The 60948-nt window shown below is 34.3% G+C and overlaps 2 protein-coding genes across 2 annotated transcripts; both read right to left on the bottom strand.

Moving 5' to 3' along the window:
* Window positions 1-10199: 10199 nt before the first annotated feature.
* LOC133699104 (wall-associated receptor kinase 2-like) lies at window positions 10200-14140 on the bottom strand. The gene is made up of 3 exons (XM_062122243.1): window positions 13158-14140; window positions 12711-12866; window positions 10200-11555 (listed from the first exon to the last, which is right to left on the bottom strand). Exons 1-3 carry the CDS (start codon window positions 14026-14028, stop codon window positions 10402-10404), a joined length of 2181 nt encoding a protein of 726 aa, XP_061978227.1. The 5' UTR covers window positions 14029-14140; the 3' UTR covers window positions 10200-10401.
* A 9644-nt stretch (window positions 14141-23784) lies between these two features.
* Window positions 23785-28234, bottom strand: LOC133699160 (wall-associated receptor kinase-like 8). The gene is made up of 3 exons (XM_062122317.1): window positions 27235-28234; window positions 26640-26789; window positions 23785-25065 (listed from the first exon to the last, which is right to left on the bottom strand). Exons 1-3 carry the CDS (start codon window positions 28106-28108, stop codon window positions 23891-23893), a joined length of 2199 nt encoding a protein of 732 aa, XP_061978301.1. The 5' UTR covers window positions 28109-28234; the 3' UTR covers window positions 23785-23890.
* Window positions 28235-60948: the final 32714 nt, after the last annotated feature.

Here is a 60948-nt window from a genome sequence, read left to right as displayed (position 1 = left end):
AGGATTAACTCACAATGTGGATAAAATTCAGTCAGAATTTGTTGATTTTTTAAAAATAATTGATAAAAAATATTTTTGTTTTGATCTTTTTTAAAAATTAGATCAATCTAATTAATTTTTTTTTTTATCAAATCAATGTTATATCTACGTTGTTTTGATCCTCAAAAGAAATTGAATATGTGTACGAGAAACTGAGAGAAATAGAGTGCTTGCTTACACTTTGGCAGCCAGCCAGCATCAATTGACTATGTACAAGACCAATTGTTAGACTTTAATGTAATTTATCATTGTTTAATCAAGATCTATCAATAATCTTATCTTCTTGGTAAACTTTTCCAATATATATCATCATCAAAACTATAATAATAATAATAATAATAATAATAATAATAATAATAATAATAATAATAAAGGTTACCATCACTCCTATAAAAACCTGAAACTTCCAAGTGATGTACTTTAGAGTGCAGCCCGCCAACTTATACTCTAATTTAATTAATTAATTAACATCTACATCAAGATTCAACCCTTTTGAATGAATTTCAATTTAAATTACTTTTAAAACTTAAAATTTATTTGTGATTTAATTGAGTGACAAGCACTCCCAGATGTCAGTATTGGAGTGGTTTGATTAGCAGGGACGTAATCACCATAAAAATATTAAACACTAAAGACTTTTGAAGATCATAGCAGTAGCTTTGGATATTCATTATGGTCAATGATTTTCCCACTTTATTTCTTCACGTGATTCAAATGGAAGCAGTCAGCTCGTTCCAAAATCAATGAAAAATAAAAGATTTTGCATCTAATTATATATTAATATGTGAGTTTGTTGTGTAAGTCAGCTGCCAAGTCGACTACATCAGCATTAACCACTTGCGATGTTGCTTGCCCTTTGGCTATAGGCACGCATTAGTTTTGAGCCTTGTTCAAATAATCATTAAACTTGATAAGCCTAACATTACAAAGCACCATTATTCACATTACAAATAATCATTTAAGCTCGAGATCTCTTATTAAGAAAAAAGATGTTATCAAAACACCACACTTTACATCATAAGGGAATTTAGATTTATTGACTATGGATATTATCATCTAATTTTATTGATCGATCTAGTTTGCTTTTGAAATTAATTTATCTAATTTTATTGATCTAGTTTGCATTTGAAATATATCCTTTATGCATTGTGTTATGAGTTACGCAAATGATGTGATGAGTTTTTTTTTGAAAAATACTAATCAATGCGTGCTTGATGATTAATATTGTTCCTGACTGTATTTATTTTGATTACTCACCGAGTCCTCAAAACTTATTCTTTTCCATAATTATTTTTATTTTAGGCGTCAAGATTTTAAAAACATGACATGGCAAAAATACAATAATAGCAATTAAACAGGATCATTTTTTATGCACTGCCCAACTTGTATATATGACATAGAAAAACTACTTAATTCCCTCTCTAATCTGTGTGGCCTTATTACGTGGTAGAGAATTTATACTCCTACGGAAACCATTCAATCCATGAGCATGAGGAATGCAAATTCATAAAAAAAAAAAATGACATATGGAGAGCAGACTCGGTCGATCGATGAAGCCTTAACAGCCCACTGCAACAATTTTTCAACATCATAAAAAAAAGACTATTGCATTTGGATATATATATATAAAAACAATTAACTTGTTACAAGAATCATCACACCCATGAACATCAATATTGATCAAATATAGTAATCTCACGACCTTCGAGAATGAATGAAAAGTAAAATACTTGCACCTAGCTAGGCTTCTGATATTTTATAATATGTGAGTTTGAAGTACATGTCAGCTGCCAAGTTGACTAGATATACAAACATTAACCACTTGTAAAGTCCATGAAAAAATAATTGCATTTTTATATATATATTTCCCTCGGGCTATAGCACGCATTATAAGTTTTAAGCTTTGTTGAGTTGATCATTTAAAATTTAATAAACCTTATATTAACTCTTACTCTTGAGAATGACCGTCCACAGTAATTTATATTATAAAGAATAAGTTTGAGCTCGAGATATCATAAAAATAATAAGGAATACATTATTAAAGTACCATAATTTACATTATAAAGAAAAAAAAATAAAACTCGAGAAGTCTTATTTTAACACCAATTACTCGCTGGGCTTGAATAGGTAAGAACTATAATCACACAAGTTGGCTTATGAAGATGATTTTGTTTTTGAGCTCAATAACAACACCACGCAACATATTAAAAATCCAGACTGATTCAAAATCCGATTGCTAGTAGTGGGGAAGAAGGAAAAAAGTTCCAAAAGGAGTGTTAATTAATAAAAAAAAGCTGAGAATAAAAAGAAAATTATAGCAAGCGAAAATCTTTAAAGAAAACAACAAAGTAACATTACCGATTAGTTTGATTCATGGGTTATAAAAAATAATGGCAAAACTATTGTCCACTAGGCTCCGAAGCGTTCCGCCAGATGTGGTAAGTGTAAACCAGTCTGCTTTCATTGCCGGGCATCAGATTCTAGATGGATTCATGATAGCAAACGAGGTTGTCTATGGTATTCGTAGCAAGAAGGACCACAGGTTTTTGCTAAAGGTAGATTTTCATAAAGCCTTCGACTTGATTTTGTGGGAGCATATCGATTCTACCATGGGCTATATGGGTTTTGGCTCTCATTAGAGGAAACTGATTTTTGAATGTTTGTCCACATCTAAATTGGGCATCCTAATTAACGGCTCTCCTAGCAGAGAATTCAGTATGGAGAGGGGTCTCAGGCAAGGGGACCCCCTCTCTCCTTTCCTTTTTGACATAACAGTTCAGGGCCTAACAGTTTTATTCAACAAGGCATCGGATTCAGGTTACTTCAAAGGCTTGCAGACTTTTTCAGGACATCACATAACCCATTTGCAATATGCAGATGACACTCTGATTTTCCTGCCAAATGATTATTCCTCTCTTCTGCACGCCAAGACGATCCTACACTGGTTTCAGATCATTTCAGGACTAAAAGTTAATTTCTATAAAAGCTCACTTATAGGAATTAATTTGGACAACGAATACACTTCAGGTCTGGGTAACGCAATTTTCTGTTGCAGTGACACCTTCCCAGTCAGATACCTTGGGCTGCCTTTTGGTGCTAACCCAAATAGGCTCTCCATTTGGAAGCCGATATTGTCCACAATAAGAGCAAAGTTAAGCAAATGGAAAGGGAAGTTTCTAAGCATGGCTGGGAGGATATGTCTTATTAAATCTATCTTAAACTCTCTACCTCTATACTACATGTCTGTTTTTACTATGCCAAAAGGCATTACAAAAGCTATATCCTCCATCAACCGTTGTTTTCTCTGGAAAGGCATCTTAAATTCACATGGTATTTGTAAGGTTGCTTTCCACAAGGTAATTAAGAGTAAGCCCCTTGGAGGTCTCAGGCTGGGCTCTATTCACAATAAAAATCTGGCTCTGATGTTTGAATGGCTTTGGAACCTTGATAAAGGAGTGGTAGGAGGTTGGCAAGAACTTATCCTACGAAAGTACCGGCCACATTTTGCAAATGGCCTTCCTGTGTTTGCAGGTTCTTTATCTCCAACTTGGAGTGGCATGGTATCTGCAATTTCCTTAAATCACAACATAGCCGCTCCCCTCCAATCCAATTGTCGATACACGACGTCGGGCGACGGCTCCCACTTTTTTGTTTATTTAACAAAAAGGGTTTTTTTCTCGATTGGGGGAAATAAAGATTTTATTGGAGTCGCCATCTAGTAATTTGAGGGAACTAGAAATCCCAAATTAGACACTAGTCCCAGAGATTCAGGTACGGGGTTAGTTATGATTAAGGGAAGGTAGACACCACCCTTAAAACATCCTTTCAATAGAAAGGTTACCCTTACTTGTGTGTTTTTTGTTTGATTCAAATGCGATTATATTTTGGGCTTATTTGTAATTCTTTTTTAAATGATTAACACCGGTCCCTAAAAATAGGAGACGCGTTAAAAATGACATCAGTCCCTAAAATTTAGGAGACTCGTCTAAAATATTAACGTTTATCCCTAAAAAGGAGAGTTACGTCTGGGTTACCAAAAGAAATAATGGATATAATCCATTATATTTTGGGTTTATTGGTAACTTGTTTTTTTTTAAAATGGTTAACGTCGGTCCCTAAAAATAGGAGATGCGTTAAAAATGACATCAGTCCCTAAAAATTAGGAGACTTGTCTAAAATATGACGTTTTAACCCTAAAAAGGAGAGTTACGTATGGGTTACCAAAAGAAATAATGGACATAATCCATATTTGGTATTTATATTTTTGACATCGATCCTTTTTTTAAAAAAGAGACGTGTCGACTTTGGTTTTTGTATTTTTTACAACATGCAAGAAAATTTACAAGCATTTATATATAAAAAAATATCAAAAATACCAGTAGAAACCCAAAAAATTACCTGAGTGTCACTGTATAGGTAAAATACTGAAATACCCTCGAATTTCTCCGAAAATTACAAAAATGCCACTGGCGGCGCGTGTGGCACACGCGCGGCTACTGTTGGCGGCGGGGAGATTTTCCGGCGAGCTTTCTGGCCAACCGATGGTCGATCCTGGTAGATCTAATGTTGAGGGTTCTGATGGTGGTGGTATTGACGGTCGTTGATGGCTGATGAGTGAGAATCGACGACTTGAAGCTTCGGTGGCCGCCGACAATCGTGACCCTTTTCTGCCCAAATGGGGCAGATAAAACGTTGAACCAGCCGAGGTTTTGCTTTATATGAGGATGGAGACCTTTCTGTGGTGGTTTGGAAGCTTGAGACGGCCGGAGATGGGAGATCGGAGGAGAGAGAGAGAGAGTCGCCGGCGAGAGGAGAGAGAGGCTCTGGGTTATGCTACGGTGCGAACGCTAGTACGGTACACCGGTGCAGCTGAGGCCTGTGATCCGTTGGATCTCTGATGGAAAGATCATGCGGCTGTGATTGGCCCGATCTGCAGGTTGATCGGACAGTCCGGATGAACGGAGGTTGAATCGGGTGTGACGCGGTGCACCGAAATCTCGGTATACCAGGTGACGTAGCGCCACTGGATCTAAGGACAAATTGTTTTAAGGGCTGAGATTGATTTGGGTTTTTATTGGGTGTGGTAAGCCGTATTGTATCTTATTAAATCAATGGTTCAGAGCTAAACACTATTAGATCTAACGGTTAGGATATATTTGGTATTTTTCATATTGTTTTTAATAAAAATCAATATCTTACCCGCATGAAGAAATAGTAAAAAAACGTGAATAGTGTTTGCAATTCTTTCTTTCTTTTTTTCTTCTTTCTCCTCTTTCTTTTTTTTTTCTTTATGGCGAACTATCACTCGCTATTTATAGCCAATGACAGGGGACAACACGGATCTGCTTTGAAGAAAAATGGTATTGACACAACTGCTCCACCTACAATCAATGTAACTGCCCCACCTAATATGACAATCCTGTATTATTAATTTTGTTTTATTATATATAATAATAAATATTTATATAGATAAAATTAAAAATTCAAATCAGTATTAGAAAAATCTCGTTTCAACCGCTAAAAATTAATTTTAATGACCAAAAATAATAGTTTTGACTCAAAATGACCTGAAACTCATTTTTTACCCCGGTCGACATGGTTTGACCCGTATTGACTCGGTGGACTCGGTTTTGACCCGAAAACGGCCTGAAACTCATTTTTTACCCTGGTCGACATGGTTTGACCCGTATTGACTCGGTGGACTCAGTTTTGACTGAAAATGACGGTTTTGACCTGAAAACTCATTTTTACTTGGCCGACATGGTTTGACCTGTATTGACCCGGTGGAATCGGTTCTTATGGAAAGATGCGGTTGACTCGAGCAAAATATATTTTTTTGAATTTTAAACTTTTTCTTAATTTTTTGGATTTTTATAAATAATAATAGAAATAAAATAACATTCGAGAAAATCTTGGTGGATCCAAAATTGGGTTACAACAGTTGCCCCCTCTTTACAATGCTTACGGTGCAAAGGCATTGGAAATTTCATTTTCTTTTGACTTTGCATAGTAAGTTTTGTAAAGAAAAACGATGGAAGTGTTGAAAAATGCACAAATTTTTCAGTTGGTCTAATTCTTATGGGCGACTTGCCCAAGTGAAAAACATGAAAGTGTTTTCAATATTGATCTTGTGAAATACATGAAAGTGATTTCAGATTAATGTTGTGAAATACATGAAAGTGATTTCAACAATGGTTTTGTGAAATACATGAAAGTGATTTCAAAATTGATTTTTTTTGTGAAATACATGAAAGTGATTTCAACCTTAGTCTTGTGAAATACATGAAAGTGATTTCAAAATTGATTTTTGTGTGAAATACATGAAAGTGATTTCAACAATGGTTTTGTGAAATACATGAAAGTGATTTCAACATTGGTCCTATTTTCCAGGTGACCACCCGATGATAAAATACGAGGAAACTCGTAAGTGGTCTAATTGTTCCAGGCGACCTGCCCGATAGTGAAGATGAAAGCAAAAGAATTTGGTGAATGGTCTAATTGTTCCAAGCGACCTGCCCGATGATAAAATGCGAGGAAACTCGCAAGTGGTCTAATTGTTCCAGGCGACCTGCCCGATGATAAAATGCGAGTTTCACATTGGTCCTATTTTCCAGGTGACCACCCGATGATAAAATACGAGGAAACTCGTAAGTGGTCTAATTGTTCCAGGCGACCTGCCCGATAGTGAAGATGAAAGCAAAAGAATTTGGTGAATGGTCTAATTGTTCCAAGCGACCTGCCCGATGATAAAATGCGAGGAAACTCGCAAGTGGTCTAATTGTTCCAGGCGACCTGCCCGATGATAAAATGCGAGGAAACTCGCAAGTGGTCTAATTGTTCCAGGCGACCTGCCCGATAGTGAAAATGCAAGGAAACTCGCAAGTGGTCTAATTGTTCCAGGCGACCTGCCCGATGATAAAATACGAGGAAACTCGCAAGTGGTCTCCTCAGGGTGCCATCTTTTTTATGGTTTTAATGTTTCAACAAACCTTCACTCCCCTGCTCTGCTTTCGAAAGGGTTTGTGCCTCCGAAAATAGATATGTTCATATGGCTTTTTCTAAACGGCAGTATCTACACAAAAGGTTTCTTAGCTGAGAGGAGAATCATCAATTATGAGGAAGCTCTTTGTCCTTTCTGTTGCAAGGAGATTGAGACTATACATCATCTCTTCCATCTTTGTCCTACATCATGGTCTCTCTAGGGTAGACTCTTTAGTTGGTTTGGGTGTGTAGGCTCTCTGCCAAAAGACCCAAATCATAACCTTCAGGAATGGTCAGGCCTGGTAAAAGAAAAATTTCAGCGTCAGGCAATTACCCTTCTCTATAAAGGATTATACTGGTCAATTTGGATAGCATATGATCTTTGACTCCAAAACTCTAGACTGGGATGTGATTTTTGACCTCACCTTTCATCGGTTGGCCTTTTGGTTGAAGTTCTCTGTTAAAAATTTCAGCTATACAGGCTCCTATCTTTATAGAAATCATGAATGTAACATGAACTGGACTAACTAGTCGGGGCTATAAATTCCCCGCTCTCTTTATGTTTTTTTTTAATTCTCCCATGTAATCTTCCTTATCTTGCAACCCTCATCTTCTTAATGGGAACGTCTAATTTATAATACTCTCGATTGCTATAAAAAAAAAATAACAGAGCCTTACAAGCTGTGATTTGGTCCAAAAGTAGCATGGTCATAACCCTGAGCCCTTTCTCGAAAGAGAAAAAAACATAGAACTCGACACGTTGGGCAAAGGTGATTAGTGTGAAACCCATTTTGCATCAATTTTCAACCAAAACGGTCTCCAAATAACCTTAATTTTGAAGCTGGACGCGTAACAAATATCATAGTATAAGAAGGTTTGGACACACACTAGATGATCATATTTATGATGAAAATAGATCTTAATTATGTAATTTTATTATAACATTTTTAAAACCCTATTTCCTATTAGAATTACAAGACAATGCCATCCGAGTTTCGAGAACATACCAGATTTGATCTAAAAGTTACTACCAAGAATTTTTCATTATTTTTCAAATTTTTTAGGATTTTTCTCTCATTAAGTTTTAGAATTTTATATGGTTTAGATTTATATATCCAAATCAGTTTTAGTTATTTTTTTATAAGAGGGGATTGATTATTTAAAATTTTTAGTTCAGAGTTTTTTTTATATATATAGTTAAAGGCTATAATTACAAGGTTTAAGAAATTCTAGTTTTGTTCCCTACATTTTAGAGTTAAAGAAACCATATTTTTTTCTATATAGTTTAAGATGTAAAATCTTAGAGCCTGAAAAACTCTATCGCTATATGCCACCAAAAATTTACAACTCTAAAAATACATTCTCAACCTAGAATTCTATTTTGATTCATGTTGAACAAGCAAAGATAGGAAAAAAAAGAAAACAAATGGAAAAGGTAAAAAATGGAAAAATCACACATAATAGATGATCGAGATCATGTGCACGTAGTGATGGATGGATGAGATTCAATTAATGAAAAATCAAAGGCTAGCTTTGAGATTATTTTTTTAGTTGAACCAATCAAATTGTGCCACTCAATTGATAGAGGGTATAAAAGTTAAATCAGATGAAGTTGAAGGGGCTAATTATGAATTTAATATATCATTCATTAAAAGTTAAATAAGATGAAAAGAAATTATTGCATGCTTAAGAATCCCCCCCCCCCCCAACTACCCCCCCCCCCCCCCCCAACTACACACACACACAGATATATATATCACTGATATTTATAAATATGGTTTTGTATATCTATACTTGAATCTAAAATCAAAATAACTACCTGAACTCGAGCATGTATAGATTTTTAATTTGATATCAAAATTCAATCTTATCAGGTTTCATGTATTCATAACTTGGACTCTAACTTAACCCAAATTTGAACCCCAGACCAAATACTATAATTTATAACTATTTAGTATATAATTAACTTGATATAGCTATGAATTTTTTAAACTTTAAGATTATTTATTTATTTCAAGATGGGTTTCGTGTAAATTTAAATAGATGAATATTCATACCAAACCTCAAATTAAATATTTTATCTTTGAGTTTTATCTAAACCCAACTTGAAACCTAAACAGATCTAAAAAATTTATATCTGTTTGGAACAATTAAAGATTATATCCATGTAGTTGTAGTATATATCAAAAGACTTGAGAACAATACGTAGTTAGGCAGGCTGCTTTTAAAATATCTACCTTCAACAAAATATTCTTCACCGATTTTTTAGAGTGTTACAGTAATGATTAATTTTTAAAATATTTTATTTTTAATATATTAAAAAAATTTAAAAAAATATTATTTTTAACATTAGAATGTTAGAAAAATCTAAAAACACAAAAAAATTATTTTAAATACTTTTTAAAATAAATTATAAAATACAAGTTGCACCGCAACCCTATACAGCTAGCCTCTTTGATCAAGACTTTACCATTCCAAAATTGCTATACGAGTATGATATCTTTGAATAAGTTTTTATATATTAAAGTTAATTTTTTCTATCTTAAACAAAACATTCTTTTTATAGAACTCTCCAAGCATCGTCTTAATTACCGTACTCAATATTAAAATTTGAATTAAGAGATCAATGTAAATTTTGGGGGCGTAAGCCCTCTCTTAATTAATTTCTTTTATTGCCAAAAAAATAAAAGAGAAGAAGAAAAATGGTCAATTGATGTCATTACTGAATCCCAAGTTTTCAGTATATTTTCTTTTTCTCAAGGAAAGTTATAAGTGTGCAATCAGATTATTCCTTTTATTCTATTCTAAAAAAAAAATCTATTCTAAAAAGAAAAAGAAATGCTTATTTCTACATGATGAAGTAACTGTTTTAAAACTCTAACCGGTTTGATGGTTAACCTATGATTCTGGTGACTCAAAGCTTAGACCAAGAAGGGTTTTGATAACAATAGAGAGGTAATTGATCGAATTAAAATTTAAATTTTAAAAACTATGGATATAGCTTCTCATGCAATGGCTAGAAAATGATGGGAATCTTGTTTTGGTAAGAATTCGTATGCTATGGAAATTTGAGCTAGCTGTGGAGCTTTCTCTATCTGTGAAATATGTAGGTAAACATCATTGAATCTGGTTTGATTAGGAAATTGAAGGTACTTATCAATTTCTTTTTGAGAGAGTAGTACGCCCTGTAAACACACAATTTTTATTTGAACACAGGTGACAAAAGAAATGGAAAATCTGGATTCTTGAAATATGTCAAGCTTCCAAGTTCCAGGAGAATTACTAGAGACAATAACTCAAGAACATTAATAGCCATAACCTACAATTTATTAATAGAGCTATCTGACTTATTGAATGCTGGAAACTGATTGTGGTCTGACTTTAATTGCTGTTAGTGTAGTTCTCGATCTGCAATGATATCACAGTCTGGGATTGATCCATGGGAGGACTTGCATTCTTGCAGAAAGATTGTGATGATTCGCCTAACAAGTAGTCTGTTTCCTCGCTATTTTGCTGAGCCAATGATTTCTGATGAAAAGCTTTCAGCTTAACAAGCTCATCGGACACTTCCTTCATGGTTGGCCGGTTTACTCCCATGCTATTTAGACATCCTTTTGCAAGCTCAGCTACAGCTTCTATCTCATCCATTTCACCTTCATCAGCTGTCTGGAAATCCAAAATTTTGAAGAGATGATTATTTTCCAGTGCTGAGATGAAGTGTTGAATAACGTTCCGTTTCTCTCCAGACTTGGAAACGGAGTTTGGCATCTCTCCAGTGAGAAGCTCCACAAGAACTACCCCAAAGCTATAGACATCACTTTGAACGGTTAAAATACCCGTCATAAGATACTCAGGATCCAGGTAGCCTAGAGTCCCTTGTATTTTTGTAGCTAAGATATTGGTTTGGCCAGGAGACATCAGCACCGAAGCTCCAAAATCTGCTACTTTTGCTGTGTAATTACTGTCTAGAAGTATGTTCACTGACTTGACATCTCCATGAATAACTGGAGGGTCTGCCAGAGAGTGCAAATAATCAAGCGCAAGCGCAGTCTCCGATGCTACCCTCAAACGATTGGTCCAGGAAGCCAATATCCGGGAACCTTTGTCGTGGACGTGCTTGGAAAGAGTTCCATTTGAGATGAACTCATAGACCAGTAATGGAACTTTGGTCTCTAAACACAGGCCCAAGAGCTTTACCACATTCTTGTGATTGACCTGTGAAACAATGCTCATTTCCTTTTGAAATTCCGCATTCATCTGAGCTTTGTCCACCCCTTTGGACTTCTTGACAGCAACCACTGTATTATCTGTTAAAACTCCCTTGTAAACAGAACCAAAACCACCCTCCCCGAGTTTCCGATCGTCAGCATAATTGTTGGTTGCCTTTACCAGCTCCGCCTCGTTGAAAATCCTTACTCGTTGATTCTTTAAAAATTTTCCTCCGTTCTCTTTGAAGTTCTTCTCCTTTACTCTTTTCGTGCAGATCATGTAGAGTAGCAGACAAATAACCACAAGGAAAATGCTTGCGCCAACAGCTGCAAGCAAATGTCAAAGAAGGACGTTACTTTCAAAATCAAATCGATCAAGCGAAAATATTTATTTACTAACTTCTTACTATCGTAATTGATCGAAAGCCTCCATGAGCTTCGTTAATCCAACTAAATTCCTGATGTTTTATTTTTTTAATTTATTTTGATCCCTCGAACTATCAAGTCAAGTTAAAATCAAGCCTTCGTTAGCCGTCCGATCAAAAGCTACCTCAAATGTCGTGGTCTCCTCAACACCAATAGCGGCGAGAAGGAGAAGAAATGAAGCAAAGCTAAAACAATTGATTGAAGAACACGAGAGAGAGGGAGCTAGGGAGGGAGGGAGGGGGAGAGAGTTTATTTTTTTAAATCAAACCATTAATTTATAAAAATAATTAAGTTTAACCCCTTTTTAGTTTTTTTGTTTGCAAATCATGTGATTCCACGTGTCTCATTTAAGTAATTTTTAGAGGGAACCTTATGATCATGAAAACCTTGTACACTTTATATATACCGTGGATGCTTTATATAAATAACCTTCATAAATTAATAACTCTTATTAAATAATATTTTTGTTTAATCCCAACTTAAATTTGAAGTTTAAACAATATATCTTAATTAATTAATTAATTTTTATGGTTCGAAAAGATATTAATTTATAATGGTTTAATTGTAGTTTAAAAAATCAGTATTAAAAAATGAAAAAGCTCAGACCTTTTTAATTACTAATTGATGGCCTTGATTTTTTCAAAAAACATGAGAGTATCCATATCTCTCTTTTTTTTTACGACAAATATCTTCAAAATGATGTTTGCACGAAAATTGTGAGTCTAAGTACAATAAAAAAACAGGCTATTCACAGGGATTCATGAATAGTCACTGTACAAGCCCAAGCCCGTGATTTGATGCGGAGCCCAACTATTTGTTTACATAAATAATAATATTTAAATATTACAAGTGTATTTTAAAATATATATATATATATATATATATATAACTTGAATTATAGATCCAACTAAAATAAATAAGCTAATTTTAATTTAATTAAATGAAAAAAATTAATAATAGATGAATCAACATCACATTAAATATAAAAAAATAAAATAACATAAAAAACTGATCAACCGGAGTTACCTGAATTTCTATGCAAAGAAAGCTAATTACCTGCAATAATTTTGTTGATACCATTACCACCTCCTTGACAATCTGTTTTACCATCACCGTGCTTGCCACGTGGACATCGACACTTGTAATCTCCAATCACATTCTCGCAAGTACCTTCTTTACAAGGGTTTTTTAAAACCTTGCATTCATCTATATCTGTTGTAAATGTTAAAAATATTAGTGGAAAAAACAAATAGTGCCGAATAAATAGATTAATTATACGTGAAATAGAATGCTTTGTAAAGGCAGATAATGATTTGCAAATTTTAAACTTCGAAAACAGATTTCTTTTTCTTTTTTTATATTATTATTACTCTTCACGATGGAGATGGCTGAATAGGACTTAAGCTGCACAACATGATAAGAGACAACGGGGAACAACATAACCTGCATACGCATAATTATTAGTGATTATTAAATCATATGAAAAAGCAATAACCATTTTACCTTGGCATCCTTCTTGGAGATAAGGATTTCCTTCGAACCCTTCTTTGCATGAGCAACGATATCCTTGACCACTCTCAGGGTAGGTGCAATTTGCATTAGTGCCACAAGCATATGCACTTTGATTAGCTTTAGCCTGTTCGCACGTCTCATTTTTAACTACCCATTCAATCACAACATCTGTTCTATATGCATCTTTTCCACGTTTTGGCTTGCGAGACAGCGGCCAATCTGAAATTTTGAAGGACTTCTTGTCCACTAAAAATGCGAATCCACAGAGATTGAAGCCCGAAAAGTTCGTGTAGTAGTTTGAAGTTGACAATGAATAGTTAAGTGATTTGAGGCCCTTGGGGATTGAGGTTTGGCAGCATCCAGAACCTGAGCAAGGATTTCCATCGGACATGTTCACATCTTTGGTGCAAAAGGAGAGACAGGCAGCTCCGTATGTGAACTCATTGTTGGTCATCCAGGCATATGTATCGCAACCAATTACTGTGAATACATTTCGGGTGTCTGAGAACATGAAGGGGCCTGATCTAAGGGTGACAGACTGTGCGAAAGAGTCTGTGCTGCTCCCAGCTTTGTTATAGCAGTCGAATGCTGCCTCAATGCCTACAGTGTATATCCCCTCCAGCACTGATATATTGTGAACAGGAATGTTTCCATCCAACAGTTCAGTATGACCTTCATCGTTAGAACTGCACTTTAGAAAGAAGTCGTCGTTCATGGCACAGCTTCGTTCCAAAATCCCAAAGGGGTAAGGAACACTAACATTCCCACACTTATCTTGGCAGCCAGGTTTTACATCTGGCCTTGCTGTTGATGCTGCAACTGGACACAATAATATCGACATCATCAGCAAAAAAACCCACATGACTACGCACCTCCCAACTTAAGAAGTAGCAATTGACCCCTAGAAGATTTGTATAAAGAAGCTCCAAACTAACTCTCTCCCGCCCCCCACTAACTTCTGCAACTTCTTTTCTTGTAGAGGACATATATATATATATATATAAGCTAATTAACACAGACCACTAAAACAATTGTTAACACGACTTAGTCCAAGACTACAGGGTCGATAGAGTCTTGAGAGTCCTTTCCTAGATCTTTCTTTTCAGTTTTTATTTTTCAAAGCAAGAAAAATATACATGTAGAAGACTCCTAGCTAGTACCGTGAATCATCCCCCAAAATATCTTGATGTCAAGTAGGCGAGTTTGAGGGGCTCACTATAATTGCAAGGTAATGTGAAAGCTATCTCAGTTGGCATGCATGCAAAGTCGTTGGCTGCATCTGCCTGGTTAATTCCCTCCCAAATGTATACTTTTCCTTCGTAATTTCTCATGTGGAAACTGAAGAGAGATTTTGTTCATTGCTTTATTAATTGTTAATTGACTTCATTTGGTTATTTTACTTGTCCATTTATTTGATGATCAATTATATCTAAATCTTTCAATGTTTTCACGCTCTTCGTATTGGAGCTTTTTTAATCTTAAGAAATTATTTAACGGCTGATCGAAGATATGATGAGAGGGTTAAAAATTAATAAATCAAGAAATCATTGAAATGAAGGAGCTATTACAAAATAGAGGTCTATACCTGGCTAGGAAGAAGTCACATAACATTGACCAAATCAAAGTCTGCAATTACTAATACATGTGCAGTGGACAAACTATGGAAACCCCGGTGAAGCCAGATCACAGCCACCAACCTCGACGTTGGGCGTACGCAGGGTAATAAATGATTAAGGGGATTTGTTTGTTTTTTTAATTCATATTTTAGAATTAGTATTTAATAGAATTTGATTTTCTAATTAAATACATTAATGTAATAATATTAAGTATGTATTCTTAAAATTATTAAAAAAAAACTTAATCTCAACCAACTTTGAAACTAATTAAAGATGCATTGATTGTTAAGGGAAAAACAAACACAAACAGCAAATAAATACTCCAAAGCCATTAAATGCATCCCCGAAATGTAATTAATTAAAAATATTAAAACATGACCATTACGTAGAGATGGGAATTATTTGGAGTGTTTTTTAGGCCAACTGTACGCCTGCTAAAAGCACAACAAGGGGATGGCACCATATATGATCTAAATTCTAGAAATCCCTATTAAGACTCGCATTCACTTTATTTCAATTCAACATGAATTTTTTTATATAAATTATTCTTTTTTATATATATATAAGTTATATACCAACCCATCATTTTTATTTGTATTTTCATTTCGACTATCTTAGTTCAATTTATGACTAGTTCCAATATAACCGGGTCAATGGAGCCTTGAGAATCCTTCCTGCATCTTTTTTTTTTAGTTTTTGTTTTAGGAAGGCAAATAAAATATTTGCAGAAAATTCATAGTACTAAAACAATCCAATATCTTAATGTCAAGTGGTTGGATTTGAACTCTCCACCCATGTCTTTCATTATAATTTCAAGGGGGCTTAATAGGTGAAAGCTATAGTATGAAAAGTTTAAGATTGTGATTTTCTATGGTTAGTTTAAGTGTTTTTTGTTTAAAAATATATTAAAATAATATTTTAAAAAGATTAATTTTAATACACATCAAAATAATTTAAAAATATAAAAAAATTAAATTTTAACAAAAACATAGCTCAAACATGTAACCAAATAGGCTCGTAATTTCATTACAAATGTATAATTTTCCTTTGTAATTTCTCAAGTGGAAAGTGAAGATAGATGTTTATGCTATGTATGTTAATTCCATATTTTTTCAATTAAAACTTTCACTTCATATTTTTTCATTAATTACATTAATTATATATTTTGCAAATCCATTTATTTATAAATCAATCAATGTTCTCATACTCTTCATATTAGCCAATTCAGCTTGATTTCTACAAAAGAGCTGCATATATATTTCCTTGATCTCATTAAATGACTGGTCCAGTTCTAAATGCTTCCGTTGTTGCCGAAAGATTGTGATGATTCGCCTAATAAGTGATTTCTGATGAAGGGCTTTCAGCTTAGCAAGCTTATCACAGACTTCCTTCGTGGTTGGTCGGTTTACTAGTACCATGCATGCTATTTAGGCATCCACAAGAAAAGAAATTTTCAAAGTAAAAAAAATATTAGGGTATAAAAACCTAATTATAAAAGGTAAATAGAGCAAATTTAAGTTTGTTTGGATTATCAAAAAATCTAATTATAATTTAATAAAAAAAATTACAAAAAAAAAAACAAAGCAAAACTCAAAGACGAAAACATAAGCTTTTAAAAAAATATAAAGTAAACTTGGGTGAACTTTTTAAATCTAATCTAATATCTAAAACCAACAACTTGCTGAATTCTAGACCCAAATTTAATAAAAAATCTTAATTTTTAATCAATTTAATTTTGTAAGATGAAACTGTTGAAAAATATTAATAAAAAAGCTTGTTAAAAAAAAATAATAACATAACGAATAAGGATAAAATTTGAGAGAACAAAACTCAAGAAAAATAAAATTTTAAAAAAAATGATTCCATATAAAATAAATAATAATTAAAAACATGAGTATAAAATAGTAATTCATCCTTATGTGGAATGTTTTTTAGGCCAACTGTACGCATGCTGAAAGCACAACAAGAGGATATTGGCACCATATATGACCTAAATGCTAGAAATCCCTATTAAGATTCTCATTCACTTTATTCCAAATCTTTTTACATAAATTATCCTAGTTCCATTTATATATATATATATATATATATATATATATATATATATATAAGTTATATACCAACCCATCTTCTTCTTTTTTTTCGTTTCGCCTATCTTAGTTCAATTTATTAAATGAAAGAATTAGTACAAAATGAGAGCTATGCATATTTTAACTGTTTTACATATAAAATTTATATGATATAAATGTATATATCCCAAGCTAGATTTGAAATCAAGTTTGATAATATTTATATTAAATCCATTATATATATATATATATATATATATATATATATATATATATATATATATCCAAAAAAAACCTCTTTTAATTATATTTGAATTAAATTCTCATTCCCAGCTATTACAAAAAGTCACCTTGTACATGTCAAAGAACACTCGATAATTAAGATTTTATCAGAACATGGTTAATATCTAAGTCATTCAGCACACTTCCAGCTTCTGTGTCCCAAAACACAAGTACTAAGATTCTTTGAAGAACTGATCTTTGGTTAGCCAATTCAGCTTGATTTCTACAAAAGATCTGCATATATATATATATATATACTTGCTTGATCTCATTAAATGACTGGTCCCTTTTTTTTTATAGAAGTTATATACCAACCCATCCTCTCTTTTTTTTCGTTTCGCCTATCTTAGTTCAATTTATTAAATGAAAGAATTAGTACAAAATGAGAGCTATGCATATTTTAACTGTTTTACATATAAAATTTATATGGTACAAATGTATATATCCCAAGCTAGATTTTAAATCAAGTTTGATAATATTTATATTAAATCCATTATATATATATATATATATATATATCCAAAAAAACCTCATTTAATTATATTTGAATTAAATTCTCCTTCCTAGCTATTACAAAAAGTCACCTTGTATATGTCAAAGAACACTCGATAATTAAGATTTTATCACAACATGGTTAGTATCTAAGTCATTCAACACACTTCCAGATTCTGTGTCCCAAAACACAAGTACTAAGATTCTTTGAAGAACTGGTCTATGGTTAGCCAATTCATCTTGATTTCTACAAAAGATCTACATATATACTTGCTTGATCTCATTAAATGACTGGTCCACTTCTGAAGCAAAATAATAATAATAATAATAACAACATAGTGAATGAGGATAAGATTTGAGAGAACAAAACTCAAGGAAGATAAAATTTGAAAATAAAAATAAAAAAATAATTCCATACAAAATAAATAGCAATTAAAAGAATAAGTACAAAATTTAAAAGATTAAAAAATTATAGGGGGTGAAATAAAAATATTTGTAATTTGATATTATTTATAGATTAAAAAATGAGAGGGAGTGATATTAAAAAAAAATATTGAGGTTTAACCCAATAGAATTAAATCAAAAATAATAAAACAAAAAACAAAAAAAAGGATAAAAAATAATAAAACATCATCTTAAAAAAGAAAAAAAAAACCAAGTAAACCCAGGTTAATATCCTAAACCTAATCTAATCTCTAAAACTTGCAACCTGTGAAATCCTGACCTTTGGTTCAATTAAGAAGCTTAACTTAAACAAATTTAATTTTGAATAAAGAAATCGTGGAAAAAGTATTAATAAAAAACTTACAAAAGAAAAAAAAACAATAAAAACAATGGAGATAAAATTTGATAGAAATATTTTAAAAAAAATGATCCTAAACAAAATAAATAGCAACTAAAATAATAAGGACCAAATTTGAAAGATAAAAAAATTATAGAGGGAAATTGAAAAATATTTATAATTTGATAGATTATTTATCGATTAAAAAATAATAGATTGTGAAATTGAAAAAAATTATAATTTGATAGATCATTTATATATTTAAAAATGGTAAGGGAATGGAATTGAAAAAGAAATTAAAATTTAATAGATTATTTATAGAGTAAAAAATTATAGAGGGGTGAAATCGGAAAATACTTGTAATTTCATAGCTCATTCTAAAATAAAAAAATATTAATCAAAAGGATATGGACTAAATATGAAGAAGAAAAATTGAAGAGTGTGTTTTGATTTTTTGCATAGGTGGCATAAATTGTGGAGAGAGAGAAGGAAAAAAAAAACAAAAGAAATGGACTTTGATGTCAAACCAGCACACCATCATGTAGAGAGCGCTGAGATCTTTTAAGCATCACCCTAAAAAGCTATTTTTGGTAGCCAGACAGTCCCACATGCACGGCCTAAATGATACGAGGGCTATTCACACACTGGCTAGTGCGTTGCGAATGCTAACAATTTTTTTTAAAAAATAATATTTAATATATATTAATTATAATAATAATATCCAGAAAAACCTCAAAATCTACAATAAAACTAATATCAAATGAATAAAATAACAGAGTTATACTTTTTTTTGTCTCAAAAGTACCAAAGTTATTTAACTATTTCGAAAAAATTAAAAGGGCAAAAACACCCCGAGACAAAAGCATAAGTGTTTTGTATTCCAAAGCTATAGTAATAATTTTATTGTGCAAAATAAACATGAAATGATAAATATAACTTAATATGTTGAAAAAGATAATTTTACATTCAAAGATTAGTTTATTGTGATTTTTTTTTTGTTAGGGTAAATTCATAATTATATTATTACAATGAATAGTATAGTAGATGGACAATAATATCACCAGTAGCTTTAGTGTTTTGTTATGCATGATAATTTGCAAGCTCAGCTACAGTTTCTATCCCATCCATTTAATAATTGAAATGAAGGAGTTATTACAAAATAGGTGTACCTGTCTAGGAAGAAGTCACATAACAGTGACCAAATCAAAGTCTACAATTCCTCATACATGTGTAGACAAACTATGGAAACCCCAGCGAAGCCAAATCACAGCCACCAACCTCGAACGTTTGGGGTACGCAGAGTAATTAATGATTAAGGGGATTTGTTTTTTTTTTAATTTATATTTTAGAATTAGTATTTAATAGAATTTGATTTTTTAATTATACATTAATGTAATAATATTAAGTATGTATTCTTAAAATTATTAAAAAAAAGCTTAATCTCAAGTAACTTTCGGCCATGTTTGTTTCTTGGAATTCATTTTCCGGAAAATTATTTTCCAAACTTTCCTGTGTTTGTTTGCCATTAGAAAAGTTGGTCAACGGAAAACACTTTCCGGTCAATGGAAATACTTTTCGGTCAACAAAAAACACTTTCTAGTCAAAGAAAAATTTGGTTTGGTTTATAGGAAAGTATTTTCCCTTTTGGCTGTGTTTGTTTTCCGGAAAGTGGTTTCCGAAAAACCACTTTCCAAACTTTCATGTGTTTGTTTGTCATTGGAAAAGTTGGTCAACGGAAAACACTTTTCAGTCAAAGAAAAATTTGGCTTGATTGGTTTCAAGGAAAGTGTTTTCCTGAAAAATTTGGGCCGAAAACACTTTCCGGAAGTTGTGAAAAATTTAGAAATGTCATTATTTGCTGATTTTATCAAATTTGATCCTTAAACTTTTGATTGCTATATATAATTTGTTTTGAATATTTATTTTTCAATTTCATCTCTTAAAATTTAATTTTTATATTAATTTTGGTCCTTATTTTTATAATTGCTATTTGTTTTTTCCTTATCATTTTTTTATTGAAATTTTTTATCTATCAAATTTGAAATAATTTATGAAATGTTAATTATTATTATTTTAATTTCTTCACCTTTCATTTTTTTTTTAATTTTTTAGATTTAATCTCTATTATTTTGATTATTATTTATTTTATTTGAGATAATTTATGAAATTATTTTTTTTTTTCAATTTCATTCTCATTCAACTTTTTAATTTGTAAGATTTGTTCCTTATTATTTTAATAAACTTGAAAAAATAAAACATTAATAAGTTATTTTCCAGCTTATTTTCCATAATATAACCAAACACTGGAAAGTGTTTTCCAACTTATTTTCCATTACACTACCAAACATCGAAAAATACTTTTCTGGAATTCACTTTCCTTAAAATTTACTTTTCAAAAAAAAAATTATTTTCCTGCAAACAAATGAGTTCTAAAGATACATTTTGATTGTTAAGGGAAAAATAAACACAAACAGCAAATAAATAGTCCCTCTCACATAATCCGAAGCCATTAAATGCATCCCCGAAATGTAATTAATTAAAAATATTAAAACTTGACCATGACGTAGAGATGGGAACTATGTGGAGTGTTTTTTAGGCCAACTGTACTGTACGCACAACAAGGGGATGGCACCATATATGACCTAAATTCTAGAAATCCCTATTAAGATTCTCCTTCACTTTATTTCAATTCAACCTGAATTTTTTTATATAAGTTATTCCTTCTTTTATATATATATAGAAGTTATATACCAAACCATCATTTTTTTTTTATTTTTTATCATTTCGCCTATCTTAGTTCAATTTATTAAATGAAAGAATTAGTATAAAATGAGAGCCACACATATTGCAGTGACCTTGTTAAAGTGCTTGGTTTTTAAAAAAATTTAAAGTTTTTTATTTTTATTTTTAATTAATATTTTTTATTATTATTTTGATGTGTTAATATTAAAAATAAAAAAAAATTAAAAAACACTCTCCACACAAATAACACACATTAGGTCCCAACAATCACAAAGTCATTTACAGTGGGATTAGGCCTTGTTTATTTTTTAGTTTGAAAAATATTTTTTATTTTTTTTATTTTTTATTTACTTTAAATTATTATTTTTTTATTTTTAAATTATTTTAATATGGTGATATTAAAAATAATTTTTTAAAAAATAAAAAATATTATTTTAATATAATTTTAAAATTCGAAGTGGCTTTCGAGTCAAAGGGTTTATTTTTGGACCGTCTATAGCCACTTGGATGCCATCCATATTATCGTGGAAAACGCACATCAACCCATTCGGCTTTTGGATCTTCGTGTGAAAATTAAGGGCAGAGCTATCGGCACATAAATACTCGTTGGGATAGATTCTTTGAAATTTGAGTGTGATTGTCGATGCCTTGATGATATTCCTTAATAATTTATTGGTGATGTTTACTATTATCACTTTATTATTGGTGGAGCATTTTCAAATAAAAGTTTTCAAGTCTGAAAATAAAGTGTGGAATTAATTAAAGATGAGGTGAGTGTTGTACTTCTAATTCAATATTGAAGATTTATAAAGAAAGAAGTGAATTGAAAATTCAGGTAAGGTCAAGTTCAAGAAATCATTTTTATTTTTATTTTATCAAAAGAAGGAAATGTTAGTCCTTGTAGGACACGTACAAGAATTTTTAAGCTGTAGGATGATATTTTCGGCATTTCAGTTTCTCAATCTGAATATTAAATAATAAAATATTCAATTTTTTTTTGTTAACAAATTTCCTTTAGAGTTGTCTTTTTAGGATTTTTTTTATTGCTAACTCTGTTTATAAGTACCAATGAAAATATGTCGATTATATATATTGAGAGAATTTTAATCAGAATAAAATAAATATAAAACCCAAAGATGACGTGGAATAAGTTTTTGCACTTTAGGTTTTGTTCATTAATTAAATTAGTTAATTGTTAATTGACTTCATTCGGTTATTTTACTTGTCAATTGATTTGGTGAATTATATGTAAGAATATGTTTATTTTTGTGTTTTAAAATTATTTTTAAAAAAAAATTAAAAGTTTTTTTTATTTTAATTTTTTTGTGTTTTCACATAATTTTAATATAATAATATTAAAAATTAATTTTAAAAATAAAAATATTCACTATACTACGATATCAAACAGGATGGAAGTCTTTCAATGTTTTGACGCTCTTCGTGAGCTTTATTAATTTTATCTTATTGGATAAAATCTAATCGTTCTAATGTCAATAAAAATACTTTTTATTAGGAATACATCTTCCATATAAGTTCAAAATCCTAGATGTTAAAAGAAAAAATAATAATTTTTTTCAAACTTTTAAAATATTAACGTGGTTCTCATGGCTTTAATAAATTGGTTATTAAAGCCAAGATACATGCTAAAAAATATTTTTAAATTTTTGTTGTATGAAAATTCGATATGATTTTTTATTTTGAGAGACTTGAACGAATGTATAAAAACAAGATATCTTTTTTGTTTTTCTGTGTAATTTTTTTGCAATGTTTTGGTGAAAGCCAAATATTTTAATATCGGATTTATGTCTTTACTGTATAAAAATATAAATCAATATTAAGCAAAACTGTATAAAAATACACAGGAAAACCACAAATTTTTAAAAAGGATTTTTGAATTGTTTTGGAGATGTTTTTATTTTTATATATTATATTATATTATATAATAATATTATATTAATATATTGGATGGGGCTGGCCCAATTATATTGGGCTGAGCCCATCCTGGCTTTGGGAAACATACAGAGCTACGAAGCTAGCTAATTAATTAGTTTAGGGTTTATCGCATCTACGAAGGTTAAACAATATCTTAATTAATTAATATTTTTTCATGATTTTAATAATATTAATTTATAAAGCTTTAACGTACGGTGGTTTAAAAAATTAGAATTAAAAAATAAAAAAAATTAGACCATTTTACTAATTAATATATGGCCTTCAGGATTTTTTTTACAGCCAATATCTTCAAAATGATTTTTATGAACGACAATTGTGCGTCTATATTTTTAGTACAATAAATTAAGGGGAACTTTTTTGTTACATAATTCGAAATGCATGTCATAAGTGGACGTTCGTCTTTAATGTGTAAAAAATGTACCTATATATATCCTGTGCTTGTAACCATGTCCATGTCTATGTATTTAGCCTCTCGAATCCCCTCACACCAGAGGATTCGAGAGGCTAAATACTTCTCAAATGAAGTCTTTGCTAGCTGATGATGGCTTTGATTCCTCAAGATAGAGACATGGCTGAAGTTACCAATTGATCAAAGAAACTCTCTTATAATCAGCGCGAAGGATTTTTAATTTATTAAGTTCTTAACATGAAAGACTAAGAACATGCATGTGCTAAAACACATGGAACCACAATACAATTATAAGTTTTTATTCAATCAGCAACCCTCGCAAAAGTGTTAAAAACAAAAAAGAAACATATGATTTGTGATATATTTTCTTAATCGCTAGCTCACCATGTTTGAGAAGAAGTCAACGGCTTGCAATCTAATGGTACATCTGTACCAATCTCGAAACTGCTGCAGGAAATCGACCTAGATGAATTATCCACTTCAACCATTTGTTGAATATTGATACCGTTACGTGATAATAGAATCCCCTCCAATTCCATTGCAACTTCTCTCATTGGTGGCCGGTTTCTTCCATTCATATTCAAACACCTCTTTGCAAGATTCGCTATAACTATGGCTTCCTCTTCAGTGCAATCCCCCTTAACCTGAGCATCAATGATATCAAAGAGTCTACTATCTTCCATTAATTCAATGAAATGTTCGGCTAGGCTCATGGTTTTCAGTGAATGGGTTAAGAAAATTGGTTTTTTCCCACTTAAGAGCTCGACGAGAACTACTCCAAAACTATAAACGTCACTCTTTCCTGTTAATTGACTGGTTCGAAAATACTCCGGATCTAAGTAACCAAAAGTACCTTGCACCTTGGTGGTCAGATGAGTTTGATCAATGGAAACTGATCTTGACGTTCCGAAATCTGAAACTTTTGCTCTATATTTCTCATCTAAGAGTATGTTTGTGGACTTAATGTCTCGGTGGTAAATCGGGATAGATGCTGTCGAGTGAAGATAGGATATCGCACCTGCAGCTTCCGAGGCGATTCGTAACCGCGATTCCCATGATAACGTAAAGTCCTCGTTTTGCTCATGGAGATATTGGGAAAGAGTTCCATTGGGAATGAATTCATAGACTAGCAGAGGAACATCAGTCTCCAGGCAACATCCAAGTAGCCTAACCACATTTCTGTGATTGATTTGTGAAAGAATGACAACCTCGTTGATGAATTCTTCTAGTTTTTCTTCATCCACTATTGTAGACTTCTTAACTGCAACAATACTCCCATCAGCTAACATTCCCTTGTAAACGGTGCCTTGGCCGCCATGACCAAGTATTCTGTTCTCATTAAAATAATCGGTCGCCTTTTCCAACTCATTTGAACTGAATATTTTTGTCTTTTGAACACCACCATCACTCGAGGATAATTGTTGCTGCAATAAGAGACCACCATTCCGTTTGAAAAACAACTTCTTCAACTGAATGCACTTCCTTCTTTTGATAAGTTTGAACATCCACCAAGCACCAATGAGCAACAACAGTACTCCAAGGGCCAGACCGATAACTGTATTCAGAGGGAAAAAATATCACTTAGCTCAGGCATATGGTTTGAGTTGAAAATATCACTTAGCTCAGGCATATTAAAACCAAGGGATACATGTATAGCGACCATTAAAAAATAGGCAAGAGAACATATTGTTTTGTCTTACACTAGAGATCCTTTTACAATTGTGGACTTCTATGGTAAAAAATAAAATTTCATTTCAATTTTTTTAAAAAATTCATCCTTAAATTGCCAAATTAAAAGCTAATTTATATTAATTTGATAGAGAAGGGGTGAGATTAAAAGACTGGAGATCCAAGTGAGAAAAAAAGAGAGAATTGATGGCTTTAAAAAAGTTTATGTGAAATGTTCATTGTAGAGTCCCCAAACTTTTCTAATTATAAATAATTGGTCCCTTCAATTTTTAAAATATAAAAACAAAGTCAATTTTTATCTCAAACTTTATTTTTATTATTTTTTGATCCTCGGTTTGAGAAAAGAGAGAAAAATATTAGATTCTAGAGATAAAGAGAGAAAGTAATTATTTACATCAATTCAAGCCATGAAAAAATAGTGATTTTAGTACCATTGAGTTTCTTTTAATATGAAGAGTTTATACTATGTGTATTTTTTCCCTTGACTTACTTTTATGGTAGATTTGAGCATGAAAACAATTTAGGCTCGGGGTTGATTGTGGGTTTTCGGTATAATTTTTAAGTTGTTTGAGGTTATAAATATGTTTTAAAAGGTGTTTAGGGTGTTTTTTTTTGAAACATGGTTGAAAATGTTTTTTTTTTTGAAACATCACAACTTGAATTTGATCACTAAAATCTTGACAGGGTAAATAACACGTCGCAAACTTTTTTTTTCTTTAAAAAATTAAGGGCGAACAACAATAAAAAAAATTAAAATAATAATAATAAGCCCAAGCGCATGGGCTACTCTAGGCTAGTGTGCTTGAGCTTTTTTCTTGAGGCCCTCGCTCTAGGCCAACCAGGGCCAAGTGCCTGGGTCTTTTTCCTTTTTTTTTTTCCTTAAATTTTATCCATCACAGTTAATATTTATTGATCTTTCTTGCTTAATTTCTTTTCTAATTTTATCATATAATATTTCGTTGATTATTAATTAAGTAACATAATTTGTTTCAATTTGATATATTTTTTCAATTGCCCTAATTTTTTGTTGACTCTAAATTTTATAGGTGTCCATCTTAGATAAATTATTTGAAATAAATTATTTATTAGTTCAATAAAATTTATGATTCATGTCACGAGTTTAGTTAGTTAACTTCAGTTGGTTAGGAATTATGCTTTATAATTGTTTTTTATCTGCATAGATAATTCTCAATTTATTTAATTAAATATATATGTGAAATTTTTTATTTGTGATTGAAATCTTTTTATATTAAAAAGAATAAAAAATATTATTTTATTGAAAGAAAAAAAAAATTACTTGACCTGGGGCAAGTCACAGATCAAATAACTAGTGTATATTCTTATTAACTGCTTTAGGTGCGTGTGTGTAAAAAACTGAAGGTTGGGAAACATACATATCAAGTAATGTCATCATAAGAAAATGCTAAGAAAGCTAATTACCTGCAATAATTGTGTTGATACCAGGTCCTTTACAGCCTGTTTTACCATCACCGTGCTTGCCACGTGGACATCGACACTTGTAATCTCCAATCACATTCTCGCAAGTACCTTCTTTACAAGGGTTTTTTAAAACCTTGCATTCATCTATATCTGTTGTAAATGTTAAAAATATTAGTGGAAAAAACCTGAATATACAAATTAAAAAAAAACTATAAAAAACAAATAATCTGGCATGAAACTCAAGTTAATTATACGTGAAATAGAATGCTTTGTAAAGCCAGATGATGATTTGCAAATTTTAAGCAAGCCCAAATTTCAAACTTCGAAAACAGATTTCTTTTACTTTTTTTATTATTATTATTCTTCACGATGGATATGGCTTCACAAAATGATGTCGTCCTTTCCCATTCTTGAATCTTGAATCTGTAATCTATCTTTTCCCGGATTCGAATCGATCATCTAAGTATACTTCCAACAAAAAATATAATCTTGATGAACACTGAACATGATAAGAGACAACGGGGAACAACATAACCTGCATACGCATTATTAGTAGTGATTATTAAATCATATGAAAAAGCAATAACCAGTTTACCTTGGCATCCTTCTTGGAGATAAGGATTTCCTTCGAACCCTTCATTGCATGAGCAACGATATCCTTGACCAATCTCAGGGTAGGTGCAATTTGCATTAGTGCCACAAGCATATGCACTTCGATTAGCTTTAGCCTGTTCGCACGTCTCATTTTTAACTACCCATTCAATCACAATATCTGTTCTATATGCATCTGTTCCATATTTTGGCTTGCGAGAGAGCGGCCAATCTGAAATCTTAAAGGAGTTCTTGTCCACTAAAAATGCGAATCCACAGAGATTGAAGTCCGAAACGTTCGCGTAGTTGTAAAAACTTGATAATGAATAGTTAAGTGATTTGAGACCCTTGGGGATTGAGGTCTGGCAGCATCCAGAACCTGAGCAAGGATTTTCATCGGACATGTTCACATCTTCGGTGCATAAGGAGAAACAGGCAGCTCCGTATGTGAACTCATCGTTGGTCATCCAGGCATATGTATCGCATCCAATTACTGTGACTACATTTCGGGTGTCTGACAACGTGAAGGGGCCTGATCCAAGGGTGAAAGACTGTGGGTAATTGTCTGTCCTGCTCCCACTTTTGTCATAGCAGGCGAAAGCAGTGTATACGCTGACAGTTATTGTGCCTTCCAGCACTGATATATTGTGAACAGGAATGTTTCCAAACAACAGTTCAGGTTGCCCATCAGCGCCAGAACTGCAGTTTAGGAAGAAGTGCTTATTCATGGCACAGCTTTGTTTTCCAATCCCGAAGGGGTAAGGAACACTAACATTCCCACACTTATCTTGGCAGCTAGCTGGTTTTACATCTGGCCTTGCTGTTGATGCTGCAACTGGACACAATAATAGCGATATCATCAGCAAAAACACCCCCATGACTATGCAACTCCCAACTTAATAAGTAGCAATTGACCCCTAGGAGATTTGTATAAAGAAGCTCCAAACTAACTCTCTCCCGCCCCCCACTAACTTCTGCAACTTCTTTTCTAGTAGAGGACATATATATATAAGCTAATTAACACAGACCACTAAAACAATTGTTAACACGACCAAGTCCAAGACTACAGGGTCGATAGAGTCTTGAGAGTCCTTTCCTAGACCTTTCTTTTCAGTTTTTATTTTTCAAAGCAAGAAAAATATACATGTAGAAGACTCCTAGCTAGCACTATAAATCATCAACCAAAATATCTTGATGTCAATTAGGTGAGCTTGAGGGGCTCACTATAATTGCAAGGTAATGTAAAAGCTATCTCAGTTGGCATGCAAAGTCTTTGGCTGCATCTGCCTGGTTAATTCCCCCCCACATGTATACTTTTCCTTCGTAATTTCTCACGTGCAAACTTGAAGAGAGATGTTTTAGCCCATAATCAATTAAAACTTTCATATATTCACTTTAGATTTGGTTCATTAATTAATTGTTAATTGACTGCATTTGGTTACTTTACCTGTCCATTTATTTGATGTCAGTTATATCTAAATCTTTCAATGTTCTCACGCTCTTCGTATTGGACCTTTATTAATCTTAAGAAATTATTTAACTGCTGATCGAAGATATGATGAGAGAGTTAAAAATAAATAAATCAAGAAATAATTGAAATGAAGGAGTTATTACAAAACAGAGGTACCTGGCTAGGAAGAAGTCACATAACACTGACCAAATCAAAGTCTACAATTACTAATACATGTGTAGACAAACCCAAATGAAGCCAAATCACAGCCACCATCCTCGATGTTTGGGGTACGCAGAGTAATTAATGATTAAGGAGTATTTTTAAATTCATATTTTTAAATTAATATTTAATAGAATATGATTTTCTAATTAAATACATTAATGTAATAATATTAAGTATGTATTCTTAAAATTATTAAAAAAAAAACTTAATCTCAAGTGACTTTGAAACTAATTAAAGTTACATTGATTGTTAAGGGAAAAATAAAGACAAACACCAAAATAAATACTCCCTCTTACATATTCCAAAGCCAATAAATGCATCCTCGAAATGTAATTAATTAAAAATATTAAAACATGACCAAGACATAGAGATGGGAATTATTTGGAGGTTTTTTAGGCCAACTATACGCATGCTAAAAGCACAACAAGGGGATGGCACCATATAGGACCTAAATTCTGGAACTCCCTATTAAGATCCCCATTCACTTTATTTCAATTCAACATGAATTTTTATATATAAATTATCCTAGTTCCTTTTTTATATATAAATTATCCAACCCATCATTTTTTTTTCATTTCGCCTATCTTAGTTCAATTTATTAAATGAAAGAATTAGTACAAAATGAGAGCTACACATATTGCAGTGACCTTGTTAAAGTGCTTGTTTGTAAATATGGTTAAAGTACTTGTTTGTAAATGTGGTTTGAATATATTTTTAAAGTTTTTTATTTTTATTTTTAATTAACATGTTTTAGTATTTTTTTTTATCATTTTGAAGTATTAATATCAAAAATAAAAAATATTATTTTAAAACATTTTAAAAAACAATCCCCACACAAATAGCAAACAGTAGGTCCCAACAATTACAAAGTCATTCTTAATGGGATTAGGCCCTGTTTGTTTTGGAGTTTTAAAAGTATTTTTGAATTTTTTTTTAATTTTAAATTAATATTTTTTTGGGTGTTTTTAAATCATTTTGATACATTAATATCAAAAATAATTTTTTTAAAATAAAAAAAATATTATTTTAATATAATTTTAAAATAAAAAAAATTATTTTAAAAACAACTATAAAGAGACTCTCAAATACCTATACTCAAATACCTCTAAGTCGATGAAAAATCAAGAGTGGCCTTTGGGTCCATGGCTTCGCAAAATCTAACTGGCAAGGTAGTGACCACCTTCGGGTCAAAGGGTTTATTTTTGGACCACTTGGATGCCATCCATTATCGTGCAAAACGCACATCAACCCTTTCGGCTTTTGGATCTTCTTGTGGAAAATTATATAAGGGCAGAGCTATGAGCACATGAATACTCGTTGGGTCGACAAGGACATATTATATATCCAGGATTAGATTCTTTGAAATTTGATGTGATTGTCGTCGATGTCTTGATGATATTCCTTAATAATTTCAGTGAGTGAATGAGAGAAAAAGGAGGGTATTATTTATTGGAGCATTCTCAAAATAAAAGTTTTCAAGTCTAAAAACAAATTAAGTGTGGAATTAAAGATGTGGTGAGTGTTGTACTACTAATTCAATATTGAAGATTTAGAAAGAAAGAAGTGAATTGAAAATTCAGGTAAGGTCAAGTTCAAGAAATAATTTTTATTTTTATTTCTCAAAAGAAGAAATGTGTAGACAAACCCCAATGAAGCCAAATTAATCACAGCCACCATCCTCGACGTTTGGGGTACGCAGAGTAATTAATGATTAAAGGGATTTGTTTGTTTTTTTAATTTATATTTTAAAATTAATACTTAATAGAATTTGATTTTTAATTAAATAAATTAATGTAATAATATTAAGTATGTATTCTTAAAATTATTAAAAAAAATTTAATCTCAAGTAACTTCGAAACTAATTAAAGATACATTTTGATTGTTAAGGGAAAAAGAAACACAAACAGCAAATAAATACTCCCATTTTGATTGTTAAGGGAAAAAGAAACACAAACAGCAAATAAACTAATTCAGCTTGATATTTTCTACAAAAGAGCTGCATATATATTTCCTTGATCTCATTAAATGACTGGTCCAGTTCTAAATGCTTCCGTTGTTGCCGAAAGATTGTGATGATTCGCCTAATAAGTGATTTCTGATGTAGGGCTTTCAGCTTAGCAAGCTTATCACATACTTCCTTCGTGGTTGGTCGGTTTACTAGTACCATGCATGCTATTTAGGCATCCACAAGAAAAGAAATTTTCAATGTAAAAAAATTATTAGGGTATAAAAACCTAATTATAAAAAGGTAAATAGAGCAAATTTAAGTTTGTTTGGATTATTAAACAATCTAATTATCATCTAATAAAAGAAAAATTACAAAAAAATTACAAAGCAAAACTCAAAAACAAAAACATATGCTTTTAAAAAAATATAAAGTAAACTTGGATGAACTTTCTAAATCTAATCTAATATCTAAAACTAACAACTTGCTGAATTCTAGACCTAAATTTAATAGAGAACCTTAATTTTTAATCAATTTAATTTTGTATGATGAAACCGTTAAAAAATATTAATAAAAAAGCTTGTTAAAAAATAATAATAATAACATAACGAATGAAAATAAAATTTGAGAGAAAAAAACTTAAGAAAAATAAAATTTTTTAAAAAATAATTCCATATAAAATAAATAATAATTAAAAACATGAGTACAAAATAGTAATTCATCCTTATTTGGAATGTTTTTGAGGCCAACTGTACGCAAGCTGAAAGCACAACAAGGGGATGGCACCATATATGACCTAAATGCTAGAAATCCCTATTAAGATTCTCATTCACTTTATTCCAAATCTTTTTACATAAATTATCCTAGTTCCATTTATATATATATATATATATATATATATATATAAGTTATATATATATATATAAGTTATATACCAACCCATCTTCTTCTTTTTTTTCGTTTCGCCTATCTTAGTTCAATTTATTAAATGAAAGAATTAGTACAAAATGAGAGCTATGCATATTTTAACTGTTTTACATATAAAATTTATATGATATAAATGTATATATCCCAAGCTAGATTTGAAATCAAGTTTGATAATATTTATATTAAATCCATTATATATATATATATATATATATATATATATATATATATATATATCCAAAAAAAACCTCTTTTAATTATATTTGAATTAAATTCTCATTCCCAGCTATTACAAAAAGTCACCTTGTACATGTCAAAGAACACTCGATAATTAAGATTTTATCAGAACATGGTTAATATCTAAGTCATTCAGCACACTTCCAGCTTCTGTGTCCCAAAACACAAGTACTAAGATTCTTTGAAGAACTGATCTTTGGTTAGCCAATTCAGCTTGATTTCTACAAAAGATCTGCATATATATATATATATATATATATATACTTGCTTGATCTCATTAAATGACTGGTCCAATTCTAAAGCAAAAAAAAAAAACAACATAAGGAATGATGATAAGATTTGAGAGAACAAAACCCAAGGAAGATAAAATTTGAAAATAAAAATAAAAAAATGATTCCATAAAAAATAAATAGCAATTAAAAAATAAGTATAAAATTTAAAAGATTAAAAAATCATAGGGGGTGAAATAAAAATATTTGTAATTTGATAGATTATTTATAGATTAAAAAATAAGAAGGAGTGATATTAAAAAAAACTATAGAGGTTTAACCTAATAGAATTAAATCAAAAATAATAAAACAAAACAAAAAAAAGAATAAAAAGAATAAAACATCATCTTAAAAAAGGTAAAAAGAACTAAGCAAGGCCGGGTGAATATCATAAATGTAGTCTAATCTCTAAAACTTACAGCTTGTGAAATTCTAATCCCGGATTCAATTAAGAAGCTTAACTCTTAACACGCTCTAAAATCGGTTAATGAAAAATCAGGAGTGGCCTTTGGGTCCATGGCTTCACAAAATCTAACTGGCAAGGTAGTGACCACCTTCGGGTCAAAGGGTTGATTTTTGGACCGTCTATAGCCACTTGGATGCCATCCATTATCGTGGAAAACGCACATCAACCCTTTCGGCTTTTGGATCTTCCTGTGGAAAATTAAGGGCAGAGCTATCAGCACATAAATACTTGAGTGTGATTGTCATCGATGTCTTGATGATATTCCTTAATAATTTTCAAAGGATCCCAAAGTCTAAAAACAAAGTTTGGAATTAAAGATGTGGTGAGTGTTGTGCTACTAATTCAATATTGAAGATCTAGAAAGAAAGAAGTGAATTGAAAATTCAGTAGGATGATATTTTCGGCATTTCAGTTTCTCAATCTGAATATTAAAAAAACAAAATGTTCAATTGTTTTGCTAACAAATTCCCTTTTGGTTGTCTTTTTCGAATTTTTTTCATTCTAACTCTATTGGTAAACACCAATAAAAATATATCGTTGGTATACATAAGGAAATCTCAATTAAAATAAAAAAATAAAAAAAACCAAATAGTTCAACATGTAATAAGTTTTTACACTTTAGGTTTTGTTCATAATTAATTAAATTAGTTAATTGTTAATTGACTTCATTTGGTTATTTTACTTGTCAATTGATTTGGTGAATTATAGGTAAGAATATATTTGTTTTTGTGTTTTAAAAGTATTTTTCTAAAAAAAATTAAAAGTGTTTTTGTTTTAAATTATTTTTTTTGTGTTTTTAGATAATTTTGATGTTTTGATTTCAAAAATTAATTTTAAAAAATAAAAAATATATATTATTTTAATATATTTTCAAACAAAAAAACACTTTAAAAATAACTATTACTATACTATTTTCAAATAAAAAATACTTTAAAAAATAATTACTACTACAATATCAAATATCTAAATCTTTCAATGTTTTCACGCTCTTCGTAATGGACCTTTATTAATCTTAAGAAATTATTTAACTGCTGATCAAAGATATGATGAGAGAGTTAAAAATAAATAAATCAAGAAATCATTGAAATGAAGGAGCTATTACAAAATAGAGGTCTATACCTGGCTAGGAAGAAGTCACATAACAGTGACCAAATCAAAGTCTACAATTACTAATACATATGTAGACAAACTATGGAAACCCCAATGAAGCCAAATCACAGACATCAACCTCGACGTTAGGGGTGTTAAATAATATATTTATTTTATTTTATATATTAAGGGTAAAATTGTATTTTTAAGTTAATCTATATATAAGCTCTATTTAAATAATAATGTGTATGATTGAACCCTTGGAATCTTTAAAATTTATGGTCAAGTCTTTGTTCATGTAGTTCAGCATCTTTTGTTAATCTTTTGCATTTAATAAAAGCTAAAGCATCAGTATGAAGGCCAAAAGCTGATAGCTTACCCTACATTTCTTGGGTCCAATCGGAAAGTGAACACTGAGAAGTAATAATGCATCTTTAAAATTTATGGTCAAGTCTTTGTTTATGTTCAGCATCTTTTGTTTCCATTATGTCAATCTTTTTTTTATAGTTTAATGTGGGTGTCCGGTTTAGATTGCGCGCACCTCGACTAATCCCACAGGCACTGAAGTTAACGACCATGTAAGCTTCTAGTGGTCATCATATGAGCAACCACAGGACTCGAACCTGAGATCACAAAAAAAACAAACCTCTTGGTCCCAAATTCTTACCACTAGTTCACCACCTAAATGATTCATTATATCGATCTTTTGCATTGTCGAGCAGAGAAAGATTAATAAAAACTTAAGCATCAGTATGAAGGCCAAAAGCTGATAGCTTACCCTTCATTTCTTGGGTCCAATCAGAAACATTATTTATGCTATTCTCATCACATGAAAAGTCTTGGCTATGAAATTTTTGAAAGTAGAACAATATAATATACAGTTATTAATTTCACATCAATTTTACATTTCCTTTCATTTGAATAGACTAACATTTTATCTTCTAAAAAGTACTTTTATCAAAGTAGAAAACGTACAATCAACACGTTTTATTTTCAACAATATAAAAGTTCTCAAATTACAGTAGGTGCCACAAGGTGAATCGAAATTTCTTTGTAAGTTCCTGCTGCCCCTACTGCTCCAAAGTCCTCGCTGGATTCACTGAAACCATCACGTGATGGCCTGCCCACGTCAAAAAGATTATAATTATTGATGATATATACCTTCACTTTCCCATATTTTTCTTCACCGAAGCATTGTTATGGTAAAATCACTATTTTCTCATGAAGAAAGCATTTAGTTTTGATGTATCACTCAATGAAAAATGTGAGAGCACTGCGTACAGAAACCTCCCTTTGATCTATTATTGTGAGAATTGGACTAATGGGTAAATGATAGAAATTAATACAACAGAAAAGGTATGTCAGCTAACCAAATGTGTTAATTTTGATATCTACCAATTTGTTTTTACATTTTTTTAATTAAAACTTGATATATTATCAAATAATCTTTTATATTAATAATTTATTTATCTAAATATTAAAAATAAGTGAATCACGTGCAGAGCACTTCATGTAATTACTAGTGTCTCCCAAGATTTAAGTTAAGTTTCGAGACTTGATTGATGCAAGCTGGAAACTAAAAGCTACTGATTTTTAAGTAATCCTTTCGGATACACAAGTGCAAGAAGACTGCTTCTGCTAAGGTTAAAGGAAACATAAATAAGGTGGTAATTATAATTGAAAACATGAAACAATATATATATATATATTGACCATCCGGTACTCAAGCAGGAGAGATCGAGGGAGCGATCTCTTCAGAAATATACTCAAGGTTTTTTTCGCCTTTGAGTACAGCCACAACTTGAGACATTGTAGGCCTGAGAGAAGGTGATTGATCGGTGCCAATTTCAGAACAATGTTCGTTTGGTTCCCGTCATAATGGCCCAACCTTGAGTCAACCAAGTCTCCTAGCCTTCCCCGCGCATGTAAATTATCGGCCTGAAATTGTTTGAACTTATAAGAAATATGCCCAAAACGAATGTCATAACTATACACTTTTAATGTACAAAAAATACTAAAAATTGTTAATTAATCCCTATTGATCATGTTTTAGCTAAAAAAATTAATTAAGTAAAACAATAATCTAGCTCTCACCGAATCTAGAAGAAAAACAGTTTCTTGGTTTTCTCTGTACTCAGTATTATTTCTCCCACTAACGATTTCAAGGAGAAGGATCCCAAAACTGTAGACATCGACTTTCACTGTCATGGCTCCCCGGATTGCATACTCTGGTGACATGTATAGACTGAAAAGGCATTGAAATGATAGAATAAATAATAACAAAGTTTGGAAAGAAAAATTGCGGGATTTATTACAAAACATCGTAACAAAATATTTAATTTGATTCATCCAAGTTGCTGTACAAATACAACCTAGACAACCCTATTAATTCTAGTCTTAAGCCTAAACTCGGTAAGAAAAAATAAGCTAAATATGAAAATAAATAAATAATGAAAAGCTAACCTAATTTGGGTTAAATACTCTGGTGGCATGTATGGACTGCTACAACAACGAAATCATAATTTAAATTGGAACCAATTTTTTTCCAAATAAAATGGTAAAGTCAATTCTTACTTACAGATCTCCTCCTCCTGCTCTAACCGTAACATATGGATCGTCCTCCTCGTAAAGCTTTTTGCCAATCCAAAATCTGATATTTTCGGATTACAACTTGCATCAAGCAGAATATCATTGGCTTTTATGTTTCTGTGTGTTATTTGAGGATTCCTTTCATGAAGATACTTCAAACCCCTTATTCCCCTGCAGATTATAAATCTTTTCTGCCAATCAATTCGCATTGTGGAATTTGTACCTGCAAATCCCCAAGTCAATAGTCAGCAGTCCGCCATGTTCTGGTTCCGAAAAAGTGGTTGATTAAGGATCACCATAAGGTTTAAGTCCTTCGATTAGAACTAAACTCAACTAACACGTTTAATATGAAAGTGTAGGGCTTGAAAGATTAAACTATTCATTGAAAATTCTAAAGATTCAGAGCACTTGACAATCTTAAAATATACACTGCGTACAAGCTAGGGATAATGTTCACACTAAAGGTCCCAGTTCGATCCTGGGCAGCAACAATATACAATTAATTTTCTTATCCAAAAAAAAAGCTAGGGATAATGTTGTATAGAGAAAATTATTAGCAATAATACAACAGCAACATCACAGGATCAGCAACAGCAGCAGCATCATCGAAGTAGTAGTAGCAGCTGCATCATAGCATCCCCTGAAGCAACATCACAGGAGCAGCAGCATCACCAAAGCAGTAGCAGCAGCAGCATAACAGCATCTCCTGACCAAATCTTGATCAACTCCTGTCACGCCAACATCAAAGATTGTAGGGAAAACATTCCAACGACTACTACACTTCAGAATGGCAACTCATCATACATGGAAAGTACAGTTGCATGTAAATCAGATACAAATCAGCCACCATAATCAAGAAAATACTCCAACGGCTACTACACTCCAGAATGGCAACAAATCAGAGACAAATTAGCCTCCATAATTAGGAAATCCTGTAACTATAGAAACAACTGTAACTATAGAAACAAATACAACTAGGGAAAGTCAATAGTTACTCTGTTTCTTATTTATATATATTTACATCCTGCACGTATGAACGTATTGTGTGCTTACGCCTTGTTTTGATATACTAATAAAAAGTAGAAGAGAAGTAATTCAGAGACATCTCCGCTGCTTGTTCTTTTCCTCTGCCATATTTTTCTCTTGGTATCAGAGCCTTGGAGTGAGCACACACAAACAAACACAAACATATCCACACAATGACTTCACTGTCACTCAATGTTAGGAACTTCATCACCCTCAAGCTTAGTCAAACAAACTACCCTTTATGGAGGGAACAAGCTCTATCTCTTGCAAAGAGTCAGGAGCTAGTCGGGCATCTCACCAATGAAGATCCTGCACCAACAAAATTCACCACACAAGATCCAGTCAATAGCTCAAACACAGAAAATACAGTACGAATCCTAACTGAAGCTTTCATCACTTGGAGAAAATCTGATCGGCTTCTTCGCGGTTGGATTATTGGAACCTTGTCTGAAGAAACACTTAGCCTTGTTGTTGGCTTAGAAACAGCATCTACTGTTTGGGAAGCACTTAAGAATGCTTATGCCAAAGACTCACAAGAACGTGAGTTTACACTTCGCCAACAAGTCACTTATTTTCGGAAACATGACAATCAATCTATGGAGGAACACATTCGCACATTCAAAAAATTGTGTGACAGCCTTGCAGCAATTGGCAAACCAGTTTCAGACAATGAAAAGGTTTTCTGTCTTCTCACCAGCCTTGGTTCACAGTATGAAAACTTCACAACAACCATGTTAAAGCCCCCATGACCATCCTATTCAGAACTGGTCTCTCAACTCCAGAACTTTGATCAGCGCCGTAACTGGTTCTCCTTTTATACAGACATGACAAACCCACAATTTTCCCAACAGCTTGCATTTTATGGGCAGCAACAACAATGCAATCAACAAAGCTCGCAGCAGCCATTCTCCTCACGCAACATATATTCATTTTCATCCAATGGAAGAGGATTTCAAGCACAACAATCTAGAGATCAAAACCGAAGGTTCATCCCTACTCAACAACGACACCCTCCGCCACCAGGAGAACGTCGCATGACCCAAACAGAAAGAGACCTTTATCGCGAGGACAAGTGCCAATATTGTGGCACAATGGGTCACATGGCTAAAATTTGCTGGTGGATACCTAAGCAAAAAACTACTCATGATAATGAAATTCCACAAGCACTAACAGCCCTTGCACTAGACAATACTGTTGTCGACACTGAATGGACTTCAGACACCGGTGCCTCAAATCACATGAAAAGTAAGCTAGGTATATTAACTGATATTCGAACATATTTTGGAACTGATTCTGTTGTTATTAGAAATGGATCTTCTCTACCAATTGTTGGTATTGGAGATTCATTTATTAAACAAAACAATACTAAATTACTTATCAATGATGTCCTACTTGTTCCTAAATTGACCAAAAATTTACTTTCAGTTAGTCAGCTTACAAAACAATTTCTTGTGACTGTGAATTCTCTAACGTTGATTTTTGTGTTAAGGAATAGAAAACAGGACAATCTCTGATCACAGGTAGACATAAGGGTGATTTTTATGTCTTGCAGAACTCACCAGAATTACATTTCTCTTATCGCTTTAAAACTGGATCAGTAGAAGTCTAGCACCAACGTTTAGGACATCCTCAATTTTCTGCAGTGCAGTTATTAAAAAATAAAGGATTGATTGACGTCACAGGAGCTATGAAGACTGAGCACCTTTGTGATAGTTGTCAATTAGGAAAACTTAGCAAGTTACCTTTTTCGCATTCTGAACATTCCAGTACTGATGTTTTTGAAAAAATACATTGTGATTTATGGGGACCTGCCCCGGTTTTATCTATTGAAAAATTCAAGTATTATGTTTGCCTAGTAGATGATTTCTCTAAATATACATGGATAACAGTTTATCTATCATTTGAAAAGTATGTCAGTAGACAATTTAATAAACAGATCAAAGTTTTCCACTCAGATGGAGGAGGGGAATTCATTAATTCCAAATTGGCAGGTCACTTTCGTTCAACAGGAATTGTTCATCAGGTATCTTGTCCTTACACTCCTGAGCAAACAGGTATGGTTGAAAAGAGACACAGAATTATAAGAGAACTAGGTATGACAATGCTATTTCATAGTGGTACTCTATTTTTATGGGTAGAGGCTTTTACAACTACTGTTTATCTTATTAATAGACTGCCCTCATCTGCTCTTAATTCTAACACTCCTTACTTCCTATTATATGGTAGACATCCTATTTATTCATCTCTTCGTATTTTTGGCTCACAATGTTTTCCCTACACTTGGGACACAAAACGAAATAAATTTGATCCCAAAAGTGTTCCATGTATTTTTGTAGGCTATAGTGATCAACATAAAGGCTATAAATGTTTTCATCCAACAAGCAAGAAATTTTTTGTCTCACGACATGTTGTCTTTAATGAATCAATTTTTCCATATAAACAACCTGGCAGCAGCAAACATACAAATCCTCCTGATCATGTCATTAGCATATTTGACTCATGGCTAACTATTCCTGTTTTAAGTTCTCCTGCAGATACACTTGAAACACTAGAAGAACCACCATGCTTGAGCTCTCTGCCCACATCCACGCTTTATCCCATGTCTTCAAACAAACCAGCATGTTCTTCTTCTACAGTTACTCCTCCAGCTGATGCAGCCTCTGTAATAACAACTGAACAGGAGCAGCAGCAGCAAACAGTCCACGCCTCTAGTGATCATATAGACAATGACTCAGCATAGCAGATTACTCACACTCTCAGTCATGATTTTTTGAGCTCTATAGCAGACCTTATTGATCAAAATCTCTCAGGTCATCGGCAGCTTCAACGGCAGGAGATTACACCCACTCTCAGTCATGATTCCTTGAGCTCTGCAGCAGACCTTATTGCTCAACATCCCTCAGGTCAGCAGCAGCAGCAACAGTAGTATCCCATCTCAACCACTCAACAGGATACAGGACCCTCAATCTCAATTCCTTATCATATGACCACTCGTTCACAACGTGGCATCACAAAGCCAAGTCCCAAATATGCATTAAACTTTATTATCTCTGCCAGCATACCCCGAGAACCTCGAACAGTGAGATCAGCACTAGTTCACCCAGGATGGAAAGCAACAATGGAGGATGAACTCATGTCTTTACATCAAAACCAAACATGGCAGCTGGTACCCCGCACCACATATATGCATGTCATAGGTTCTAAATGGGTATTTAAAACCAAGCTCAAATCTGATGGAACCTTGGATCGCCTCAAGGCTCGTGTTGTTGCTAAAGGTTATCACCAGATTGATGGACTAGATTATACTGAAACATTCTCTCCAGTTGTCAAGCCAGGAACCATTCAGTTGATTATTTCTAGAGCCCTTGTCCATCACTGGCCTTTGCGACAACTTGATGTTAAAAATGCATTTTTGCATGGTTTAATCTCTGAAACCATCTACATGGAACAACCACCAGGAATGGCAGACCCTCATCTTCCACAACATGTTTGTAAGCTGCAACGTGCACTTTATAGACCTAAACAAGCACCCCGTGCTTGGTTTGATCGTTTTAGTGCCTTCCTTCTCCAATATGGTTTCCATTGCAGCTTAGCATATCCATCTTTATTTATTTTTCATTCTGATTATGGTTCTCTCATTCTTCTACTTTATGTTGATGATATACTCCTTACAGGAACTGGTGATACACTTGTTGCAGACTTCATCACTCTCCTCAGTCAGGAATTTGCCATGAAGGACTTAGGACCTACTCATCACTTTCTTGGCATAGAAATTTCACAAACACAAAGTGGCCTTCACTTATCACAGTCCCATTATGCCCTTACAATTCTAGAATGTGCTGATATGGTTGACTGTAAACCAATGAGTACACCACTTTAAGCAAAAACTACAGATTCATCAAATACACCTCTTATGGAAGATGTCATCTTCTTCCGGGGACTTGTTGGCTCCCTACAGTACCTCACACTAACTCGACCAGACCTCTCCTTTAGTGTTAACTATGTCTCTCAATACATGCATGCTCCTACAACTACTCATTTAAAAATGGTTCAACGTATCTTACGATATGTCAAAGGAACCATTAATAATGGTCTACATTTTACTTCTACTACTAAGCTTCATTTATCTGCTTTTTCAGATGCTGATTGGGCTGGATGTCTTACTACAAGACGTTCGACTACTGGCTACTGTGTTTTTCTTGGTCGTAATCTCATCTCTAAATGTGCCAAGAAACAACACACCATTTCGCGCTCTAGCACTGAAGCAGAATATCGTGCTATGGCCAACACTGCCGTAGAACTTACATGGTTAACCTATATCCTTCACGATTTACACCTTCCACTGCTATCTCCATCGGTGCTCTATTGTGACAATATTAGTGCTCTCCACATGACGATCAATCCTGTCTTCCATGCACGTAGCAAGCATATTGAGCTTGATTATCATTTTGTACGCGAACAAGTGGCTCTTGGGAACCTTATTACGAATCACATTCCTGCCTCTAATCAGATTGCTGATCTATTTACTAAGCCAGTATCCAAAGCTGCCCTTCTTCATTTTCAGAGCAAACTTTGCCTCCAACCCCGGCAACGTTTGAGGGAGGGTATTATCAATAATACAGCAGCAACATCACAGGATCAGCAACAACAACAGCATCACCGAAGCAGTAGCAGCAGCAGCATAACAGCATCTCCTGACCAAATCTTGATCAACTCCTGTCACGCCAACATCAAAGATTGTAGGGAAAATATTCCAACGGCTACTACACTCCAGAATGGCAACTCATCATACATGGAAAGTACAGCTGCATGCAAATCAGAAACAAATCAGCCACCATAATCAAGAAAATACTCCAACGGCTACTACACTCCAGAATAGCAACAAATCAGAGACAAATCAGCCTCCATAATTAGGAAATCCTGTAACTATAGAAACAACTGTAACTATAGAAACAAATACAACTGTCGCGGGTGCGCGACGTCGCGGCGATCGTCCACCCTCAAGTGTGTAGGGGGTATATATTTGGTAAATATGGGGAGACAAGGAATTCTTTGCCTCTTAGCAGTGAAAAATGGAATGGAAGTCGCCACCTAGTATTTTGGTCACTAGGAACCCTAACTGGTCTCAGAGATCGGGCACGGGGACTGGTTGCGTAAAGGGAAGGTATTAGCACCCCAAATACGCCTTACCTAAGGTAAGCTGCATTGTTTGATTGTCTAATAAAAAAGCTAAGGTGTTATGGTATTTCTAGTTGTTGGTCCATTTATGGTTCAAGAAAAGTCCTCCTCAATAAGGAGGTCCTTATCTTATCGGGTAAAACCTAACTGTTCTTATAACGTCTATATATGTTGGTCCGTCTATGGTTCAAGAAAAGTCCTCCTCAATAAGGAGGTCCTTATCTTATCGGGTAAAACCCAACCGTTCTAATGTCTATGTATGTTGGTCCGTCTATGGTTCAAGAAAAGTCCTCCTCAATAAGGAGGTCCTTATCTTATCGGGTAAAACCTAACCGTTCTAATGTCTATGTAAAAAAAAACCATATTTTTAATATCAGGAATACGTTTTATGTATAAATTCGTAATCCCAAATACTAAAATAAGACAAAGAGATTTGTTTAGAATTTTTGAAATATTGGCCTAGTTCTCATGGCTTGAATAAACTGGTTATTAAAGCCAAAATGCATGCTAATACATATATTGTTTTTGAAATTTCCTTTGTTGTGTGAAAATATGTTGTTATAATATTTATATATATATATATTGGAGAGACTAGGCCGTATGCATGAAAACAAAACATTTTTAATTTATTTTTATTTTTTTATGTCTTGACGAAAACCGGGTATTTTAATACCGGATTTGTATCTTTACAGTATAAAAATACAAACCGATATTGATCAAAATACATTAATAAAATTACAGAAAATCACATATTTTTTGAAATAATTTTTGAAGAATTTTTGTTTGAACGGGCCAGACCCGGCCCAAAAGGAAACTGGGCCGAAATCAGCCCAAAATAAATTGGGGCTTGGTTTCTACAGGGCTGGACTCAGCCCAACCCAAAACCACATGACTGGTTACTGTTCACTGTACAGTAAACGGGGTTACTATGCAGGTGAACAGTAACCCGTGAATTAATTAGCCGGTTACTGTGCACACAGTAACCAGGTAATTATTTTCTTGCTTGCAGAACATGCACAATGCACGTTCTGCATGCAAGACGATGAACAGTAAAAAAGATAAGGGTCAGAGGGCTGACTTTTGGTGGCTCTGAAGGCAGTGCTGCAAGTGGTTGCTGACCGGAGGGTGGCTGGGCTGGTGGTCGGCCTTTCTTCCTCCTCTCTGCTCTTTTTTTTTCTTCAGCTCTATTCTCCCCTGTTTCCTTTGTTCCCTCTGTCAACCTTGTTCTTCTCTCTCTACAATGGCGTCATAGAGGTGTTGTTGGTGGTTGCTGACCGGAGGATGGCTGAGATGGTGGCCGGCCTTTGGAGTGCGGTGTTCAGCCTTTTTTTCCTTTTTCTCCTCTACGTTCCTCTTCAACTCTGTTCTCCTCTTTTTCCCTTTCTCCTTCTGCTCCCAACTGTGTTGTTGTCGACTAGGAAGACAGTGGCAGCTGGTGGTGGTGGAGAGGACGTGCTCTATTCCTGGTGGGGTTGCCGCGGTTGGGAAGAAAATGGTGGGCTGTTCTCAGTGTCGGGCAGTGCCTTGCTGCTGCTTCCTTTGCCTGCGTGTTGCTGCTGCTGCGGTTGGTGGTGTTGCTGCCGCTGCCGCTGCTCCTCCTCCTGGTGTTGCTGCTGCTGCTGGGATGGAGGAGATGATGAGGGCGTTGGCGAAAGGGCTGCAGCCGATAGAGGGATGGCGGGGAGAGGCTCTGAAATGGCCGGCCTCAGGGGAGAAAAGCAGAGAAGAGGGGGACTTTTGTTCTCTGGTTTTTTCTTGTTGCCAAATGAGAGGGAGACGGTTCAGGAGAGGAAAATGAGGACGTGTGTAGGGGGGAAATTGGAAGAGAATCAGGGCTCTCGGGGGCTGTCTTGTGCTCTGGTTCGGTGCTGGGAGAAAGAAGATGGATCAATGTGCAAGCAAGGGGGTGGCTGCTTTGATTCTGGCAGAAAAACAAGCGTGGGCAGCGCCCAGAAGAAGAAAATCAAAATGGAGGGGGGCTGGTTTGGTTCTCTCTTTCTCGTTCCAAAATTGAACTCTCTCAAAACCCCCTCTTCCTTTTTGCAGCTGCTAAGAGCAGCATTTATAGGCGACGGGGGAGCGGGGACGTTGCTGCACATGGGGAGCAGGGCACGCGGCGGTTGGTTGGCTAGTGGGCGCGGGGCTTTAAGTTTTGGGAGCAGCATGCAATCATTGTTTCTTGTTTAAAGGGGTGTGGGGCTCTAAGTTTTGGGAGCAGCAGACGGGAAGAGGAACAGTGTCAAAACGACACTGTTCAGTTTTTTTTATTATTATTATATATTTATTTGTGGGGACCCAAAAATAGGTTACAACAGATGCCCCCTCTTTATAATGCTTACGGAGCAGCATGGGTTTTGCATAGTAAGTTTTATAAAGATAAACAAAACTGAACTTCTGAAACTGATATTGTCGAAGCTTGATCTATCTGAAACTGTCTTTACAGCAGCTCCCCTTCAACCCGAAACAATGATCAAAACTTAATCATCTTGAGATCCCAATCCGGCGATCCCCTGACCTCTAACTTGGATTAGATTAACCTGGCATTCCATCCGAGATCCCTTCTAGCGATCTCTTTTAACTAAAAATCCATATTTGTAGTTTGGCCAAACTGAAATCCCATCTGGCGATTTCCTTTAGCTAATATCGATGTTACGGTTGGGCTAACCTGAGATCCCTTCCGGCGATCCCCTTTAACCAGAACCATTATTCTATGTGTGGTTGGGCTAACCTGAGATCCCATCTGGCGATCCCCTTTAACCAGAACCAAAATCCTGTGTGTGGTTGGGCTAACCTGAGATCCCATCTGGCGATCCCCTCTAACCAGAACCATTATTTTGTGTGTGGTTGGGCTAACCTGAGATCCCATCTGGCGATCCCCTTTAACCAGAACCAATATCTTGTGTGTGGTTGGGCTAACCTGAGATCCCATATGGCGATCCCCTTTAACCAGAACCATTATTCTGTGTGTGGTTGGGCTAACCTGAGATCCCATCTGGCGATCCCCTTTAACCAGAACCAATATCCTGTGTGTGGTTGGGCTAACCTGAGATCTCGTCCGGCGATCCCCTTTAACCAGAACCAATATCCTGTGTGTGGTTGGGCTAACCTGAGATCTCGTCCGGCGATCCCCTTTAACCAGAACCAATATCCTGTGTGTGGTTGGGCTAACCTGAGATCCCATCTGGCGATCCCCTTTAACCAGAACCAAAAAATCTATGTTTGTAGCCCGGTCAACCTGGAATCTCATCTGGCGATTCCCTTTAACCAAAGCTGAAATCGGTGTCGTTCTTCCTGATGGCAGGGTTTGAACCTTTCATTTTCTTTTGGAGATTTCCTAATAGGTTCTTCTCTCTTTATTGTTGTTCCAAAATCAAAACCGTGATTCTTTGCTATCATCAACTCAATGATCAATCTGGAATTTCTTGTTGGATTACATTAAGGATTCCTCCTGCAACGTTTACAAAAACTGGTTTTGAAACATAATTCCCATCATCTTCTTCTATTTCATGAAACTCTCTCTTGACATGAGCTTGCTTTTGAAGTCGTATGCTGGATTCATTTCTCGTGCTGCCCTATCATATCTTTGAGAAGAAGTCTTCGACTTTTTACAAGTAGCCCCTTTTTTTTTTAATGTATGACTTGTCATTGCCTTCTTTGTCATGCTTTTGTCAAATGCTTTAACTTATCTTTTTCAAATCTACGGGCTCTCATCCCGTTTTCATGAAATGTCTTTTATTGCCCCCAGTGTGGGGATGTGATCCTGATCCGGGCTTTTATGAAGAAGAAATTCATTTCGCCTATTTCTCCTTCAAGTGAGCTAGGTCCTTTCTAATGTCAATGCGTACAGGTTGTACCTTATACTCGAGATCAATGGTAGTCATAACCGTTAGTGTGGCCCTATTACCATATACATTCACTGCCCCATCAAAAACATAGTCCACCAATCTGTCTTCCCTTCTTCTTTCTCTATTGACAATATATCTTCCTCAGGGAAATCTCAAATCCCAAAGGTTCGTAATCTTCAACAACATCATCAGTCAAATGGTCCGCACTTGCACTTCCTTTTAGGGCTTTCCTTGTTATATACGTTATGTCATATTCTGCTAATAAAACCCATCACGTTGCAATTCGACTTGAGAAGAAGGGGTTGTTCCACTTTTGAAATCCGCCAAGCGGTATAGCATATAATGTCGTAATCTCTTTGTCGTCCTCACCAGCGCACAAACAAAGCTTTTCTATCTCAGTGTATCTATACCCACATTCGGTGAGTTTCTTACTTTAAATAATAAATACGATGTTGTAAGAGATCTGCTTTCAGGATTCATTTTGAAAACTACTAGGGCTTCTTAGGTCACCCAATTCTGAAACTTCTCACCCTAGGCTAACTTGCGCACAAAGGTCTTGGCGGAGACTTCTTCTAGTGTGTGGACAATCAGTTGTGGCAGTGCTTCATCTTCCTTCCCCACCTGTGTTTTCTTATCACCTCTTTCGATCTCACTTTCAACATTGACAATTCTTGACCGGGGTTTTCCAATCCTTCATCCATTATTACTTGTGTCATGACCAGGCAATGACTTTGAATTGATGTTAGGTGTGTCTTCAAATGACACCCATCCTATCATGATGAGCTCCGACAACCTTTTCTTGAAAGCGTAGCACGTTTCAAGACCATGCCCGGGAATACCAGCATGGTACTCGCAAGTCAACTCGGGCTTGTACCAGATAGGGAATGGTGGTTGTAGTGGTAATGTGGGGATATGAGCTATTTGTCCAATGCTTAGTAGTTTGGCATACATGTCCTTTAAAGGCATGGGTAATGGCGGTAGTTGTTTTGAAATGTATCTTGTGTTTGGTCTTTAATGGTTGTTTGACTGGTTATTTGCTCGATTAAAGGAAAAAGGTTTGTTAAAGTTTATGTGGGCAACATGAGAGGTAGGTATTTGTGGGTTATGTGAATCCATTATCTTGCCCTTAGACCCAACTTCGAAGTTGTTAACGTGACCTTTCATTTTTCTTCCAATAAAACCCTTCGTCTGCAATGGCTTAGCTATGCGTCAATCTTTAATCCCCTACTCTATTCTTTCCGTTATGCATACAGCATCATAGAAATGCTGAGATGAGCTACCCATTAAATGCTCTTAATATGGTGCCTTGAAGGTATTGGCAAACAAAGTCACCATCTCTGTTTCTATTAAAAGGGGTTGGACATGCATTGCCTCATCCCTCCACCTTTGCGCATATGCCCTTACTGACTCTTGGCTTCTTTTCTCCATTGACATTAGACTTGTTCGATCTGGAGCGATTTCTAGGTTAAACTTGTATTGCTTAAGGAACGTCTCTACCAAATCTCTCCAGCTCCTGATCCTAACACTGTCTAACCTCATGTACTAGCTCAAAGCAGATCCTTCGAGGCTATCTTGAAAGAAATAGATTAGCAGTTTATCATCACGGATTACTTCTACCATCTTGTTGCAATAAGATCGAAGGTGAGTGTTTGGGCATCCCAAACTAGTGTACTTTGTCATCACCCAATTTTGGGTGATTCCCCAAAATTCATTTTTTTCCAAAAAAAATAAAAATCAAAATAAAAAAATAAAATAAAGGCTACAAAAATAGGCGAAAATCAAGCTGCAATTTTCGGAAGAATTTCAAGGCCCAATTGTACGCTGTTATGCCCAAAAGTAGAAAAATGCAAATTCAAGGTCAAATTAAATGAGTATTGGACGAATTTGCATAAAAATTAAGTCTAATGACATAATTAAATTTTTAATGGGTCAATTTGATTTAATCATGGGCCAAATTGAATTTTAATTATGTTTAAGAATTAATTTGGGTCCAATTGAAGGAGTTAATTAAGTGCAAGGACTTAATTATACTTTAAGCGGGTCAAATTAATTGGACTTAATTGGTGAAAAATTAAGTTTGGGAGCTTAATTTGGACTTAATTGAAAAATCAGGAATTTTAAGAAACCCAATTTAATTTTTACCAAGTAAATCAATTGAAATCAGGGGCCAAACACAAAACTTGAGGGACCAATTTTGAAGCCCGAAAAACTATTTTGCCTATAAATAGCCTTCATTTTCAGCCAAACTGGGGGGGGCGATTTTGGACAACATCAAAAAAAAATACAAAAAACCCTAAACAAAAAAAAAACCCTAAAACCATCACTCTCTTCTCTATTTTTGGCAGCAGTCGCCGCCCCCTACCCGGTTGAAATTTCCTTCTCTCCTTCGGTGAAAAAAACTGACCGGCGCCCCCCAGTCTGTTATTTTCCCCTCTCCACAGCTGCCCAACGCCATCATCTTCCTTCCTCTCCCCTTTCATTTTTTTTCTCTCCACCATAGCCGGCCATCAACACCAGCCCTCAGCCGTTCCAGCTCCCCCACAGACCAGCGGCCGGACCCCTCTTGGAGAACCCAAATCACTCCTCTTCTTCCACCGATCGCCTCCCCCTTTGCCTTCGTTTTCTTCTTCTTCCAGCGGCGACGGCGCTTCCCCTTGCAGCAGCGCCATCTCCCTCCAACAAACCCGGTTGCTCCACCGACCCGTGCAGCAGCGCCGTCTCCAACTCCGTTCTTCAGCCCAGCACCATCGCCTGCAGCCTCCAACGGAAGCACCATCGCCTGCAGCCGATCCTCCACCATCGCCTGCAGCCGATCCTCCCTCTCAGCCACCGTTCTTCCCCCTCTCGGCTGCCAGCCTCCAGCGCTCCTCCTTGACGCCGCCAGTACATGGAACAAGAACAGGGGAGAAGAAGGCGAGCAAAGGAAACGGATCTACAGCAAAGCAGATCCAAACAAATCGAAGCAGATTTTACAAAACGAAACAAAGGAAACAAAAAACTAAAATCAATTGGTTGCTGTGGATTTTGTTGTTTTTGCAGGTCACCGCCGGTGCAGGGAGGCAGAGGAGAGGAAGAGAGTCCCGATCTGGTAGCTCCCGCTGTCTTCATGGGTGGCGGCGCGTGGACCCACGCGCCGCCAGTGTTGCTGCAGTTCCTGAAGCACTTCTGACACGACCAAAAGATTGATGTCTTCTCCCAAGTGCAGGAGTGTCGAAGTAATAAATAACCCGGCAAGACCGGGGTCGAACCACAGGGAGGTTAATTGTATAAATTATAGATAACAATAATACAAAAGTAACAATAACAACAACAACAATAATAATAGTGTTAATAATAATAGTGAAGAAGAAGAGGAAGAAGTCGATGAGAACTTTGAGATGGAAGATTAACGTAAGGATAAAACAATGATAACAACAAATGTCAAGGTTAGAGGATCCACTAATGGTACTTCAAACAAGTATAGTATAAACTCTTATTATTCAATTGGAAACCACACACAAAGGAGGTTCCAATCATATTATAAATTGTTAACATGATTACATTAGTTATCTTATTCGAATAATGCTAATACTTGTAAATGTTGTCAGGCATTCATGATTATAACTTATGTTAACAACAAATCAAGTTCCTTTCATAGCTCAGGTGTCGGTTATACCATACAGTATGGGCTATGAAAGTACCAAGTATTTGTTGTACCAAGTGTTATACAACATAAATCTAGATTAACCATTTAACAAGCAAAGTATTAAAAGTGAACAAGATAACAAATATAAAGCATGTTAGTATCCAACATTAAGGTCCATATTAAGTTTATATTACACTTATTCTTACACCATTAGTGTACCCTTTTCACCTTGACATAATTAATTTAGCTAGACATAATGAAAGAAAGAAACATAAATAAACAAGGAAAGGAAATAAAAAGCATAAGCAAGAGATTAATATAAGCAAAACTTAAGCATTACAAAATATAAAGAGAGAGCAAGAGCATGATCTTGATCTGGAAACCAAGATGCCTAAATACATGGCAAATGCCTCCTTTTATAGGCCAAAATTCGGAACTATTGATTTGTTGACTAATTGATGAGTGGGTGGCCACATCTTGACTTGGTGACAATTCTTATCTTCTTGTCTGCCAAAAACGTCATTGATGACGTCATAATTTGAACAAACTTGAATCATGAAAGTTCTAGGAAATTGTCTCATCTTTCCAGGGTAAAAATTTGAGATCATTTGAACTTCTAGAACTCGAGATATGGGCTGAACACTGAACAGTGTCTGGGCTGCAGGACAGATTCGGACTTCTTCTTTGTTGCTACAATTTGGACTTGAAAACGGCCTTGTTAAATCTTGGGCTCCACATGAAAGTTGTAGGCCTATGTCTTATCTTTCCATCCATATAAAATGGACCTAAATCCAAGATCTACAGATCCAGATATGACCCAATTACCGAACTGTGTTCCAGTTTGGACTGCACCAGCATCTCTTTGGCCATCTTTTTGTCCTTTCAATTTCAGTACTTCAACTCATCAATCAATTCTTTCATTTATGTGATAGGCCTGCATTTAAGATGAACATTTACCATAAATTAAAGGTATCTTATATAATTAGATGTGTTATTATAAAACACGCTTTAGTTAAGGAGTTATTGATACTTCAAGTGCAAAATGATGATATAAAACCTTGATAAAAATGCACTTTTAAGTACTAATCACACCCCCCAACCAGCTTATTACTAGTCCCTAGTAATTAAGGCGTTAAAACAGAAAAACAATTTGCAAATTCCACAAAGCAAGGCATTCATCATTCAACTTCCATTAATCTATCCAGATAAACAAACTCTCATTAAATTTTGTATATCTGCTCAATATCTCTTAAACAAAATATTAATAAACCTTCCTTGTTATGTGCTCAATGTATGAAACATAGATGATGGGGCTTTTATTGGAAGAAAACAATATTTTGTTCTAATGTTTAAGGTTAACTTCCTTGGGTTGGGATTATTTTATTTTATTTTACTTTTTTTTTTCTTTTTACTCTTTTTTTTCTTTTTTTTCTTTTTTTTTAATATCTATACATATAACTTAAAACACAATGCATCTTTAACCCATGTAACGAGCTTTCGGCTAATGACTCCCAGACCAGTTGGTCTTAGGGCATTAGGTGTTGAGACACCCCTACGAGCTTAGTAACTCGGGTTGCAGATACTGATACGTAGATAGTGCAATGTTTGATTCCCTTAAGCTTTTCTCCTTAACCCATGTAATAAGCTTTGGGTCAATAGCTCCCAAGTCAGTTGACTTTAGGGTATTAGGTGTTAAAACACCCTTTCGGGCTTAATTGCTTAGGTTAGGGAGGCTACGAAATCAAACTTATCTACGTTTTTATTATCATCATTTTCTTTTTTTTTATTTTTTTTCTTCTTTTTTTTTATTTTTTTTTATTTTTTGCAAATTATAGACTATCCCTATCCCTTAGTTGTTACCTTTAACAAAAGAACATAAATAATGTAATAATCCAATGTGCAACCCACAATCATATGTTAAAGTGTGTGTGTGAAAATGAAGGTTTACAAATACTTGTTAAATGAGTATATGAGCAGAATTAAGTGATAACAATGCGAGAGTTTGTAAACCTGAATATTTCAAGAAGTATTCTAATAGGCCTTGTTATGAATATTGCAAATAACCATTAGAAAATGTTTACTAAGATGCGTCTCAAGAGTCATTCCCCCTTACTCTACCATCCTAGTAATAACAGTTTTGCCCAATGGTTTTTAAACAAAAACAGTTAGTTGGTTAGTTTTTTTTTTTTTTTTAATTACTACTACCCTCTCCCCCCAACCAAAACGAGACATTGTCCTCAATGTCCTAAGGTAGAAAGATAGAGTATAGAAGACATCACCTGAAACAACGAACACTGACAAACCTGAAACACACTTAAACAAATATAAAAAATAACAGAACAAAATACTATGTTAGAAATAAAACCAAAAGACACAAGGATTCACAAACGAAGGCTCAAATCCAATCTAAGCTTTTTACGGCTTTCTGTAGTTGACCAATTGATGCGACTCATGGAAGGATCAATTACAGGGGTGAAAGATTGTAGTTTGTCGATCAATTGTTCAGCCGTAGCAGCAGAGATTATGATTTGTCGTGCCGAAGATGTTAGAAATTCCTGTTCCACAGCTTGATCAAGAAAAGACAACAAAGTATCATAAAAACCATTAACATTGAGCAAACCTATAGGTTTATGGTGAATGTGAAGTTGGGCCCAAGAGGAAATATGAAAGATCTCTTCCAATGTGCCCAGACCACCTGGTAAGGCAATGAAGGCATCAGCATGGTTAAACATTGTATTCATTCGATCAAACATTGTGGAGACCTGTAGTTCCTCTCCAATTGTTCTTCCAATGATGTCCCCTTTTGTTAAAGCTTCGGGGACGACCCCCAAAACTTGACTACCTTCTAAAAATGCAGCTATTGCCACACCCCCAATTAACCCAAGGCTGCCTCCCCCATACACTAAATGAATCTTTCTCTCAGCTAGGACCTGACCAAGATGATTTGTTGCTTCTAAAGAAGCTATTTCCTTCCCAGGACTGGATCCACCGAAAACACAAATATTTTTTATGTGATAACTTGAGGAACCTGCCATTTCTACACGCTTCTATATCTGTCTAATGTAAGGGATGAGTAGAAATGAGGGGAAGGAAAAGAAGATTTTATAGATGAGAAATTGAAGATGCAATCATACCACCTATATGTAAGCCAGCTGGAGTCTCACACTCTCTCTCTCTCTTTATTTATTTATTTATTTATTTTGAAAAAGCATGTGTATGTACAGGTAGTTGTGATTGTGGCTCACATCTTCCCTTGGTTTTACGTCCAAGAACGGCTTAAACGCCCTCTATGGGTCGGGGATAGGCTTCCCATCCAGTTTTCTTAAAAACTGGCAAACAGGGTCTTTTTTAGTCAGATTCCCAAGACTAAGTCTATCATGTTCTTTATGAAAATGGGGCCATAAATCATGAATTGCACTATGCACATCTCCACTAGGATGCGTCTCAAGGGTCAACAAAAGATTATCTAAAGACCCCTTACTCAGGCCATCCTTAATGAATTGTATTTTATCTTCACGGTTTATAGATACCATTCCTAAAGAACGACATGTTGCATTGCAAGTCCATCTGGCACATTTGTGACAGACTTTCAGTCGTTTTGCACGATGTTTTTTTGCAAAAGTGCTTTTACCTGTTCCAGGCATGTGTGAAATGAAAGAATCGGAGGACTCACCTAATAATCGGACCTTTGCTTCAATCAGCCAGCGAATATCTTCAGGAATTCCATGATTCATCAACAACTTCAATCTTGCACACCTAGCACGGTAAATTTTTGTAATCGCATTCTGAGGCAGAGCGGGAAAGTACTTTTTCAATTTTTCAAGAATAATGTCCATTTTGAAATGAGAATTGAAGAGATTCAAAGAAGAGAGGAAGAGCAAAGAATTGTACAAATATATACAGATATCAGTTATTATGGGAAACTGAAAGAACCGACTAAAGTCACGGAGTACCGTTATCCGCCTTTTGACCGGGGTGAGAGAAACTAACAAAACACAAAACAATGTGAGAAAACGAATCAATCTTTATATACAGGATCACTCAATTCAATAGAGTCATTTTCAACTGAAAAATTGTCAAAGTAGACTTTCAAACGATGTCCATTTACCTTGAAAACATTGCCATTCTTTGGATTCTCGATATCACAGGCCCCATATGGATACACATGTTTCACAATGAAAGGACCACTCCATCTTGATCTTAGTTTTCCAGGAAATAAATGGAGTCGAGAATTATAAAGCAAGACTTTTTGACCAACATTGAATGTTTTTCTCAATATTTTCTTGTCATGCAACTCTTTGATTCTTGCTTTATAAATTCTTAAATTTTCATATGCATCATTTCTTATTTCCTCAAGCTCATTTATTTGTAATTTTCGCAGTTGACCAGCATCATCAGGGTTTGAATTAAAAGCTTTAATAGCCCAAGAAGCTTTATGTTCAAGTTCCACAGGCAAGTGACAAGGTTTTCCATAGACTAGTCTATAAGGTGACATACCTAATGATGTTTTATAAGCAGTTCGATAAGCCCAAAGTGCATCATTAAGTCTTAAAGACCAGTCTTTCCTATTAGGGTTCACTGTTTTCTCCAAGATTTGTTTGATCTCCCTATTAGCAAGCTCTACCTGTCCACTAGTCTGAGGGTGATAAGGGGTGGCAACTTTGTGAGTGATTCCATATTTCTTCATTAAAGACTCAAATGGCTTGTTGCAGAAATGTGTTCCACCATCACTTATCATGGCTCGAAGGATTCCAAATCGACTTAAGATATTTTCTTTAAAGAATTTTATCACTGTTTTGTGATCATTGTTTCGACTTGGAATTGCCTCTATCCATTTTGAAACATAATCTACTGCGACTAATATGTACACGAAACCAAATGATGAAGGAAATGGACCCATGAAATCTATACCCCAACAGTCAAAGATCTTAATGACAAAATAGGATTTAAAGGCATCATGTGACGTTTTGAAATAGATCCCAACTTTTGACAATTTTCACAAATCTTACAGAATGCATGTGAGTCCTTGAACATGGTGGGCCAGTAAAATCCGCATTGTAAGATTTTTGCAGTTGTCTTTCTTGATGAGAAATGGCCCCCACATGCCTCAGAATGACAAAATTTAATGACACTACATACCTCATTGTCAGGAATGCATCTTCGAAATATTTGATCAGGACAATATTTGAATAAATAAGGGTCATCCCAATAAAAGTTCTTTACTTCGTTCAAGAACTTCCTTTTGTCTTGGGTACTCCAATGAGCTGGCAATTGTCCTGAAACAAGAAAATTAACAATATTAGCAAACCAAGGCATCGTAGAGACAGAAAATAAAGATTCATCAGGAAAGTAGTCATCGATTGGTGTGATGTCAGATTTTGAATCTGTTGTCAATCTTGACAAATGATCGGTGACAACATTTTCGGTGCCTTTCTTGTCTTTGATTGTGATATCAAATTCTTGAAGTAACAAAATCCACCGAACCAATCTAGCCTTAGAATCTTTCTTAGAAAGAAGATATTTCAATGCTGCATGATCACTAAAAACAACAACATGTGAGCCAACAAGATAAGGCCTGAATTTTTCACATGCAAATACTACTGCAAGTAATTCTTTTTCAGTGGTGGTGTAATTCATTTGAGCACTATTCAAAGTTTTACTTGCATAGTAAATCACATAGGGTTTCTTATCTTTTCTTTGTCCCAAGACAGCACCCACGGCATAGTCACTAGCGTCACACATTATTTCAAAAGGTAAAGACCAATCAGGAGGTTGAATGACTGGAGCAGAAGTAAGCTGGTTTTTAAGTTTAACAAAGGCTTCTTCACAATGTTCAGTCCATTCAAAGATATTATCCTTTGTTAGAAGGTTACTCAAGGGCTTAGATATTACGCTAAAATCCTTGATGAACCTTCTATAAAAACCAGCATGTCCTAAGAATGATCTAACATCTTTAATAGATTTTGGTGTTGGCAAGTTAGCAATTAACTCGATTTTAGATTTATCAACCTCAATTCCTTTTGATGAAACAATGTGACCAAGTACAATGCCGTCTATTACCATAAAGTGACATTTTTCCCAATTCAGTACAAGATTCTTCTCTTCACACCTGCTCAAAACCTTTTCTAAGTTAGTCAAACAATCATCAAATGAATCACCAAAAACAGAAAAATCATCCATAAAAATCTCAAGAAAACGTTCAACCATATCACTAAATATACTAAGCATGCATCTTTGAAACGTGGCTGGTGCATTACATAATCCGAAAGGCATTCTTCGATATGCAAAGGTACCAAATGGACATGTGAAAGTAGTTTTCTCTTGATCTTCTAATGCAATTTCAATTTGGTTGTAGCCTGAATAGCCATCTAGGAAACAATAAAATTCATGACCTGCAACTCTTTCTAGAATTTGATCCATGAAAGGTAAAGGAAAATGATCTTTTCTAGTCATTGAATTAAGTTTCCTATAATCAATGCACATGCGCCAACCATTAATAGTCCTAGTTGGAATTAACTCATTTTTTTCATTTGTTATCACAGTAACTCCAGACTTCTTAGGTACCACTTGAGTAGGACTTACCCATTTCCTGTCAGAAATAGGATAAATGATTCCATTATCTAGAAGCTTAATGACTTCATTTTTCACTACTTCTTTCATATTAGGATTAAGCCTTCGTTGCATTTCTCTAGAGGGTTTAGCATTTTCCTCCAAATAAATCCTGTGAGTGCAAATCAAAGGACTAATTCCTTTTATGTCAGCTATGGTCCATCCTAATGCATTTTTGTGCATTTTCAGAGTTTGTAATAACTTACCTTCTTGCTATGCATTAAGTTTGGAAGAGATTATTACCGGAAAAGTTTCATTTTCTCCTAAAAATGAGTATTTGAGATTGAGGGGTAACGGCTTCAAATCAGGTTTTGGTGGTTGAACACTTGAAGGTATTGGCTCAATTAATCGTGGCGGCAATTCCTCAATTTGTGGTTTCCAATTACTTGCCTTTAATTCTTCCTGAAAATAAACCATTTGCAAATCATCAGATTCATCAATCTCAATTTCATTGGAAGTGGTTTGAAATTGATCATGAACTAATTTTTCAGTAAAGTCCACTTCCTGTAAATCATTATCATCCCCAGGTTGCTTGCAAATGTTGAAAATATTCATCTCCAATGTCATGTTTCCAAAAGATAGCTTCATTAGTCCATTCCTACAATTAATCAATGCATTAGAAGTTGCAAGAAATGGACGTCCTAAAATAACAGGAAATGAATTACATGCTTCAACAGGTTGTGTATCCAAGACAATAAAATCCACAGGATAAATGAATTTATCGACTTGTACTAACACATCTTCAACTATTCCTCTAGGCACTTTTACAGATCTATCGGCAAGTAAAAGAGTCACAGAAGTTGGTTTTAACTCACCTAGATTGAGACTTTGAAAAACTGAATATGGAAGTAAATTCACACTAGCTCCAAGATCAAGTAAAGCTCTTTCAATTTTATGTTCTCCAATAAAGCAAGAAATTGTAGGACAACCAGGGTCTTTATATTTCAATGCATTATTGTTCTGAAGAATGACACTTACTTGTTCGGCTAAAAAGGCTTTCTTTTTCACATTCAGTTTTCTCTTCACAGTGCACAGATCTTTCAAAAATTTAGCATAAGAAGGAACCTGTTTGATAGCATCCAGCAAAGGTATATTGATCCTTACCTGTTTGAAAGTTTCAAAGATTTCAGAGTTGTGATTTACTTTCCTTTGTTTGGTCATGGCATGAGGAAATGGAAGTGCTGGCGGAGAATCAGTCTTTTCTTTGCAATGATCAGATTCAACCCCTTCCTTACCCTCAGAGATTGACTCATCATCATTCTCATAAGGTTCAAGAATGGGTTTTTTAATAACCTTACCACTACGAAGAGTGATGACTGATTTGGCTTGATCCATGTGTTGGCTTCCAGAACTACTTGCATTTACATTGTATTGCCCCTTTGGATTTTGTTGTGGTTGAGAAGGAAACTTACCTTTCTCTTGGAAACTGAGAGCAGATGTGAACTTTGCAAGAGTATCTTTAAAATCTATCATGGTTTGAGCAAGTTGAGTGTTAATTGCCTCTTGCTTTTCCATAAATGCATGCAATGTTTCCTCAAGATTTCTTCTAGGAGGGGGAGCATAAGGAGGTGCATATCCATGAGAATTTTGGAAATTATGATGTGCTTGAAACGGTGGCTGTGAAGTTTGAGCATTATTGTTCTCACTCTTCCAACTAAAATTTGGATGATTTCTCCAACCAGGGTTATATGTTTGCGAATATGGGTTATGGTTGGGCCTTTGAAAATTGTTTAATGCATGGGCTTGTTCATGGAGACATTCTTTAAAAGAAGGCAAGGTTGGACAGTCATTGGTTGAATGTTCATTGGTTTCACAGATTTGACATGCAATGTCTTGAATAGATTTTAGTTGACCACTCTTTTTTAATTCTAGTGCCTCAACCTTTCTAGCTAAAGATGCAAACTTGGCTTGGAGGTCATGATCTTCCCTAAGGTTGTACATACCTCCACTAGATGTATGAGGTTGGGTTTTACTTGGTGCCTCATAAGTATCTGTGGTGTCCCAATTTTGCGCATTTTCAGCTAGCAAGTCTAGGTATTCCATTGCTTCATTAGGGTCTTTATCCTCAAAAGTTCCATTGCACATCAATTCAACCATTTGCCTATCTCTAGGAGTTAACCCTTCATAAAAATGTGAAACTAATCTCCATGTTTCAAAACCATGATGGGGGCAAGTATTAAGTAAGTCTCGATACCTATCCCAACATTGATAAAATGTTTCTCCTGGTTTTTGAGAGAAAGTAATGATTTGTCTTTTGAAAGAGTTTGTTCTGTGGGATGGAAAAAACTTCTTTAAAAATTGTTGTTGCATTTCATCCCAAGCACGAATGGATCCAGGTCTCAAATTTTGTAGCCATGTTTTAGCTTTATCTTTTAATGAAAAAGGAAAAAGCTTCAATCTAATGGTGTTCATGCTACAATTTGAGTCATTGTACGTGTTGCAAACCTCCTCAAATTCCCTTAAATGCAAGTATGGATTTTCTAAATCTAAGCCATGAAAAGATGGTAAAAGTTGAATAATGCCTGTCTTAAAATTAAAATGAGATGCATCAGGTGGAAAAACTATGCATGAGGGTGCACTTGTTCTTGTGGGATTCATGTGGTCTCGAAGTGTTCTAACCCGAATATTCTCATTATTCTCATTATGAAGGGATTGGTTATCTTCTTCGGCCATATTTTCTGAAAATGATGAGGATACCCTACAAAGTCTACCACTTAATGTACGTGACCACACTCTCATGCACGTGTAAGAAGAGAATAAAAGGAAGAAGAAAACAAAAGAAAAAGAAACAACACCAAAGAAACAAAGTTAAATACAAAAAAGTAAAAAGAGAAAATAAAATAAATACTATAATTTGTACAAGAATTTACCTCCCCGGCAACGGCGCCAAAAACTTGACACGACCAAAAGATTGATGTCTTCTCCCAAGTGCAGGAGTGTCGAAGTAATAAATAACCCGGCAAGACCGGGGTCGAACCACAAGGAGGTTAATTGTATAAATTATAGATAACAATAATACAAAAGTAACAATAACAACAACAACAATAATAATAGTGTTAATAATAATAGTGAAGAAGAAGAGGAAGAAGTCGATGAGAACTTTGAGATGGAAGATTAACGTAAGGATAAAACAATGATAACAACAAATGTCAAGGTTAGAGGATCCACTAATGGTACTTCAAACAAGTATAGTATAAACTCTTATTATTCAATTGGAAACCACACACAAAGGAGGTTCCAATCATATTATAAATTGTTAACATGATTACATTAGTTATCTTATTCGAATAATGCTAATACTTGTAAATGTTGTCAGGCATTCATGATTATAACTTATGTTAACAACAAATCAAGTTCCTTTCATAGCTCAGGTGTCGGTTATACCATACAGTATGGGCTATGAAAGTACCAAGTATTTGTTGTACCAAGTGTTATACAACATAAATCTAGATTAACCATTTAACAAGCAAAGTATTAAAAGTGAACAAGATAACAAATATAAAGCATGTTAGTATCCAACATTAAGGTCCATATTAAGTTTATATTATACTTATTCTTACACCATTAGTGTACCCTTTTCACCTTGACATAATTAATTTAGCTAGACATAATGAAAGAAAGAAACATAAATAAACAAGGAAAGGAAATAAAAAGCATAAGCAAGAGATTAATATAAGCAAAACTTAAGCATTACAAAATATAAAGAGAGAGCAAGAGCATGATCTTGATCTGGAAACCAAGATGCCTAAATACATGGCAAATGCCTCCTTTTATAGGCCAAAATTCGGAACTATTGATTTGTTGACTAATTGATGAGTGGGTGGCCACATCTTGACTTGGTGACAATTCTTATCTTCTTGTCTGCCAAAAACGTCATTGATGACGTCATAATTTGAACAAACTTGAATCATGAAAGTTCTAGGAAATTGTCTCATCTTTCCAGGGTAAAAATTTGAGATCATTTGAACTTCTAGAACTCGAGATATGGGCTGAACACTGAACAGTGTCTGGGCTGCAGGACAGATTCGGACTTCTTCTTTGTTGCTACAATTTGGACTTGAAAACGGCCTTGTTAAATCTTGGGCTCCACATGAAAGTTGTAGGCCTATGTCTTATCTTTCCATCCATATAAAATGGACCTAAATCCAAGATCTACAGATCCAGATATGACCCAATTACCGAACTGTGTTCCAGTTTGGACTGCACCAGCATCTCTTTGGCCATCTTTTTGTCCTTTC

This window comes from Populus nigra, chromosome 7 (genome assembly GCF_951802175.1).
Source record: "Populus nigra chromosome 7, ddPopNigr1.1, whole genome shotgun sequence".
NCBI classification, from domain to species: domain Eukaryota; kingdom Viridiplantae; phylum Streptophyta; class Magnoliopsida; order Malpighiales; family Salicaceae; genus Populus; species Populus nigra.
Note: the sequence above shows the minus strand (reverse complement) of the source record. Positions and strands in the feature narration are given on the sequence as shown.

Coding starts and splice junctions, on each gene's coding strand:
- LOC133699104 (XM_062122243.1), bottom strand. CDS start 14,028: ATGTGGGTTTTTTTGCTGATGATGTCGATATTATTGTGTCCAGTTGCA. Junction 12,867..13,157: donor TCTCCAAGAAGGATGCCAAG/GTAAAATGGTTA, acceptor CATTTACAACAG/ATATAGATGAATGCAAGGTT. Junction 11,556..12,710: donor TATCAACAAAATTATTGCAG/GTAATTAGCTTT, acceptor ATTTGCTTGCAG/CTGTTGGCGCAAGCATTTTC.
- LOC133699160 (XM_062122317.1), bottom strand. CDS start 28,108: ATGGGGGTGTTTTTGCTGATGATATCGCTATTATTGTGTCCAGTTGCA. Junction 26,790..27,234: donor TCTCCAAGAAGGATGCCAAG/GTAAACTGGTTA, acceptor CATTTACAACAG/ATATAGATGAATGCAAGGTT. Junction 25,066..26,639: donor TATCAACACAATTATTGCAG/GTAATTAGCTTT, acceptor CTCTGAATACAG/TTATCGGTCTGGCCCTTGGA.